Raw genomic sequence first — 72,089 nt, 5'->3', positions numbered from 1 at the left:
GATCTCCAGGCTGGTGGTAGAGGGACTAAATGGTGTGTTTTGATGGATCAGTGGAGAAATTGCTGGGCTCTAAAAGACTAGATTAGCTATACCTGTGACAGACAACACAGCAGAGACATTATTAACCGCACTGCAAGTCAGTCACTAAAATGTTTGCTCTCATGTATGTGGCGGTCTTAAGAGTGGGGTATCCAGGTCCAATAAGAATGGTGGAACTATAGTATAGAGGTTGCTAGTAATTATTCCTGTATGATGTATAACCTCTGTATACATTACAAAAAGCAAGCCATTATCATCAAGACAACCCCTGTCCATATGCATATGGATGTCATAGTAGGATGTCCTACTCAAGATCCAAGCTTACATCTGGGTGGTCCCATGTTTTACATGGTTGACCATTCATTTGAATGGTGGCATGCATTATTACATTTCTCCTGTAGTGGCAACTGTAGTAAAATTGGATGGCTAGCTGGAGCACACTTTAGACATAACAGGAGGATGCTGTTTTAGAGAAGAGGTGTGTTACTGTACGTCGGCAGCTCATGCCCACCACTGTCATGCTATTTCGGACTGGCAAAAGCTCCCCTCCACTCACCCTGTGTCTCTTCTTTGAACCTCACCTCCTTCTGTAGTACTGCAAGGGTTAATACCCTCCTCTGCACTTTGTTCTGCTGCTAGGCTATTTCCAATTTGCAATTAGCTTTTGCTATATATGCTGTGTGTTTCTCATACTCCTTGCCTAAACAATTAGGTTCCTAGCTTGCTAGTTTGCTAATGTGTGTGTTCTCTGTTGTCTGCCCAAGTACCGACCTCTACCTGCTTTCTGCATTCTGAACCTCCACTGCCTGACCCAACCTGTGCTTGCTTACTATTTGGTTCTGCTCCTGCCAGCCCTCACCTTGGACCTGATCCAGGTATTTGCATGAACTCTGCATGCCCTGACCTCAGCCTGTTACTGACTATGATCCTTTAGTGCTTGGCATTGGTGTCCGTGATCCCCATGGGTCAGCTGTTAACAACACCAAGGCTCCTTCAAGAGGTAGCCGCCTGGTGTCTCCCCTACAGCAAAGCCCAGATCCTTGTACAGGGGTTAAAGGGCAAATACCAAGGGACTGCCAGGATAATGCTCTTAAGTTTAGCTCAAATTCAAAGCAGTTGGTTGACACAGTGGTTTAACAACCACAACTGTAGCAAAGTAGTCTTCATCTTTAAAGGGAACCCGTCAACGGGATTTTGTGTATAGAGCTGAGGACATGGGTTGCTAGATGGCTGCTAGCACATCCAAAATATCCAGTCCCCATAGCTCTGTGTGCTTTTATTGTGTAAAAAAAACGATTTGATACATATGCAAATTAACCTGAGATAAGTCTGTACTTGAGATGAGTCAGGGACAGGACTCATCTCAAGTTAATTTGCATATGTATCAAATCGTTTTTTTTACACAATAAAAGCACACAGAGCTATGGGGACTGGGTATTGTGGATGTGCTAGCGGCCATCTAGCAACCCATGTCCTCAGCTCTATGCACAACATTTATAGTGCTCCAATTTAGTAAAATTCATTGCTTTAAAACAATTTCCCTCAATTAGTGGCTCAGAAGCCATACCTGAATCTCTTCTTCTAGCTTGGTGGCTCACAATTTGATCCCTTCAACAGTGTCAATATGGATGGTATTATTCCACCAGTGATCAAGTTTCAAACTAGAATATCTGCAAATGTTTGCAATTTCATGATTCCTTATTTTTCTATGTTTGAAGGCATATTCCAGGTTTTACTTATTGATGACTTATCCTTATGATAGTTCATCAATATCAGATCGGTGGAGGACTGACTTTAGTGACTTCTTCACTTGAATAGGAGCAGTGTCACAACCGCTATCCAAGCAGCAGTCGTGTCGTACCAGACGGAGGGGAAGGGGGACCCTTATCTACGGATGGGAAATAGAATGGTCACCCCTGACTAACCCTAAGCTGGCACCTGTCTGCCCTGATACCCTAGACGGGGTGTGAACCCGTGCGGCAAGCAGGATGCCTAAACCCTCAGTCGCCCTAACAAGACTGGACTGGGGAAAGGCCGATGGGAGCGCTAGTCACCATCACTCACGTCTAGGAAAACAACAGGGGAAGACAGCAAAAAACAAACAACAGCAGAGATAGACTTATACAGTCACGAGCAGAGATCCCAAACACGACAGTCCACGCCGGACAAGAGCTCCACAGCAACACCATCAAACGATCTCCTTCCAAGGTCAGAGTAGCACTGGAAGTAAGGACTATATCTGGCAATGACTGCAAGTGAAAGTGAAACTAATATAGTAGCTGGGAGTGGCAGACAGGACTCACCTGAGAAGGATGCCTACAAACTCCCAGTCAGGACAAAAAGGTTCACAAGGCAAAACCCAGATGACATACCCTGAACCACGGAGCAAACTCACAAGCTATCGCGAGTAGCAAGTCGCTGCGACCTTCTCCTCCCAGACCTGTCTGGATCAGTCACAGTCGTGACAAGCAGATCTGCGGTGATCAGCTCCAGGTATTACACAGTGCTTCTGCACACAGCTAATTAGTGGGGATTCTGGGATAGGTCTATAGATAAGTCATCAACAATAAGTAAAACTCAGACAACCCTTTTAAAGTGTATCTTTTTTTAAATGGGGTATTCCCATCTCAAACTTTGATGGCATATTGCAGTAAGTGCAGGACCCACCTCTGGGTCCAGTTCCTATCTCCAGAATGGGCCCCCTGAAGTGAAGTAGAGTGCACAGGGCAAGTGGTGCCACCCTCTATTCACCGCTATGGGCATTCTGAAAATAGAGGAGTATGGCTATTTTCAGCAGTCCCATAGCGTTGAATGCAGAGACGGCCGTACATGTGCAATGCTCTCTCCATCCACCATCATAGGACTTGCGAAAACAGCCAAAAGCGTGCGCTTTTGGCTGTTTTCTATCTCTCATAGCAGTGAATGGGGAGCATGGAGATACATATCTGCATTCAGTTTACTTTCAATACCATATCAGACAATCATGATGAGGCCCACTTATCCTCTATATGTTCCTATTCCAGGATGAGTACTGGCCAACTTCAGGGGCTAGTCAAGGGCAACATTCAGTTAAAGGGTTTTGCCATCTCAGACATTGATGACATATTGCTAGAACATTGCAAGAAAATATAGACTAAAACCTTCAGGATCACAGGTGCATATCCATGAAGCAAACATAATTACAAAAAACAAAATGGCTGCACACGATTATATATACAAACAATAGAGCTAAGAAATGGGGGTCATTCTAGATAAAAGTGGTACAATACCAACTATAAATGAGTATACATGAATAATGGAAGCTCTTAGCGCACATACGTGTCGGGCCCATCTACCAGGCGTCAAGGTGGCTTCCGCATATGGGTCCCTATCACTAAATATACTGCCTCACTTTGGACTTACTTAAGCCTACAATATTCAGGGCAGTGTAGGAACCAGCTACAAGCGTACTCTGCTCAGAAGTCCAAGGTAGATGGGCGTGTCCAGTCTAAAAGGGGGTGCCACCCCCAATATATTGCAAGAAAATTTAGACTAGAACCTTCAGAATCACAGGTACATATCCATAAAGAAAACATAATTACAAAAAACAAAATGGCTGCACACCGTTATATATACAAACAATAGAGCTTAGAAATGGGTGTCATTCTAGATAAAAGTGGTACAATACCGACTATAAATGAGTAATAGAAGCTCTTAGCGCACATACGTGTCGGGCCCATCTACCAGGCGTCAAGGTGGCTTCCGCAGATGGGTCCCTATCACTAAATATACTGCCTCACTTTGGACTTACTTAAGCCTACAATATTCAGGGCAGTGTAGGAACCAGCTACAAGCGTACTCTGCTCAGAAGTCCAAGGTAGATGGGCGTGTCCAGTCTAAAAGGGGGTGCCACCCCCAATATATTGCAAGAAAATTTAGACTAGAACCTTCAGAATCACAGATACATATCCATAAAGAAAACATAATTACAAAAAACAAAATGGCTGCACACCGTTATATATACAAACAATAGAGCTAAGAAATGGGTGTCATTCTAGATAAAAGTGGTACAATACCGACTATAAATGAGTAATGGAAGCTCTTAGCGCACATACGTGTCGGGCCCATCTACCAGGCGTCAAGGTGGCTTCCGCAGATGGGTCCCTATCACTAAATATACTGCCTCACTTTGGACTTACTTAAGCCTACAATATTCAGGGCAGTGTAGGAACCAGCTACAAGCGTACTCTGCTCAGAAGTCCCAGGTAGATGGGCGTGTTCAGTATAAAAGAGGTGCTACCCTCAATATATTGCAAGAAAATTTAGACTAAAACCTTCAGGATCACAGGTGCATATCCATGAAGCAAACATAATTACAAAAAACATATATACAAATAATAGACGCGTATGTGCGCAAAGAGCTTCCATTATTCATGTATACTCATTTATAGTCGGTATTGTACCACTTTTATCTAGAATGAACCCCATTTCTTAGCTCTATTATTTGTATATATAATGGTGTGCAGCCATTTTGTTTTTTGTAATTATATTGCTACAACATGCCATGATGTCAAATACTGTAGGTGCAAGACCTGCTCCTATCTCCAGAATGGGGCCCCCGAAGTGAAGGAAAGCACATTGGTCAGTGCATGTGTGGCGTGTCTCCATTCACTGCCATGGAAGTTTAAAAAAATAGCTGAGTAAGCACACTCAGCTATTTTCGGAAGTCCTATGATGACGAATGGAGAGTGCATCGGCATGTACAGTTGCCTTTCCATTTACCGCTATGGGACTGCTATAAATAACCAAGCTCGGCTATTTTCAGAACGCCCATAGAGGTGAATAGAGGGTTGCTGTGCTTTCCCTTCACTGTAGGGGCCCCGTTCTGGAGATAGGAGCAGGTGCCAAAGGTGAGACTTCCACCAATATGACATTGATGGCATACTCTAGGAATATATCATAAATGTCTGAGATGGCAAACCCCTTTAATTGAACGTTGCTCTCAACTAGCTCTTGAAGTTGAATGTGGATCCATAGATTGGCCATTACTCATCCCTGAATAGGAGCATATAGTGGATGAATGGGCCTCATCATGGTATTGTCTGGTTTGGGTATTGGAAGCAAACTTAATACCGATATATACCTCCATCAAGAACTCAATTTACTCCATTACTTTAGGTAGAAGCAGTGATTATTTCTTAGTGCAGCCAGGCAAAAAACAAATTGGATTAAAGTGAATAAAGAAATGTTAGACCATTTCACCTCTTCGCGATGCTAATTTATCTGAACTATATTTTCAATATGGTGCTTTAAATGTCATGTAATGTATACAGTTACTAACAAATTTAATTATTTCTTGGTTGCATTAATCTTCTAAAGGAGGCCATACAGCTACATTCACACATTGGAGGCACTTGAAATATCATTGAATATACTGGAAAACAGACAGATGTTCTTCATGTATTTCTCACATTTTGGATTATTCTCATAATTATGTTTTTTTAATTAAAGTCTATACATGAGAAAAACTGTAAATGTGAACATATGTAAATTATGTGTAAGTGTGCATGTGGGAATTGTGGCGTTTCGCTCTGGTAGACAGGATTAGCGGATGCAGTATAGAGGCAGCAACAAGTTCTTTGGATCAAACAGTTCAGTGTTTTATTGACACTTTAGGCAAGTGACAAAACAAGCCGTCATATTCAACCACAAAGTCACCTTGCGGTGTTGGTGGTAATTCACACCATGCAGCAATTCTGCCTCAAAGGCCCATACTCTCTGCCCGGGTTCTTTTTATGCAAGTGCTGCAGGTGCAGCTAATTAGACAGCAGGCTAGATCCCTTACCAGAAGTGGACTGCAGATTGGGGAACCCACCCATCTCTTCCCCAATCCAAACTCCAGGCCCTATACTGGCTTTTCTACAAAGCCACCTCAGCAAAGCTTGGGCTTTTCACTACATACCGGGCATTCCCTGGAGCTTAAGCTGCATATTACAGGATTCTGGGGGAAAAATACCTGCCATCAATCACTCTGCCTGTCACTGTCTCACATAGCCTCCCCCTCTGTTCGAACCTGTGGGGTCGGACACTTTTAGATATCAGATAATGTGTCCTAGACAGAGAATCTGCATTTCCTTGTAACTTCCCTGCTCTGTGCTCAACGGAAAAATTTAAATTTTGTAAAGTGAGAAACCACCTTGTCACTCGTGCATTTTTCTCTTTTTTCTGGCACATCCACGTAAGTGGAGAGTGGTCAGTGACCAAAATAAAGTGGCACCCCAACAGGTAGTACTTCCAAGGCCCACCTGATTGCTCAGCACTCCCGTTCGACAATGCTGTAATTTTTCTCAGCGGGAGTAAGCTTCCTGTTCAGATATGTCACAGGATGTTCCTCACGTCAATCTCCTGTGATAATACTGCACATAGCCCTACATCAGACGCATCAGTCTGAGCAACAAACTGCTTTCTAAAGTCTGGTGTGACTAGGATCGGCTGTTTACATAGAGCCACTTTTAATTCTTGGAACGCCATTTCAGCCTTAGCGCTCTATTTGACCATGACTGTCACGGATGTAATAGGGGAGAACACAGAAAGACAACAAGAAGGAAGGGTAAAGACTCTAGGCCTCACCGCTAGGGAAGGAAAAGGGTCACCACCTATAAAACCCTGCTCCTGGCCCTAACTCCTATCCGTATGGGCACCTCTTGATGGTAGAGATGCCCATACACAGGAACCTAGAAAACCCTGGTGACCCTCGGATGCCCTAAAGGAAATGACAGGGCAGATACAGCCCGTTCCTTCCCTGGTGAAGGAACAAGCGTCTCGCTGAGGCCTAGTAAACAACCAGGGGGGGGGAAACTAAACACAACAAGTAGGACACAACTTCTGAACCAAATGAAGCTATCCCAAGAAAGGAGTGATGGGTAAAGTCAGACTAAATAGGGAGAGGTAAAGGTCACATGATCCACATCTGAACAGGAGGTGTGGACATACCAGCAACACACAGACAAAGTGAAACTAAAAGAGGTTGTCAGATCACTAATGTGTAGATAATCTTTCAGACCTTCTGAGACCTGTCACAGATGTGACAGTACCCCCCCTTCTATGGGTGAGCTCCGGGCACCCAGGACTGACCTTATCAGGATGAGCTCTGTTGAATGCTCTCACCAGACGACTAGCATTAACATTGGTCGCTGGAACCCACATCCTCTCCTCTGGTCCGTACCCTCTCCAATGAACGAGATACTGGAGGGATCTCCGGAGAACTCTGGAGTCCACAATCCTGCTGATCTGAAATTCTAAATTGCTATCCACCATGACAGGAGCGGGAGGTAAGAAGAACGGCTCAACAGGTTCGACACATTTCTTTAGCAATGATTTATGAAATACTTTATGGATTTTCAATGCCTGAGGAAGTTCAAGACGGAAGGCTACAGGGTTAACAATGGCAGTGATCTTATATGGACCAATATATCTTGGGCCCAACTTCCAAGAAGGTACCTTAAGTTTAATGTTTCTTGTAGACAACCACACAGAATCACCCACTCTCAGGACCACTAATACGTCTCCTGTCAGCCGCACGCTTATACCTGTTGCCCATCTTTTTCAGGTTATTTTGGATTTTTCGCCAAATGGAAGACAAAGAAGAGGAAAATCGTTCCTCCTCAGGAATGCCGGAATTTTGAGAACCAGAAAAAGTACCAAACTGTGGATGGAACCCATATGCCCCAAAAAACGACGACTTATCAGTGGATTCCTGTCTACGGTTATTTATAGCAAACTCAGCTAACGACAAAAATGAAGACCACTCTTCCTGATTCTCTGAAACAAAACATCTCAAATAAGTCTCCAGATTCTGATTAGTGCGCTCCATCTGTCCGTTCAACTGAGGATGAAAAGCCGAAGAGAAGGACAATTGTACACCCAGACGAGTACAGAATGCTTTCCAGAATCTGGAAACAAACTGAGTCCCTCTATCGGACACCACATCAGAGGGAATGCCATGTAGTTTCACGATGTTGTCGACAAACACCTGTGCAAGAGTTTTAGCATTGGGTAGACTAGGTAATGCAATAAAGTGTGCCATTTTACTAAAACAGTCTACAACCACCAGAATCAAGTTTTTTCTCCCGAAGAGTTCGGTAAATCCGTGATAAAATGCATGGACAAATGGGTCCAAGGTCTGGACGGGATGGGCAATGGAGGCAGAGATCCGGAAGGCCGAGTATGTGTCACCTTAGCACGTGCACAGGTACCACAGACTGACACATAGTCCTCAACACACTTACGCAACCCCGGCCACCAAAATCTGCAAGAGATGAGATCGACAGTCGATCTGCTCCCAGGGTGCCCAGCAAGCACCGTACAGTGATGTTCCTCAAACACCTTGTGACGTAATTCGGAGGGAACAAACAATTTCACCGGAGGACAAGAGTCCGGAGCATCCTCCTGTGCCTCCAACACCCTGGCCTCGAGATCAGGATAAAGAGCAGATATGACTATTCCTTCAGATAAAATGGGACTAGGGTCATTAGACTCACGTGACAAAGCGTCCGCCTTGACGTTCTTAACCCCAGGGCGGCAAGTGACGATGAAGTTAAATCTGGTGAAAAACAATGACCATCTGGCCTGCCTTGGGTTCAGTCGCTTAGCCGACTCCAGGTAGGCCAGATTCTTGTGATCCGTAATTACCGTAATAGGGCTCCTTCCAACCAATGCCGCCATTCCTCGAACGCCAACTTAATGGCCAGCAATTCCCTATTCCCCACATCATAATTCCTTTCAGCAGTAGAGAGTTTTTTAGAGAAAAATGCACATGGGCGCCACCCCTACCTCGGACACGTCAACCTCAACAATAAATGGCTGAGTCACGTCCGTTGCACCAAAATAGGGGCCAAAGCAAAACATTCTTTCACAGCAGAAAAGGCCTGTAATTCCGCATCAGACCAGACAGAAATATCCGCATCCTTCCTACTCATGTCTGTTAAAGGTTTAACCACAAATGAATAGTTCAAGATAAATTGACAGTAGTAGTTGGTAAACCCCAAAAACCGCATAAGCGCTTTCAGATTTTCGGGTCGATCCCAGTCCAACACGGCACGGACCTTCTCGGGATCCATACGAAAACCTGAGGATGAGAGCAGATAACCCAGAAATTACACTTCCTGTACAGCAAATACATACTTTTCCCTCTTAGCATACAACTTATTCTCTCTTAGGATCTGTAACACCTGTCTCACATGATCATGATGAGTCTCCATATTAGGCGAATAAATTAGTATGTCATCAAGGTATACATCGACAAACCTCCCCACCAGATGATGAAAGATGTCATTGACAAAGTATTGAAAAACCGCAGGAGCATTGGTTAACCCAAAGGGCATGACCAGGTTTTCAAAATGACCCTCAGGGGTAATAAATGCGGTCTTCCACTCATCCCCCTCCTTGATCCTTACCAGATTATATGCCCCCCTCAGATCAAATTTAGAGAACACCTTGGCACCGACAATCTGACTAAACAAATCCGGAATCAAAGAAAGGGGGTAAGGATCACGGACGGTAATATGATTGAGCTCACGGAAGTCCAGACATGGTCTCAGGGTACCATCTTTTTTCTTTACAAAGAAAAATCCAGCAGCCACTGGGGACTTGGATGGTCTAATATGTCCCTTTGCCAAACTCTCGGTAATATACTCTCGCATGGCCTTTCTTTCGGGTTCCGAAAGATTATACAACCGAGATTTGGGTAATTTAGCTCCGGGAATAAGATTGACGGGACAATCATACTCCCGATGCGGAGGCAACTCCTGATTACCACTCTCAGAGAAAACATCAGAAAATCCTGAAATTAACGAGGGTACAGTTTTAGTAGTAACCATAGAGAACGATGCATTAAGACAGTTGTCCATGCAAAAATCTCTCCAATCGAGAATCTGCCTCACTTGCCAGTCGATGTTAGGGTTATGTTTGCTTAACCATGGTAAACCCAACACCAACGGAGCAGACAGACCCTCAAATACATAACAGATCTAAGCTTGATGGCCATACTATTATTACTACTATTATTATTACTATTATCCCTTTTTATATAATTTGTATGTACATGTTTTTTAGACTTGAAAAAGGGGTCCACAGTACCCCGAAACGCGTTGTCATGATAACAAAAACAATTTAAAAAAACCTATTGGTTTGAAACAAACTCTGGTTGTGTTTTGCGCCTATGGTCCACCCTCCACTCGACCCCAGAGTCCAGTGGATACATACTTCATACACTGACCCGGACGGCGGCTTGGCCCCCGCCAAAGGTGAACACGGACGTAACCGGCAGCACCAACCAGCAACACCTAAACCACTCCTACTCGCCTCCAGTATAGTTGCACCAAACATTAGGTGCAACAATAACAGGTGAGCAGTACCACTCTTCCTGTATTTGGAAGCTTGTTCTGAACCTACTCACCCTATGAGCGCCTTTTTCCTCCTTTGGCCACTTCTTACCCAATACAGAACAGGAGATAGATTCCTGATGCAAATCACCCACTCTTAAATGAATGTCATTCACTACCTGCGACAGGCATTTTTGGGTGAGAGGTGCTGAGTCAATTGCAAAGACAGAAATGAATGCGTACAAACTGTCCATTAATCAAGTTAACTTCTGCCCCACTGTCGATAAATGCTTTGATTTTCACAGTTTTGGACTCTAGCGCCACCTCGGCAGACAGGAGAAAACGGGTACTACCAGAAAAAGACAAAAGTAGGTTTTATTGCTCCCCATCCACACCACCAATAGTAATTTGAGGATTAAATGTTTTTTCCATTTTGTTTACACCTTGATGCTGCAAGTACGGACAAATATTCACAAAATGTCCCTTCTTGCCACAATAAAAGCAGACTCCTTTCACATGACCCAATCTTTTGCCAGTAGTACCAGGAGTAGCTCCTACTAACTGCATAGGCTCCTCGCAAGGCGCAACCACCAGTGTCTCTCCACCCTAAGTGTCAAAGGAAGCAGTACCCTTGTTCGACAGTACGTCCTGAAGGTGAGGACCCCAAGATCTCTCCCTCAGGCGTCTATCTAGACGTACAGCAAGGGACATAGCTGCTTCCAATGACACAGGATTTTCATGAAAAGCCAACGTGTCCTGCAGTCTCTCAGAGAGACCCTGACAGAATTGGCTACGGAGAGCAGGATCGTTCCACTCAGTATCGGTAGCCCATCTCCTAAATTCAGAGCAATAGGCCTATGCGGAACGTTCTCCCTGGCACAAACACCGTAACTTGGTCTCGGCCTGAGAAATCCGATCCAAGTCATCGTAGATGAGACCCAAGGCTCAAAAGAATTCATCTACCGACCGAAGGGACGGTGATCCGGTCGGCAGAGAAAAAGCCCAAGATTGGGCGTCCTCTTTAAAGAATGAAATAATCATACCCACACGTTGACACTCATCCCCAGAAGAGTATGGATGCAGCTTAAAGTATAATTTACATGACTTCCTGAACTGGATGAAATTTTCACTACCCCCGGAAAACCTGTCTGGGAGAGCGACTTTCGGTTCAGGACAGGCCTGGGACCCACCACTGGAACCAGCAGCCTGTGGACTCTGAATCTGCAAGACAGTTGCGCGGAGGTCTGCTACCTCCAAAGTCAGATTCTGCAAATGTTCGACCAGTGCAGACATAGTATCCATAGCTGCACAGATCAGAACAAAAATGGCGGTATTGGCTTGGGATAATGTCACGGATGTAATAGGGGAGAACACCAAAAGACAACAAGAAGGAACGGTAAAGACACTAGGCCTCACCGCTAGGGAAGGAAAAGGGTCACCACTTATAAAACCCTGCTCCTGGCCCTAACTCCTATCCGTATGGGCACCTCTTGATGGTAGAGATGCCCATACACAGGAACCTAGAAAACTCTGGTGACCCTCGGATGCCCTAAAGGTAATGACAGGGCAGATACAGCCCGTTCCTTCCATGGTGAAGGAACAAGCGTCTCGCTGAGGCCTAGTAAACAACCGGGGGGGGGGGGATAAAAAACACAACAAGCGGGACACTTAACTTCTGAGGATGGTGGATGAACAGGACTTCAACACAAACCACACTCCAGCTCTTCCAAATTAAGCTATCCAAAGCAAGGAGTGATGGGTAATGTCAGACTAAATAGGGAGAGGTAAAGGTCACATGATCCACACCTGAACAGGGGGTGTGGACATACCAGCAACACACAGACAAAGTGAAACCAAAAGAGGCTGTCAGATGACTAATGTGTAGATAATCTTTCAGACCTTCTGAGACCTGTCACAGATGTGACAATGACAGATTTACTTTCCTTAGTAAGGTCTGTTAACGGGGCTGCTGTACTGGCAAAGTGGGGAATAAACCTGCGGTAGTATCCTACAATTCCTAAAAAAGCCTTCACCTGCTTCTTGGTTACAGGACGCGGTCACGGTTGGATAGCCTCAATTTTTTTTTAGCTGAGGCTTTACCACTCCTCTACCACTCTATCTGAGGCTTTACCACTCCTCTGCCAATTGTCTGAGGCCTTACCACTCCTTTGCCAATTATGTACCCCAGGTACCTCTCCTACCGCTTATACTTTTCGTAAGTGGCTCTCCCAATCGTCACTAAAAATAATGATGTCCTCCAAATAAGCTGAAGCATACCGACTATGGGGTTTGAGGACAATGTCCATTAATCTTTGAAAAGTTGCTGGAGCCTCATGTAACCCAAAGGGTAAGCAGACATATTGGAAGAGCCCAACTGGCTTAACAAACGCAGTTTTTTATTTTGCGCTGTCAGTAAGAGGAACTTGCCAATAGCCTTTGGTCAGGTCAAGGGTGGAGAAGTACCTAGCATGACCAAACCTCTCAATGAGCTCATCAACTCGTTGCATAGGATATGCGTCAAACTTGGATACTTCGTTCAACTTACGGAAGTCATTATAAAAGCGTAACATGCCATCGGGTTTAGGAATCAACACTATAGGACTAGATCACTCACTTTTTGATTCCTCAATCACCCCAAAGGCTAACATTTTCTTAATTTCTTCAGATATGGCCTGTCGGCGGGCTTCAGGGACCCTGTAAGGTTTTAAATGGACCCGTACATGTGGATCGGTGACAATGTCATGCTTAATGACATTTGTCTGCCCTGGAAACTCTGAAAACAGTGTTCCTCTGCATGAACTCCTTGGCCTCCTGTCTATGTGACTTTGACAGTGATCAGACACACTCACTTCAGGAGTTCCACTGCAGGGAACATTCAGAGCTGATAGTCTCTCTGTCTTTCCAGGGCTTAATGAGGTTCACATGGTACAACTGTTCTGGCTTCCTTTTACCAGGCTGGTACACCCTATAGTTTACCTCACCCACTCGGTCAATTTTCTCATATGGCCCCTGCCATCTAGCGAGAAATTTACTGTCTACCGTGGGCACTAAAACCAACACTCGGTCCCCTGGGTTAAAGGTTCTTATTCTAGCGGACCGGTTATATACACCGCTTTGGGCTTCTTGAGCCTGTTCTAAATGCTCTTTCACAATTGGCATGACAACGGCAATTCGGTCTTGCATCAGGGAGATACAATCAGGTCCATAAATATTGGGACATTGACACAATTCTAAAAATTTTGGCTCTATACACCACCACAATGGATTTGAAATTAAATGAACAAGATGTGCTTTAACTGCAGACTGTCAGCTTTAATTTGAGGGTATTTACATCCAAATCAGGTGAACGGTGTAGGAATTACAACAGTTTGCATATGTGCCTCCCACTTGTTAGGGGACCAAAAGTAATGGGACAATTGGCTTCTCAGCTGTTCCATGGCCAGGTGTGTGTTATTCCCCCATTATCCCAATTACAATAAGCAGATAAAAGGTCCAGAGTTCATTTCAAGTGTGCTATTTGCATTTGGAATCTGTTGCTGTCAACTCTCAAGATGAGATCCAAAGAGCTGTCACTAACAGTGAAGCAAGCCATCATTAGGCTGAAAACAAAACAAAACAAACCCATGAGAGAGATAGCAAAAACATTAGGCGTGGCCAAAACAACTGTTTGGTTTCTAAAAAACGGAAGGAACGCACCGGTGAGCTTAGCAACACCAAAAGACCCTGAAGACCATGGAAGACAACTGTGGTGGATGACCGAACAATTCTTTCCCTGGTGAAGAAAACACCCTTCACAACAGTTAGCCAGATCAAGAACACTCTCCAGGAGGTAGGTATATGTGTGTCAAAGTCAACAATCAAGAGAAAACTTCACCAGAGTGAATACAGAGGGTTCACCACAAGATGTAAACCATTGGTGAGCCCAAAAACAGGAAGGTCAGATTAGGGTTTGTCAAACGACATCTAAAAAAGCCTTCACAGTTCTGGAACAACATCCTATGGACAGATGAGACCACGATCAACTTGTACCAGAGTGATGGGAAGAGAAGAGTATGGAGAAGGAAAGGAACTGCTCATGATCCTAAGCATACCACCTCATCAGTGAAGCATGGTGGTGGTAGTATCATGGCGTGGGCATGTATGGCTGCCAATGGAACTGGTTCTCTTGTATTTATTGATGATGTGAGTGCTGACAAAAGCAGCAGGATGAATTCTGAAGTGTTTCGGGCAATATTATCTGCTCATATTCAGCCAAATGTTCAGAACTCATTGGACGGCGCTTCACAGTGCAGATGGACAATGACCCAAAGCATACTGCAAAAGCAACCAAATAGTTTTTTAAGGGAAAGAAGTGGAATGTTATGCAATGGCCAAGTCAATCACCTGACCTGAATCCGATTGAGCATGCATTTCACTTGCTGAAGACAAAACTGAAGGGAAAATGCCCCAAGAACAAGCAGGAACTGAAGACAGTTGCAGTAGAGGCATGGTAGAGCATCACCAGGGATGAAACCCAGCGTCTGGTGATGTCTATGCATTACCTGATAGACTGTAATTGACTGAAAAGGATTTCCAACCAAGTATTAAAAAGTGAAAGTTTGATTTATGATTATTATTCTGTCCCATTACTTTTGGTCCCCTAACAAGTGGGAGGCCCATATGCAAACTGTTGTAATTCCTAGACCGTTCACCTGATTTGGATGTAAATAGATTTGGATGTAAATACCCTCAAATTAAAGCTGACAGTCTGCAGTTAAAGCACATCTTGTTCATTTAATTTCAAATCCATTGTGGTGGTGTATAGAGCCAAAAATGTTAGAATTGTGTTGATGTCCCAATATTTATGGACCTGACTGTATGAGCGTATAAAAAACTGCTACTGTAGCAAAATGTAGTGTAGTGTCTCAAAGCATTTGCCAAACCTAGATCCATGCACATTAGGGGTTGTCCATAAGTTTAATACTGATGACCTATTTTCAGACTAGGTCATAGGGATCTCTGATAGACCAATATTATGGCCTTCTGAAAAAAGTCTTAGGCCTATGTACAGCTATTAGACCATAGAAATTAATTTCATCAAAGGGACACTTCCATCAGAAAATAATATTTTTAACTCAACATTCATAGAAAAACTTTTTTCTTTAGAAATGTTTTTTGTTTCTTTTCTGTTTGGACAGCACGATGCCATTGGAGATTAGATAGGAAACATTGCCCTTCTGTACCAGTTATCTCAGAGAAATAAAATTTCTATATAAATGGTGAACCTATAGTCAGTTTACTGCTGCTGTGAGGGGAATATGTTATCTGAAAGCTTACCCTCATGATGATAGTATGTGTAGGATTAGAATACCAATAGGACAGCTGTAGTGTTCTATTGATTGGCCTAGATAAAGATGCCACAGGAAAACATTGCTTGGATTAGTATACTGTACGATGCTTTAATTAAGCTATTATAGTGGGCTCTCTCTGGCTATAGTAAGTGAGGCTGTTAGACGTACTAAACGTCCACACTAAGAGGAAGTGAAAGAGCCAGGACTGAAAGTAGAATATATGGCGAGATTTAAAAAAAATTATATCCAGGAAACCATCCACCCATTTTTTGTGGGGAAAAAAAAGACATAAAATAGTAACATATACTTAGGCTGTTCATATGTGATAAAAAAAATATATATATTTTAATAGAAGTGTCTCTTTAAACTTTAAACATAGCCACAACTGTCCAGGGCTGTTACTGGTATTGCAGTTCAGCTCCATTCACTTGCATAAGAACAAGCTGCAATACCAAACAGAGCCCACGGATAGGGTGGCATTGTTTCTAGAGAACCAAAAAACATTTTCTTTATATTCTTGAACAGACCTCAACCTCTCCATGTACAGTTCTTGTGCTGAGGCAATTTGGAACTGATTCAACAAAATCACAGTTCAACGCTTTGTGAGTAGACGTGGTGCATCACTTTGTGGATAAACTGTTACTTCCACTTCACAATATTAGCAACCGAAGTTGACCATTTAAAATCTAGCATATTAGAAATTTCATAAAATGGCTTGTGACCAGGGTGGAATCCAGTGCCACATTTCAGTGTGTATAGGTATGAATGATTTTGTGCCTGTACAATGATCCAACGTTTTAGATCTGTGTCATAAAACATGATGTGACTCATTTTTGTCTTACTCTGGATCAACACTAAGAAGAAAATAGTTTATAGTAAAAACTTGGAAGTCAGGAATGCTTTTTCTTCATGAAGCCATGAAAAGGGGTCTCAAAACAGAGATACAAGACAATGTCCACGTTTACTTTCAGACAGGTATTTGTATTGTATGCTTCTACAGTCTCTCAGAATGGCCAGAAGCAGGTTACATTTTTGAAAAGAAAAGCCTGCAATAGCAGATTGCGCCTTAAAGAGTAAATGTGTGGAAAGGATAAAAGAAAATAATAAAAGTGATACATTTGTCAGAAGTTGGGCAGTGTTTTCAAGGCCACAAAAAAAGAAAGTTTAAAATGTGCAGCTCACAATTCACAGGCAAATTCGGTATTATTAAATATGCCGTAAATGAAGTGCCCATTGCGCTCAGGGTTGCCAACCAGAATTTTTCTTTTTCCTGGACAGCTTATCCCAAAATCACAGACAGCCCAAAAAAATTTACGGACAAATTGGAAAACCATAAAGAATGATAAAGATTATAGGTAATACATGTCTATAGCTCAGTATACAGTACTTATAATAACTCATTACCAGTATTTACTGTGAGCTGTAAAATTATGATAATTACCACCAAAATAGGTACCACCAGTCTCAAAAAGATCAAGGACGCATTTTTTTTTTTACAGACAAAGGAAAAAAGTCAGCTATTTTTACAGACTGTCCAGAAATTTCTGGACGGTTGGCCAACCTGATTACGCTCCGTTGACCAATGGCTTCTTTCCATTTATTTTGATGAAAGAAGGCTTATAATCCGATTCCAGCAGAACAATGATGGGAAGCAGTTATAGATGGTGCAAAGAGAACACTGGCACCCGGGCTCTTTTTCTGCATCCAGGCTTTGCCACATATGAAAACACCAGTATTATAAATGGTAGGTGGGAGTTGTGTGCCAATGTTTGTATTGCAGCCCAGGAACTTGTAGGTAGAACATGATCAAACAAAACCATCTTATCCATGGTTGTGACTGTTTCAAGCACCAGTGTAGGCAATTAGTGTGTAGCAAGATCAGGTGTCTTTCTAGTCACGGAGAACCCTTTTTTCTTCGTGGATGGCATCAGGCCTGAGGACCTTCAAACTAGAGTATTTCGTTTCTGAAAGGTTGCAACAATACCAGATGTTCACATGACCATAGAATTGAACTTCACCAATAGCAATCAACCTTTGCTAAGTGTCTCTTTAAACACAGTCTCAGGACTTACAGCAGGACAGTGAGCCGAAGGAAACAAGAACAGTGAGCCCTAAGGCAAGAATCCAGCTAGCTTTCCCTAACTACTTGCAGTACAAGCCCTAGATAGCTAGACCGCAACTGGTCAATGGTCTGTATGCTATTTAAGTGCAAAGATGGACAACCAAGACAGACAAAAACAATACCAGAGTCATACGTAAATGGATCAGAACCAGACAGGCTATATAGTAACAAACGAGAGACAGAGAATGGTCAGTAGACAAGCCAAGGTTTAGAAGCACAAGCAATCCAATAAAGCACAGAAACAAGAACCAGGAACACAGCTAGTAAGTCCAAAGACTATCACTGGCAATGGTGTATGGCCAGGAAGGGATTTAAACAGAGCATCAAGTCCCTGGATCAGAACCTGATAGGTCCATGACTCAGAGACACTAGTACACAGTAATAGAGCAACTGAGCAATCAGCCCACTCCTAATCTCCTCCAGCGCACGCCCGCTTCAGGGAAAAACAGAGCATTGCATCCTGTTATTAAGAATGCATTCACATCACCAGGGGGCGTGGCTGAGCCGCGCGTCTCTACCGAATTGTCGCCGCGCTGAAGCTGAGGATTGCGCCAGTGGAGCCCGGCAGGTAAGTTTATTACAGAAGGACAGAACTGAATAACAATTGGATGGCTACAGGAAACATATATAAAGATTATCATCAACACTGGCAGATGGCAATGTGCTGAAATAGACTCACCAGTAGAAGACAGGAACTGTATGACGAAGAAAAGGGAATTCCAGTGATGGAGTAGATGGAAGATGGTAATGGCATACAGGTGGAGAGCGGATGACAGTGAACAGAAATAAAGTTAAACTGAACTGACCCTGCTCTGGATACAACCAGCAAGATAGGTATGACAAATAAAAAAGCAACTCAGCAAACAGACAAACTTCAGTGCTTATGGCAAAGAATAGACTGGTGGACCACAGGTCTAAGCAGATGTGCAATTAGTAGCTCCAGGGCCCCAATGCAAAACCATTAATAACACCCTCACCTATGATGCTTAGTTTATGGTACTAATTTCTTTATTTAGGGAAGAGATACTTTATGAGCCCTCTCAGGCTTCTGGGTGCAACACACTCCCTACACTCCGTATAGTTACACCCCTGGTCCCAGAATATGCTGAAACAAGGCAGTATGCAAGAGCAAGGTATTGAATCTAGAAACAAATGCACAGAGCATACTCTATACTCACAACCAGAGAAACAAAAGGCCTGGATCTATAATGGCAACATTATCCAGGCCAAGCTAGGCCACATCCTAACCCAGATGCAACACTATTGTATAGCAACCGCCCCAACAATGCTAGGCAAGTATGATAAACGTTAGCATGCACAGGTTAACATACACAAGAAAAAGCCACATAAATGTTGGGCAAAATTGTCTGACCCTAACGAAGCCAGCTCAGCATCATGAAGTAATCCTAAAAAAGCAAACTGAGACCAAACAGGCTAAAATAATCAGTAATTTTATTAAATACATAAATATGACAAAAGACACAAAAGCACATCAAAAGATGTGGTACGAATCAGCCCCGGAAGAAGGCAGACACTGAAACGTGCGTTGGGGTGTACGGCTCTCCTGAGGAATCATCTCCACCTAACTTTATGGGTAGGTTTATGGGATTCCATTGTCAGTAATATGAGGGCATTGTGTTTGCTTTTGCACATTGCACTTTATCTCTGTTAGGAGGTTTGGGAAGCATACATTGATAGTGATTCACTGTGACTGCCAGTTTATTGTTTGTCGTTTTTTTACATTTATATACAATTTAGGTAGTTGCATATTGTTTTTGGTATTGCTACCTTGCGATTTAACACCAACAAAACAACTTCTGTTTTTTTTTTTTTTTTATGGCAGCCCCACCTGATCACTTATCTTCCCTTCCACCTCCAGGGACATTTTAGCATTATATTACAAGCCTCCATTTATATACATCTGTGTTATACTATTCCTCAGGAGTGATTCGTACCAAATCTTTTGTGTCTTTTGTCATATTTATGTATTTAATAAAATTACTGATTATTTTAGCCTGGTTAGTCTCAGTTTGCTTTTTTAGGATTATTGCAAGTATGATAAAGCAGAGAAATTCTCTGTTGCTCATGGCAGAGGTATTGAGTAGTGTTGATCAAGCACCATAGTGCTCGGGGGCTCGGGCCGAACACATCGGGATGCTCGGGTGCTCTACCGAGCACCTGACCATAATGGAAGTCAATGGGAGAACCCAAACATTAAACCAGGCACCCCCTGCTCTAAAGAGGGGAGGGTGCCTGGTTCATAGGAAAAGGTCAGAAATTGATGGAAACACCACTGAAATGGTTCGGGAACAGCATGGGGAGGATGTCTGGATGCATCTTGGACTCCTAGGTCGCTGCTGGGAATGATGTTGTCCGAGTAGTATGCCACTTTTACAGACTGAAAATAATATGCACAAAACCGAAGATAAAATCGATTTTAGAAGAAAAATAGTTAGGAAACACTCTTTCCTGTATATTTACTTGTATATAAAGTGCAAGTGCTGCCAAAAATCACAAGGAAGAGGCACTCCGATACAACCTGTATATCACATAAAGGAGGGCCTCATTCACATTGTGGTACAATTGTTCAGGTAGTGGGGCTCCTACACTCATAACGCCTATCCACTAAGTGAAAGGGCTGCCAAAAATCACAAGGAACCGGCAATACAATACACCCTTTGTTACACATAAAGGAGGGTATCATACACAGCATTGAAAAATTATGATTGATGGCCTGCTGGTGACCCTCAAAAACATTTGGAACAAGGGCCTGCTGATTTGACCATCTAAAACATTATGGGTAAGGCCTGCTGCCTCTTTAGTAACTCTAGATAACCTGGGCCCGATCGCACGTCCCCGCCACGGCGACGATCCATTCAGATGTCTGCCCTATCAACTTTTTAGGTGCAGGCCTGCAGGTGAACCTACCCTATAAAAGATTTTAGGTGCGGGCATGCTGGTGAGCTGAACTTGTAAAACATTTTAGGTGCGGGTCTGCTGGTGAGCTGACCCTCTAAAAAATTATATGCGAGGGCCTGCTGGTGAGCTGACCCTCTAAAAAATTATATGCGAGGGCCTGCGCCTGAGCTGACTCTGTAAAACATTGTAGGCGAGGGTCTGCTGCTGAGCTGACCCTCTAAAAAATTATATGCGAAGGGCATACAGTACAGACCAAAAGTTTGGACACACCTTCTCATTCAAAGAGTTTTCTTTATTTTCATGACTATGAAGGCATCAAAGCTATGAATTAACACATGTGGAATTATATACATAACAAACAAGTGTGAAACAACTGAAAATATGTCATATTTTAGGTTCTTCAAAGTAGCCACCTTTTGCTTTGATTACTGCTTTGCAGACTCTTGGCATTCTCTTGATGAGCTTCAAGAGGTAGTCACCTGAAATGGTCTTCCAACAGTCTTGAAGGAGTTCCCAGAGATGCTTAGCACTTGTTGGCCCTTTTGCCTTCACTCTGTGGTCCAGCTCACCCCAAACCATCTCGATTGGGTTCAGGTCCGGTGACTGTGGAGGCCAGGTCATCTGGCGCAGCACCCCATCACTCTCCTTCATGGTCAAATAGCCCTTACTTTCAAAGTTTTCCCAATTTTTCGGCTGACTGACTGACCTTCATTTCTTAAAGTAATGATGGTCACTCGTTTTTCTTTACTTAGCTGCTTTTTTCTTGCCATAATACAAATTCTAACAGTCTATTCAGTAGGACTATCAGCTGTGTATCCACCTGACTTCTCCTCAATGCAACTGATGGTCACAACCCCATTTTTAAGGCAAGAAATGCCACTTATTAAACCTGACAGGGCACACCTGTGAAGTGAAAACCATTTCAGGGGACTACCTTTTGAAGCTCATCAAGAGAATGCCAAGAGTGTGCAAAGCAGTAATCAAAGCAAAATGTGGCTACTTTGAAGAACCTAGAATATGACATATTTTCAGTTGTTTCAGACTTGTTTGTTATGTATATAATTCCACATGTGTTAATTCATAGTTTTGATGCCTTCAGTGTGAATCTACAATTTTCATAGTCATGAAAATAAAGAAAACTCTTTGAATCATAAGGTGTGTCTAAACTTTTGGTCTGTACTGTATATGAGAGGGCAATATATGCGACGAATTGGCATGTTGAAATGATGGAAGAGGAGGAGGAGGATGTGAAAACGAAGATTCAACCATATATCCTTGTTTGTGGTGGAAGGGGTGCATGGGAATACAGTGTATTCAACACACCATAAAAGCCCCATTTAAAGTGCCTTTATGTTCAGCCGCTTTCCTCTGGTGGAGTAGAGAAGTCATGGTCAATCCAGGCCTTGTTTATTTTTATAAGAGTCAAACTGTCAGCATTTTTAGTTGACGGGCGGATACACTTATCTGTTATAATGCCACCAGCAGCACTAAATACCCGCTCAGACAAAACGCTGGCGGCAGGGCAGGCCAGCACTTCCAAGGCATAGAGCGCCAGTTCGTGCCACGTGTCCAGCTTGGACATCCAGTAGTTGTAAGGCACTGAGGGATCATTGAGAACACTGACATGGTCTGCTATGTACTCCGTCACCATCTTCATTAATGTTTCCCTCCTTGTGACACTAGGCCGCGCATCAGGGTGAGGGTGCTGGCGGGATGTCATGAAACTGTCCCAGGCATTTGAGAGTGTTGCCCTGCCTCTGTTGGAACTGCTGTCTGCTCCCTTTGTCTCCCCTCCTCGGTTGGCCAAGGAACTACGTACTCTGCCACCAGCGTTGTCAGATGAAAATTTTTTGAGCAATTTTTCAACAAGGATCTTCTGGTATTGCACCGTTTTTCTCGTCCTCTCCACCAGAGGAATGGGAGATGAGACGTTTTCTTTGAAGCGGGGGACAAGAAGGGTAAGCAACCAGTAATCCGTGTTGTCTAAAATGTGTATAATGTGTGGGTCGCAGGAAAGGCAGCCTAACATGAAGTTAGCCATATGTGCCAGAGTACCAACAGGCAAGACTTCACTGTCGTCATCAGGAGGATCACTCTTAATCTCCTCATCCTCTTCCTCCTCTTTTGCCCACCCACGCTCAACAGATGGAATTAAACTTCCATGGGTACTACCCTCTGTAGCAGAGGCAGACGTCTCCTGATCCTCCTCTGTAGCTGAGAAGACGAACTGAGGGTGGTCTGGCTATCACCCTGTGTAATGTCTTCCCTTATTTCCACCTCTTCCACATGCAAAGCGTCGTCCTTAGTTGTGAGCAGCGAGCGTTTGAGTAGACACAGGAGTGGGATGGTTTACGCTGATAATATCGCCGCTCACCAACTGTGTTGATTCCTCAAAGTTTCTTAAAACCTCACATAGGTTAGACATCCATGCCTACACCTCGCTTGTAAATAGCGGAAGCTGACTGGAAAGGCGACGACCATGTTGTAGCTGGTATTCCACTACTGCCCTCTGCTGCTCACAAAGCCTGGCCAACATGTGGAACGTCGAGTTCTAGCGCGTGCTTACATTGCACAACGTTGAGAGACTGGCTGAAGCTGTCGATGACTTGCGGAAATGTGCACACACGCGGCGCACCTTCACCAGTAGCTCAGGCAAATTGGGGTAGGTTTTTAGAAACCGCTGAACCACTAAGTGTCACGGTAGGTAGGATAAGGGAAGGAAACAGAACACGATCAGGCAAAAAAAACAACTGACTAGGCCCCAAATGCTAGGGAACAAAGGGGTCACCACCTAGCAATCCCTAAAACACTTTCCATAAGCTGCTATGCCCATGTGCATATCTCAAAGGTAGATATGCACATGCCCATGTAACTAAGACTATAACACACTGAACCAAACCCTCAGCTGTAGGGAAGAGGGAAAGAGACACCCAGCTCCTTCAACAACCGAAGCTAGCATCACCCTAGAGGCCTAGTAAAAGCAGACACAGAAGGAAAAAGGGAAAAGGACTTATCTAGAGATGTGTTGGAGCAGACAATCCACCAAACTTCCAGAGCTCACACAAGGCAGAACTATAACCCGCAAAGGCTATAGGGAGAGGGAGGAATGAATAGCCTTACCAATTACCTAAAGAACAACACCTGGGAGGAGGTGTGATTCAGTTCAAACCCCCAAACAACAAAAAAACTGTCAGATCGAGTCACGTGCAGCAACTCTGACAGATCTCCTCAGAACACACACAGGGCAGGGTGTGACACTAAGTTTAAGATGTGGGCTAGGCATGTGTCTGAGCTTGCCAAGCTCCAAAGCCGCCACCAAGTTACAGTCATTGTCAGACACAACCATACCTGGTTGTAGGTTGAGTGTCGAGAGCCACAGCTCAGTCTGGTCTCTCATCCCCTGCCACAGCTCTGTGGCGGTGTGCTGTTTGTCCTTTAAGCATATCAGCTTCAGCACGGCCTGTTGCTGCTTCCCCACTGCAGTGCTATATTGCTTCCAGCTACCGACTGATGACTGACTGGTGCTGCACGCGGATAATTCGGAGGTGGAAGTGGAGGCGGAGGAGGACAAGTGGGGGCTGGAGCCACTAATGTAAGTGTTGGCAGAAACCCTGATCAATGTAGGGCTCACAATCCTTGGCTTCGGTAGCACCTGTGCCATCCCAGAGTACGACTCGCTTCCAGCCTCCACAACATTCACCCAGTGTGCCGTCAGGGAAATGTAGCATCCCTGGCCGAATGCACTTGTCCATGGGTCCGTGGTTAAGTGGACCTTCCCAGTAACTGCGTTGGTCAGGGCACGTGTGATTTTACGGGGACACATGTTGGTGTAAGGTGGGCATGACACACTTGAAAAATAGTGGCGGCTGGGGACTGTGTAACGCGGGACGGCTGCCGACATCAGGCTGCGGAAGGCCTCAGTGTCCACAAGCCTAAATGGCAAAATTTCCAGGGCCAGTAATTTGGAAAGCTGCGCATTTAGTGCTATGGCCTGTGGGTGGATGGCTGGGTATTTTCGCCTGCGTTCAAAGGCCTGACATTAGGACATTTGGACACTGCGCTGGGACACGGAAGTGGATGTGGTCGCTGATGGTGCTTGTGAAGGTCCAGGTGCAGGGCGGGAGGCATCTAGGTCTGCATCTTGGAAAGGGGATTGGCCAGCACGTGACACCGGGGAAGAGGAGGCAGTGGTGTGACCCGCAGACCCCAGGAGTTCGTTTTAACTATTACGGTGCTTTGATGCCAGGTGGCGGATCAAGCTGCTGGTGGTGAGGTTGCTAGAGTTCACGCCCCTGCTCATTTTTGTATGGCACAGGTTGCAAATTACAATTCTTTTGTCGCTAGACTGCGGAACACCTACCCCTTGGCAAGGGCGATTTCCACAAGGGGGTGCTCCGTGGAACAGTTGCGGGCCTGTTTGGTGTGCCCTGCCTTCTCCCTTTTGCCACCCCATTGCCTTTCCCAGCCTGTTGCGGTTCTGCAGATGCCTCCCCCTCTGTACTGCTGTTTTACACCTTCCCAGGTAGGGTCAGTGACTTCATCATCTACCACCTCCTCTTCCACTTCCTAACTCTGCTCATCCTCCTAACTTGTTGACCTAACCACAACCTCAGTGATTGACAACTGTGTCTCATCCTCTTTCTCAACCTCGAGACAGTAATTGCTGTTGAGTTATTGGCAACTTTGTCTCATCTTCATCCACCTCATTAAACAGTAGTTTCCATTCCCCACCGTCATCTTCTTGTGACTGTGGATGCTCAAGATGTTGGGAATCAAGGCACAAGATCTCATGTCCCTCTTCAAGCGTGCCATTCCAAATCAAGGAATGGCGAAGAAAAGAGGTTCTCGGAATATCCGAGTGTGGGATCACTTGTTTCGCCAGACTCTCTATGGTGGGAGGAAGGAGTATCAAGACTGGACTTGGTGGAAGACTGACTGAAAGCATTATCTGCTGCAATCCAACCGACCACCTGGTCGCACTGGTCTGACTTCAAGAGTGGTGTCCTGCGCTGCCCTGCAAACTGGGACATGAAGCTAGGTATCATGGATTACTTTTTTCTTGTGCTCTGGCAGCAGGCACAGTTTCAACGCGCCCAGGTTCACGGCCTCTGCGTGCACCATCAGCATCACGGCCACTTCCCCGTCCCTTACTGCTCGCCTTCTTCATTTTAAATGTGATATAACCTTGAAAGTATGGCACACGTACAGTAGCGTAGGATTTGGAAGTGTATGCGCAAAAAAATGTGAAAAGGTATTTGGGATGTGGCAACATCACACAGGAGATATCCCGCAGATAATGTCAATGCTGTCACCAGCAGCTAATAAAAAATTACAGGGAATGTCACAGGTATTTGGGAAAAGGAAGCGTTATACTGGAGAGGTACCACCGGTAATGTCACTGTCAAAAGCGTCTACGTAAAAAGTTCACTGTACGTCACAGATAAAAAAATTTAGGCGCACACATTACACTGGAGATCTGGCGCAGATGATTTCACTGTCCGTAGCGAACACCGTCTACGGAAAAAGTACACTGGATGTCACTGATATTTTAGGGATGCGCACACTTTACACAGGAGATGTGGTGCGGATAATTTAACTGTACGCAGCGGACACCGTCTACGGAAAAAGTACACTGGATGCCCCTAATATTTTAGGGATGCACACACTTTACACTGGAGATGTGGCACTGGTAATGTCACTGTCCACAGCAGACACAATCTATTGAAAAAGTACTCTGCATGTCAGATATTTTTTGGATGCGCACACTTTACACTGGAGATATGGCGCAGCTAATGTCACTGTCCGTAGCGAACACCGTCTACGGAAAAAGTACACTGGATGTCACTGATATTTTAGGGATGCGCACACTTTACACAGGAGATGTGGTGCGGATAATTTAACTGTACGCAGCGGACACCGTCTACGGAAAAAGTACACTGGATGCCACTAATATTTTAGGGATGCACACACTTTACACTGGAGATGTGGCACTGGTAATGTCACTGTAGTGTACGGGAACTGTAATACCCGTCACTACCAAAGTGTCACTTGGTGTGCTGTCGTCCCTCCTTAATTATGGGGAAGTTGGTATATGTTATCTTTATAAACTGTCATGTAATGTAATGCATGTATTTCCCTGTTACTATGAAACTTGCAAGTACAGGCCGGCTAGGGGTGTCATTCCAGCTCTTAGGCATTAGAGGGAGCTAGAGAGCCCTAGTTTATATAAGGCCAGTCAGGGAAGTGCAAGGCAGTGTAACCTGATCTAGTGTGGAGTGCAGAAGTCAGTCTAGACCAGAGCTCAGAAGTTTCTAGAGCCTGAGGAAGCTGGGAGAGACTGAGGCAAAGATCAGAGAAGCCAGAGGTACTGAGAGAAACAGAGGAGGTACTTATTTAAGCCATAATCAAGGATATAAAGCCAGACTTAGGTTAATGGGCCTTGGTGAAGAATTGCTACATTCCAGGATCAGACAGAGTTAGAGTGCAATCTCCTTTGCTGCAAATCCTGTGTTCAACACTCTGTAATTACCCTGCTGTACTGAATTGCCTGCATCGACCGAATTGCAAAATCGACTGTATGCTGAAGAACTGCATTTCCTTTATTGTCTCTGCCTGCAAACTACTAAAGTTGAAGTTTTGTTTTAACACCACGTTTCCTCAAATTATTCCTGCATCCGCAAACGGCGTGCCACCGTTTACTTGGCACTGGCGTCACGAACTATTCCTACCTATACCTGCCCTTGCAGAGAGTCAGCTGTACCAGGTTAGTGTATATTGCACTACTACACCCAGAAACACCTACTACGCACAACTTGAGTACACTGCACTTCTCTTTTGGCGTCACGAACACGGATACGCACGCTTTATAGTGCAAGAAGCGTGAACTTTGTGCCTTATACAGTTGCCCTGTGACCAAAGTGACAATTTGCCTGTTTATTTCAAGTGGACTTTGTGGACTGAAAATTATACCCAAAGTATACCAAAAACTTCTAAAAAGCGCTGTGCAGTATTGCGCTATACAGAGGAAGAAAATCGCCGCATTGGAGTGTGGATTTATAGACTTTTTACAATCCTGCTTGCTGTCAGTGAATGGACAGCGTTTTGCTAAAGATGGCCACCGGCTGCCTGGAGTAAAGTTTCCCGCGCCGCTGAGGACATTCGTGGGCGGATCCCTGCAAAGACACAGAGAGTCCCGCCCCTCTTGATCATCGCACCGCCGCGGCCCTGCTTCTCCTGCGTCATCGGGTGCTCAGGACGTCCGGAACCTCGCGAGACTTGGCCTGCGCAGGCCCGACGATACCGGTAAGCACCTGTAACCGGAGGGAAGGGGAGTGTTCCGGCCCCTTTAGTCGCCAGCGGCCACCTCTAAATAGACTACCATGTCAGAGCCAGGAGTGCCTGAGCAGCCGGCCCCGGGAGAGGTTGCGGCTCCTAATCATCCTACAGCCCCCAGCATGATGCCCTTTACCATGCCTTACTACTTCGGGGCCCCATGGTTCCCCCGCTACAGGGGGGAGACCCATACCCTAAGGGACTTTGAAGAAAAGTTGCTGGCACTATTCCGATTGTACCCTATAAATGCCGACCAGCAAATGGAAATCCTGCTGGCGCAGCTGGAGGGAGCTGCCCGCAGGGAAGTGTTATCCTGGCCTGCTACTGAGCGGAGTACTCTAGAACAGATATTCACCCGCCTCAGAGCCACTTTTGAAACTAGGACTGCCTCAGAGGTAAAGATGCACTTCTTTGGCAAGAGACAGAAACCCGGTGAGTCCCTCCGTGACTATGCCCTATCACTTCAGGAGGCTTTAGGGGCTGTAATTCAGATAGATCCCAAAGAGGCTGATAACCGGGACCAGACCCTGAGGGAACAATTTATAACCGGGGTGTCTAGTGAGCAAACAAGGACCCAGTTAAAGATGCTGTCCGCCCAGCACCCTAACAGTGCCTTTCTGGACTTTAAAGAACTGGCTATAAAAATTCTGGGGTCCGCAGTACCTCCTGAGTTGAGCACCCCGCCTGAGTCCCCAGCCTGCAGGCCGAAACCGCTTGTCACTAACCGAGCTGAGGCCGGCCAAGCTGTTCAAGTGTCAGCTACCGATACTATTGCCATGCTGACAGAGCAAGTAAATCACCTCACTAAAAGTCTAGAGAAGGTGTGCAGAAAATTAGAGGAATGGGAAAAACCCATAATGCTAGAAGAAGAATTCCTGTCACCTCCTAGGCCGTTCCCACCTCCTTACCAAGAGACTCACGCCAGGGATCCTGGGGGACGCAATAAAAACCGTAAGCGGCCCGTATGTACATATTGCAAAAAGCAGGGACACACAGAATCCACGTGCTGGCAGTTAAACAGGGCAACCCCTGAGGCTGAGGACCACCCCTCGGGAGGTAGAACACTAGGTCCAGAAGATCCAAATTGGATGCCACGGTATGTAGGATCCCATCCTAAAATCAATATAGAGATCAACGGGGTCCCCTTCGAAGCCTTATTAGATACTGGGTCTCAGGTCACTACTATTCAGCTGCCCGCCTTTGAAAGGTTCTGGGACACTAACCAATTGACCCAGCCGCCTGAATCCTGGGTGGAGATTATCGCCAGCAATGGCAAACCAGTAAAGGTTCATGGATACTGGGAACCCACCCTGCAGGTGGGAGAAGTAACCCTGCCTCAACAGGGAGTGATCGTAGTACAGGCCGGTGACAGAGGAGGACATCCTGTCATTCTAGGCACCAATGTCTTCAAAAACTGTTATTCAGAAATACTTGCTGTATTACATCAGACTTTGCCCACTGCTTCCTCTGCATCCAGGAGGGTGATTCAAAAGACTATTACTGTGTTAAGTGCCCAGCAGAGGTTTGCTAATGAGAAAGGAGAAATTTGTACTGCCAGGATCCGTGATATTAAGCCTGTGACTTTGCCTCCTAATTCTCAAACTCTTTTGTGGTGTCGTGCTGTCCTGGGAGTCGAAGGCCGAGATTATCCAGCCCTGGTGGAACCAATCCAGATGGAGGATTACCCTTATGTGAGAGCTGCCAAGTGCCTGGTGAACGTCTCCCAAGGTAAAGTACCTGTCCGTCTGATTAATCTGAGTAATCATCCTGTTGCGCTTACTAAGCATTGCCCTGTTGCCCAGCTTTCTCAGGTGTCCTTCCAAGACATCATTCGTCTTCCAGTGACAGAAAAGCCGTCAGCTGCAGGCCGCGGATGTTCGCCGGTGACCCAGCCACAAGTGCCCTGGTGGGAAGAGCTCCATGTCGGGGACGAGAATACCCCCCAACGGCAACAAGAAGGGATTATACAGCTTGTCAAAGAGCACCACCAGGCCTTTAGTAAGCATGCCACTGATTATGGAGAGGTGAGTGCCATACAACACACTATACCTACTGGCTCTCATCCTCCTATCAAGGAGAGATACAGACCTTTACCGCCTACTTCATATCAGACTGTAAAGGAAATGATACAGGAGATGAAAGACTCTAATGTAATCCGGGACAGCCGTAGCCCGTGGGCGGCACCCCTAGTCCTTGTAAAGAAGAAGGACGGCGGTATCCGTTTCTGTGTGGATTATAGGAAAATCAATCAAATAACCCACAAAGATGCATACCCATTGCCCCGCATTGAGGAGTCACTAACTGCTCTGGGCTCCTCTGCCTATTTCTCCACGTTGGACTTGACCAGTGGCTACTGGCAGGTACCCATGGCCCCTGCAGATAGGGAAAAGACTGCTTTCACTACTCCCATGGGCCTGTTTGAGTTCAATTGTATGCCGTTCGGGCTATGTAATGCCCCAGGGACTTTCCAGAGACTAATGGAGCGGTGTTTGGGTCACAAAAACTTCGAAACAGTGCTGCTATATCTAGATGACGTCATTGTGTACTCAAAAACATATGAGGACCATCTGAAACATTTGGCAGAAGTATTTGAAATCCTTATCAAATATGGCTTGAAGGTAAAGCCATCCAAGTGCCACCTGCTCAAACCTGCAGTAAGATACCTGGGGCATATAGTAAGCGGAGAGGGAGTGCAACCTGACCCTGATAAATTGGCAGCTGTCCGTAATTGGCCGGTTCCTACTACTGTCAAAGAGGTGAGGAGTTTCCTGGGTTTTGCCGGCTACTATAGACGTTTTATCCCCCATTTTGCTCAAATAGCTGATCCTATCCAGGAGCTCTTGAGGGGGCAACCCAAAAAGAGTCCTAGAACTCCTGTGCCCATTGAGTGGAATGAGGAAAGAGAGATAGCGTTCCAATTGCTAAAAAAGAAACTGACCGAGCCTCCAGTGTTAGGTTATCCAGATTATAGCAAGCCCTTCCATCTCTATACTGACGCTAGCAAGCAAGGCCTGGGAGCTGTGTTAGCCCAAATCCAAGAGGGAAAAGAGAGAGTGATAGCATATGCAAGCCGCTCCCTGAAAGGAGCTGAGAAAAATGACCAGAATTATAGTTCCTTTAAACTAGAGTTCCTGGCATTAGTGTGGGCGGTGACAGAAAAATTCAAGGATTATCTAGCCGCCACCCCGTTCATTGCATTCACTGACAATAACCCTCTGGCACATCTAAATACAGCTAGATTGGGGGCCTTGGAGCAGAGATGGGCCTCTCGCCTTGCCAACTATAATTTCTCTGTAAAGTATCGTGCTGGACGTACTAATGATAACGCTGATGCTTTATCCAGGCTTCCCACAGAGACAGCTCCTGATGATGTGCGAGATGCTTGGGAAGATGTAGAGATGCCGGCTTTCTATAACAAATTTGCTCAACAGGATCAGGCTCGAGCTACCAATAACAGAGCTGCAGTTCCTTCATCCTCCAATAGGCCTGAACCTAAAGAAGAAAGGTGGGTGAGACTGCAGTCTGAAAGTAGAGTGCTGGGTGAGCTGTTGGACTTCATTACCAGTGGCAGAGCCCCTGAGAGGATTCGGCGTAAGAGTGCAGATCCTGAGCTCATCAAACTATGGAGACAGCGCCACCAACTCTTCATACAAAAGGGCCTGTTGCTACGGAGGAGCCTAGACCCAGTGTCCAACGAAAGAGTACACCAGATTCTCATACCCCGACGAGATGCAGGTATGGTGTTGGAGATGTACCACAATCAATCCGGCCACTTTGGGGTCCAAAAGACTGAGGCTACTATCCGCCAGCGGTTTTACTGGGTGGGCATGAGAGAAGACATGGAGAAGTGGTGTCGAGAGTGTGTAGCCTGTGCCTTGAAACGAAGTGAGCACCATGATCAGAGGGCACCACTAAGACCCATTGTAAGTACCCGTCCTCTCGAACTTGTCGCCATCGACCATGTAAAACTGGAGCCTAGTCGCTCAGGGTATGCTTATGCCATGACTATTATTGACCATTTCACTAAGTTTGTTGTAGCAGTGCCTGTGAGAGACCAGACAGCCAAGACTACAGCCGAAATGTTCTGGAAGCACTTCCTCCTGCCCTATGGATGTCCAGAAAAGATCCTCACCGACCAAGGACCTGCTTTTGAGTCTCATCTGTTCCATGAACTGTGCCGCTTACACAACTGTAAGAAGATCTGGACAACGGCCTACCATCCTCAAGGTAACGGATTATGTGAAAAAATGAATCAGACCTTGATAGAGATGCTGAGGGCCGTGCCTCCTGAAAACAGAGGAGATTGGCCCAGTCTGTTGCCACAGCTCATGTTCACATACAATCATACCATACATTGTTCCACCGGGTATACCCCTTTTTACCTGATGTTTGGGCGCCAAGGGACATTGCCTGCTGATCATTCATTGGATGTACATGTGCCTGACTGCATTAACCCATTACCTAACACCGACTGGGTTGCTGAACATCAAAGGCGATTGGATGCAGCCAAGGCCATTGTTCAGGAACGTATGGACTTTGCTAGAGACCGGCAGCAGAAAGACTATGATCAGGCAGCCCAGGCAGAACCCTTGACCATAGGGGCCGTGGTATGGTTAAAGAATAACCGTCGTACCAGTAAATTGGACAGTAAGTGGGAGCGAAGTCCTTATGTTGTCACTGCAATCCCAAATGTTGGAACTCACACTTATGAAATCACCCGGGAAGACAAGGGATCCCAAATTGTACACCGAAACCGGTTGAAGCTCTGCCTGACACCAGAACCTAGTGCCGAGAGTTCTGGATCAGAATATCCTGTGTCAGAGTCAGCCATACAGCCCGAGGATCCTATGCAGGCTGTTAGTAATCTGAGGTATGACGCTGATCCCATGCATTGGCTTCTGACACCTTGGTTGAACTTGCTGGTGCCTGCTCCGGCACCTACTGTAGCTTCACCTCCAGCAGAGCCGGTTCAAGATGCCCCGGATCCAGTTTCCCCTCTTGTGGATATTGTTGTTCCAGTTGTTCCTGACCAGGGTCTCGCTGATGGAGACCCTCCTGTTGCTCCTGTCCCTTCTACTTCGTTGCTAAGGGAAGAGGAGACCCCTGTACTGAGAAGGTCTACCCGGATGACCAGGGGACGCCCGCCAGTCCGTTTAGGAGACTTTGACTATTCTGGTGGCGTCTCCTCCCAAACCGTAGTTACTGGGAATACCTTGTTGGACATTTGTGCGCAAGAATGGACTCCCCCACGTGAGCCCTTGCCTGTGCTACACCCACAGGAAACCCCTGGGTAGTTCCGTTGTTATTCTGTCATTTTATTGTGCAACTTCATACAAAAGTATTGTGCCCAGAGATGGACTCCACCGCATGAGAGCCTCTGTGATTTAATATGGAAATAACCTGGGTACGGACTCATGTTTGTTATTTGAGCCTCCAAGAACTTTTATACCGTTTTATCCATTTTGCTGTTTTATCATTGGACTTATTCATTATTATGGACTATCCTGGTTATATTGTTACGCTGTGCCAGGTCAGCGCCCCCGTTCCATTCACTATCCTGAGAGAAGAGAACGACGCCCCTTGTCACTACCCTGCACCTTTGCCAATTGGACCTGATGTAAATGCAGTTGAATTGCATATCTGTATGCCTGCATGTCTCTTTTTCTATTTCAGGTAGAGATTCCAGTTGGGCGACCCATGATGGAGTACGAGGTCGTACTCAGCTTAAAGCAGTGGGGTATGTAGTGTACGGGAACTGTAATACCCGTCACTACCAAAGTGTCACTTGGTGTGCTGTCGTCCCTCCTTAATTATGGGGAAGTTGGTATATGTTATCTTTATAAACTGTCATGTAATGTAATGCATGTATTTCCCTGTTACTATGAAACTTGCAAGTACAGGCCGGCTAGGGGTGTCATTCCAGCTCTTAGGCATTAGAGGGAGCTAGAGAGCCCTAGTTTATATAAGGCCAGTCAGGGAAGTGCAAGGCAGTGTAACCTGATCTAGTGTGGAGTGCAGAAGTCAGTCTAGACCAGAGCTCAGAAGTTTCTAGAGCCTGAGGAAGCTGGGAGAGACTGAGGCAAAGATCAGAGAAGCCAGAGGTACTGAGAGAAACAGAGGAGGTACTTATTTAAGCCATAATCAAGGATATAAAGCCAGACTTAGGTTAATGGGCCTTGGTGAAGAATTGCTACATTCCAGGATCAGACAGAGTTAGAGTGCAATCTCCTTTGCTGCAAATCCTGTGTTCAACACTCTGTAATTACCCTGCTGTACTGAATTGCCTGCATCGACCGAATTGCAAAATCGACTGTATGCTGAAGAACTGCATTTCCTTTATTGTCTCTGCCTGCAAACTACTAAAGTTGAAGTTTTGTTTTAACACCACGTTTCCTCAAATTATTCCTGCATCCGCAAACGGCGTGCCACCGTTTACTTGGCACTGGCGTCACGAACTATTCCTACCTATACCTGCCCTTGCAGAGAGTCAGCTGTACCAGGTTAGTGTATATTGCACTACTACACCCAGAAACACCTACTACGCACAACTTGAGTACACTGCACCTCTGTCCACAGCAGACACCATCTATTGAAAAAGTACTCTGCATGTCAGATATTTTTTGGATGCGCACACTTTACACTGGAGATGTGGCGCAGCTAATGTCACTGTCCGCAGCAGACAACATCTATTGAAAAAGTACACTGGATGTCACAGATATTTTTGGGATGCGCACACTTTACACAGGAGATGTGGCACGGATAATTTAACTGTCCGCAGCGGACACCGTCTACGGAAAAAGTACAGTGGATGTCACTGATATTTTAGGGATCGCAAACTTTACACAGAAGATGTGGCGGGGATAATTTAACAGTCCGCAGTGGACACGGTCTACGGAAAAAGTACACTGGATGTCACTGATATTTTAGGGATGCGCACAATTTACACTGGAGATATGGCGCAGCTAATGTCACTGTCCGTAGCGAACACCATCTACGGAAAAAGTACACTGGATGTCACTGATATTTTAGGGATGCGCACACTTTACACAGGAGATGTGGTGCGGATAATTTAACTGTATGCAGCGGACACCGTCTACGGAAAAAGTACACTGGATGCCACTAATATTTTAGGGATGCACACACTTTACACTGGAGATGTGGCACTGGTAATGTCACTGTCCACAGCAGACACCATCTATTGAAAAAGTACTCTGCATGTCAGATATTTTTTGGATGCGCACACTTTACACTGGAGATGTGGCGCAGCTAATGTCACTGTCCGCAGCAGACAACATCTATTGAAAAAGTACACTGGATGTCACAGATATTTTTGGGATGCGCACACTTTACACAGGAGATGTGGCACGGATAATTTAACTGTCCACAGCGGACACCGTCTACGGAAAAAGTACAGTGGATGTCACTGATATTTTAGGGATCGCAAACTTTACACAGAAGATGTGGCGGGGATAATTTAACAGTCCGCAGTGGACACGGTCTACGGAAAAAGTACACTGGATGTCACTGATATTTTAGGGATGCGCACACTTTACTCAGGAGATGTGGCATTAATAATTTAACTGTCCACAGCGGTCTATTAGACGCTATTTAGCGCAGGATGCGCTAAAAATATATATTTGCTGCTGTCACACACAATAGTCCTTAAAAGGACTTTTGGGTCTCTGAAAAGTTTTTCTAATAAAAATCTTCCAATAACACTCCCTACACTCTGTCCCTTCCTATGCACAGCCTTCCCTAAGGCCTCATGCACAGTCCGCAAACCGCGGATCAAAAAAAAACGGAAGGCGCCCATGTGCTTTCCACAATTCGCGGAACAGAACGGGCGGCCCATTGTAGAAAGGCCTATTCTTGTCCGCAAAACGGACAAGAATAGGACATGCAATTTTTTTTTTGCGGGTCACACGGAACGGAGCAACGGATGCGGACAGCACACGGAGTGCTGTCCGCATCTTTTGCGGCCCCATTGAAGTGAATGGGACCGCACCCGAGCCGCTAAAAATGCGGCTTGGATACGGACCACAACAACGGTTGCGTGCATGAGGCCAAAGCCTGAGCAATTAACTGCAGGTTGCGCTACAAACATATATTGCTTCTATCACACACAATTGTTCTTAAAAGGACTTTTGGGTCTCTGAAAAGTTTTTGTAATAAAAATCTTCCAATAACACTCCCTACACTGTCTTTCCCTTCCTATGCTCAGCTCTCCCTAAGTAAGACTGAGCCGAACACATGTCATCGGGTGCTTTATAGTGTTCCGGCCAACCAATCACTATAATGCCAGTAGCCAACATGGCTACGGCATTACAGTGCGTGCCAATACCTCCCTACACGTTTATTGGCTGCGTAGCAGCCAAGAAACTTACGGGGAGGAGACTTGAGCATTGCGCTTAAGCACATGCGGTATTCGGCTGAGTACCGCAATGTGCCGAGCATCGAGATGCTCGAGCCGAACAGGTGTTCGGTTGAGCATGCTCGACCATCACTAGCATTGAGTCTTCTTGCAGAAAGTTAACAAAAGGTCTAGGGAGAAACCTTAATGGAAATGGTAATTGGAAAAATCATTTTGAAGGATGTTGTCTTGAAATTATTAAGTAGGCCAGTAAGTCTCAACCAGAGTTCCTTATAAACTTGTCATGCATTCCTGGGAGGCAATAACAGTAAAAACTTTTATAAATGCTTGGCATCGGTGTAGGCAAAACATAACATTTTGGAATGCTTAACCCTCCACTAAACCTACTGTCATTTCAAAAAAGAGCATAGGGGTTCCCCAGGAGTAAAAAGTTAATTTGGGGTGACCTGAAGGTAAGATATAAGGATTTTTACACCATTAGAGTATTGCTTTGAATTGATTGATGAACAATTTAATATGTTTTTCAATGCAACTTGCACCACAAAACTGTTTCTGAGAATTTTATGACATCGCTAATAGCTGTGCAAGAGATGTACATTTTATCTGTGCTGACACGAGAGTCATCGGTATCAAATTGGTTGTAGTATTGACTGCTAGTTTAGCAGATTATACGTGTAGATCTTGACGCAAACTATTTTTGAACCGTTTTACACACACATAAGACAAGACATTAAGTTGAAGTGTTTTTCCTAGTGTTTCATGGTACGTGTGGCGAGAGAGAGAGAGGCGCTCATAGGAAATTTAGAGATTAAGAGGGTAATTTAAAACAAAAGGATGGCAGGTTGTCAGTTTTTTGTGCTCACCTTTTGATGTGTGGCATCAAAGGGCACAATATTCGTGCTGGCAGTAGGTCGGTGCTGCCGGTACCTTTTTATCCTCGTAAGTGGAGTGGCCGGTTCTCCAGAGGAGTGATGTGATATTCAGTGGGGGGATATGTACTCGATAAGTACAGATGCGGTACCTTTTCAGCGCAAAACACGACTTCACTGGATTTAGGTATTACTAATATTTTATTTGATGATAAGCGACAACGCGTTTCGTTCTCCTCGTGCTGCTGAGGCACCAGCCGCGCCGCCCGCATCGCTGACATCAGGTGTTTTAACGATCACAAAAACCTACGGTTTACTAATGATCACAAAACCTCTGACTTGACAAAGGGGTCAGAAGTAACCCGAAACGTGTTGTCGCTCATCATCAAATAAAATATTAGTAATACCTACATCCAGTGAAGTCATGTTTTGCACCGAAAGGGTACCGCATCTGTACTTATCGAGTACATATCCCCACTAGTGTTTCATGGTGGAATGTTTGTAACACATATTAAATTCAAGAACCACCAAGACTTTTTGAAAACATTGTGCAAATCTAGTTTTATTCTGTCTAAACTGTCCTTTTTCGGTCAAGAAACCTCATAAACTTCAGTCAACCTATGATAGTTTAGTAGCTGCTCTGTATCCCTTAAATGGGTTGGCCCATGTCATACATTGAGGACATATCTCTAGGTTATGCCCCCAATGTCCGATAGGTGTGGGTCCCACTTCTGGAAAGAGAAGGAGAGTGGACCACACATGCAGCAGCCCTCCATTCACTTCTATGGGAATACCAAAAATAGCCAAGCGGTGTGCATGTGTTTTCATTGGGAATATGGCATCCTCCATCTGTTCTAATGTAGCCGTTTCATAGATGTCATCGCAAATCCTTTCTTTCTACAAGGTTTTCTTCTAAAATATGGACAATAACTCAAAGGATCTTGCAAGCCTGGGAAAGTGAAATGGGGAAAGGCTATTATTACTATTTGGCCCTGCTGTCCCTATATTGGCCTACAGTTTTGTATTTCTTGATCACTCACGTAGCATTCACCCTTCTCTTATGGTAACATCCCATGCTGTCCACTACTACATCTTCTAATGGCATTCTCTTTCAAACGCCACACAAAGACAAGAAATATCAACAATCTCAACAGCCACCACTTTTATTAATTAAATGATTGATGGATATATTTTAGCAGCAAATTAGTCATCCACTTTGTGCAGTAAATCAAAGCAGCTTGTTTTACCCTTCTCTGGCATAGTAAAGTCAATGTTTCTTCACAGGAGAGAATACAATTCGTATTCCCATTCATCATTTGTATGGCATTAACGTGTTTCTGAACACTGTGCAATCAGTGGTATAGATACATGTATCCTGAAGCCTATAATGGAGCAGGAATCGATCAGTAGGAAGACCTGACATAGTGAAACATGACATATTACTCGTCCTGCCTGGATTTTTTAGACCGTAAAGTCCAAGATAGTTGGGGGAACCATATATTTACCCAGCTTGTAAGACACTGGCCATATAGATTTGATGAATTTCAGGATTTCGTGTGCACTGATCCCCTCCAATGTCAGATGTCGGGAAATAAAGAAAAAGTAACTTCTCATGTTTCAATGGCATCAAATACAAATTCTCCAGGGGGCACACTCCAATGTAACCATCATTCAATTGTTAAGGTTTGCACTGTTTTCCCTTAAACGTCACTGCCTGTTAACCACATTAGCTGTAAGAGCTGTTCAGGGAAGACAAATGCAAATATGTGCAATAGCATCTCAGATTTCTTTTGGCGCTATTAAGGTGTCTTTACTTGTACCCACAATTCTCACAAACACATATGGATTTCACAGAACATTAACAATAAAAAAAAATCCACACTCGCCCAACTCGAGTTTCACCTCATATTTGGCTTCTTCCAGGGCATGGACTCACAGTACCCAGATCACTTTAAAAATATACATTTCCAACATTTTCCTGAATCAATAAAATCATACAAAATATCATTGTACTGTTGAAAACAATTTTAATGACAGGGTTTTTATTGTTTATACACTGTCAAATTTATATGTGTTTGTGTATAATTAAAGGTACCTTAAAGGGTTTATCCTATGAAAAAAATTATAGTAAGTAATGAACATAATTATTTTAAGCATATCAATTCAAACAAACACTGCTCTTCAGTAAAATGTTCAGCTTTTTTATATTGTCTTTTAACTCTCAGTACCTGGAAAACTTCACTCTTCCCTTTCTGTGGGTGGGCAGCAGCAAATCAAGCACCTGCAACTCCAGGAGCGCATTGTGATCAGCTTTTCTTAAACCCTACTTTCTTGCATAGAAATTTGTCTCTTATACACCACACCAGAGATTTCCTTCTCCACTGTCCAGAGAGAGATATAGCTATAGAGCTATTTACTGTATATCTATGAATTAAGAAGTACGTAGGGAAAAATGAATGAAAGATGGCTGGGCCAGTTCACTGTGACATTTATACAACTGCACTGAGAGAAGGAGGAGCGAAGGAAAATAACTGAGCATGTGGGTCCAACACAAAATGCAGGACATGGTGGGCCACGATTTTGGCCAAATAAGACACAGCATCAGGCACTACCAGAGTGGCAAATGTACATTAAAAAAATGAGCAATATTTTTGTAGCATGTATTTGGCAATAAAACTTCTTTTGAAATGCCCTTTTCATTGCATAAAAATAATTTACATAGCATAACCCCTTTAAAATGGTTGTCAGAATTCAATAAAAACTTGGGTAGCCCTTGTAAATGTGCTAAAATAATAATAGAAGATGTACTTACCTTCTTTTTCCCGTGCTTCTTCCAGCATTGTGCTCCAGTCTTCTCTGCCACTAACGTCATCTTCCTTCCACTGCTCTGAGGTCAGTGATTGGCTGCATGGTGACCTGTGTACACAGAACTCACCGCTGCAGCCAAGAAGATGACTTCAGCAGCAGGGAGTACCAGTGTAAAGCACTGTAAAAAGCAGGGGAGAAGGAGGGGGCCTGTCCTAGTTTTCCTTGAACTTGAACAACCCATTTCAATAGCACAAAAAGGAATCAAGCGCTTTGTTATGCTACCGTATGTTTGCCATTCTCTTTCTTGAGCAGCTGTGACAGTTTTAACATTTGGCGGTAACATTTGAGGGAAAGTAATGCGTGTCCCTTTAGAGACCTTAACAGCTGACTGATCCTAGACAAACTTATATTTTATGCCATTCGAGCTCGACAAGTAACTTTTCTTGTTTTGAATTGGAGGAGTTTGGACACTATCCTATTGTCTGCTATACCTGGAACTCACTTAAGCTGCCTTTCTACTTGTCGGGGGATAAAAGACTTGAATGTTAGATTTAAACATGTCTGATCCTTTTGTTCTTAATGTAGGTAAAGGCCTGACAATCTGGGTAATTATAAAAAATGCTTATTCCCAATAATTGCCCATGAAAAGGTGGCGACAATTGCCAAAATAAGGAGCAGCACTTGTTCATTGGGGGAAAGCATTGCTGATGTTGACACCAAATTCATCATTTCTGGGCAGCAGAACGTCCAGAGCAAACAGTGACCCAACAAGCAACCAACATGCAAATGCCCTCCTCATAATGCTCTTTTTTTTGTTGATGCCAGACACAGTACACTTATCAAAGATCCTAGGATCCATATGTCAGGAGCGTGTAGCGCCCACTAGTTTAATCCTGCATGTGCAATATGTACAGTAGATGAAAGTGCATCTGTCACATGGATCACTTTAAAGCATTTATCAGGAGCTCAAAAATTCTATCTAAACAGGTTATCCCGTGATTAATGTAAACAATTAAACTAAGCCATCATATAGTACATGACAATCTCTTTCTAACAAAGTGAGATTACACATTAAACTGATAAGTGCAATGCTCTTATGTGGGCATCTTTATACATCTTTCAAGAAAACAATAGAGCTATTATCATGTTATCCTAATTCTACTAATCTACTATTTGACTAACAGAGAACACTTTTCCTTTACAGAAACAGTAAACTAACAATGAGTTCCCTCTCCATATTGGAGTTTATTCTCTCTGTACTGACTGCTGCAGAAAGACAATAATTTGCACTTAATTTTCAATGGTACAGTACTGCTGAATAGTGATGAGCGGCAGGGGTCATATTCGAATTAGCGATATTTTGTTAATATTTAGTAGAATATTTGCGAATTTGAATATTCGTTATATTCTACGATTTTTTTTTACTCGAAAAATCAACAAGGTAACAATCGCGTAATATGCAAATTTTCGTAATGCGAATTTTTATTGCAAATTTTTCAATTCATCATTTATCCCATTTAAAGTCATGATTCCTCCCTGCTTCTTGCTTGTGGGCCAATGAGTCATTGGCCCACATGCAAGAAGCAGGGAGGAATCATGTTTTTACTCGGCAATTGAAAAATTGCATTACGAAAATTCGTATCCCGAAAATTTGCATTACGAAAATTTGCAATAAAAAAAATCTCAAATATTCAAAATTACGAATATATATCTCTATATTCTAAATATTCGCGAATTTTCGAAGTACCTATATTCACGATAAAAATTCGCAATTCGAATATTCGTGATCAACACTACTGCTGAAATGAAAAAGAAAAATAGTCACAAATTTGAAAAGAAAAATGTTTTCTATGAATATCGAGTTTGATTTTTAATTAAACATTTAATACGGGGGAATACTGATGCTCACTTCAAGAATCTGTGTGCTTGTGTGTGTGTGTGTGTGTGTGTATATGAGTGTGTGTAGCGCCCAGTTAGGCTACATTCACATGATAGTATTTTTTTATCCACATCCGATCCGCTTTTTTTGCAGACCATTTATTTCTATGGGGCTGCAAAAAATGGGGAGATCACCAAGATGATATACATATGCTGTCTGCATCTGATTGGCTGTGCGGCAAACTATAGAACATAGAGCAAAATGGACAAGAATAGGCATTTTTTTACGAAGGGACCGTATTTTCCGGATCCGCAATTTGCAGATCGTAAAATGGATATGATCGTGTGAATGTAGTCTTACTAGAAGATAACTACTATTCAGATGGGAAATGATTAATGCAAGTCGAACGATAAATAATTAGAATTTTTTTGGTAATATGTGCCTTCACTTGTATGCGATTGATTTTTTATTTTATTTTTATAGATAAAAACAAACATTTTCCTTGATGGCTTATTTCTCTTTATACTTTAGCGGTCCGCCTCTGTATCTGCCTCTATGAATAGTAAAATGTGATTTCTTATCATTTGTCTCCCATGCGTCTACTAATAAAGAGCCAGAGTGAATTTTCTTTATGAATAAAGAAATCTTCAACATTACTCATTTTTATCCATTTAATGTATTATGAGGTATGGTAGTGACATATATTACCCTGTGCCGCGTTCTGTGGGGTGCTGTTTGTAAATCCGTCATCGCCTCTATCTAATTAAACACAAACCTGCAAGTAATTGGAAGTTGTGCCATAAAATAAACATCCTGGAGTTAGAAAATCATTTCCTGAATAAAACATACTCAAGATGCAAGTCAAGATTTTTCATCGCAGAACAGATTTTTATGTTGTTGTAGGTGTACCTAGAAAAAGGCAGTACATTGGATACAACTCATTATTATAGTTCTCCGACAGCTGAGGCTTGAGACGACACAATCAACTGAAATATGTAATCAATTGTATTCAATCCATGCATTTCAATCCCATCTAGGAGCAGGCTTCCCTCATGAATTTAACCCTGATATTTGCATTCGATTCATGTAAGTCAACCTGTTCCACAATCCTACACGTGCCCTCCCAAAACTCCTCTTGTACTGTGGCTAGAAGACTATACATTAGAGTTTTTCAACCTGTTACACTATGACAAGTGGTGTTAAAGGGGTTTTCCTCAGGATAGGTCATCAATATCAGATAGGTGAGAGTCTGACACCCCCCACCCCCACTGATCAGCTGTTTGCTGCAGCCTCTGGTGCTAGAACTAGCCAGAAGCATAGCTCCATTCCAAGTGTAGTGGCCGTGTTGGGTGACCATAGGTCATCTCCAATTCACTTGAATACTGCAGAACCCTGGCATGGCCACTACATTTTGAATGGTGTGGTTCTTCTTTCTTTCTTTCTTTCTTTCTTTCTTTCTTTCTTTCTTTCTTTCTTTCATCTCCTTTCAAAGTGCTACTGTAGTTTTGGTGACAGAAACTGCAGGAAACAGATTGTGGAGGTCCTGGATGTGAGGTCTCCCCTGATTTGATATTGATGACTCATCCTGAGGATCATATGATCCCATCTCAGCAGGCTTGCCCATAATGACTTGCAGTCAGCCTCAGTAAATCATGGAGGACTATAGCTGTCATGTCAGTGGACGTTGGAGGGATAGCACATCTATTTGAAAGAGGAAAAAGAATACAGATGTTTTAGAAATAGGTTCTTTCACAGTGAAGAGTAGACAATAGCTAGTCAGATTTTATAGTTAGCTGACAAGGATCGGTTTTAGAGACAGGATCGAAGTCAAGCTGAGGCATGCCCGCATCCATTTTATTGATTGTTGCAACATTTAAAAATAAAGTACAATATATATTATTAATGTGAATCACCCCAAAATACATCACATAATTCACATTCACAGACAATCAAGCAGCCTTGGGGACAAAACTAGTGTTGATCGAGCACCAAAGTGCATGGGTGCTCGGGTGCCATGGCCGAACACATCGGGATGCTCGGAAGAGGGGGGGTGATGGGTTCATAGGAAAAGGTCAGAAATTGATGGAAACAGCACCGAAATGGTTCTCGAACAGCATGGGGAGGGTGTCTGGATGCATCTTGGACTCCCAGGTCGCTGCTGGGAACGATGTTGTCCGAGTAGTACGCCACTTTTACAAACTGAAAATAATATGCACAAAACCAAAGATAAAATCGATTGTAGAGGAAAAATTGTTAGGAAACATTCTTTCCTATATATTTACTTGTATATAAAGTGCAAGTTCTGCCAAAAATTAAAAGCAAGAGGCACTCCGATACAACCTGTATATCATATAAAGAAGGGCATCATTCACATTGTGGTACAATTGTTCATGTAGTGGGTCTCCTACACTTATAAAGCCTATGCACTAAGTGAAATAGCTGCCAAAAATTACAAGGAACCGGCACTCCAATACACCCTTTGTTACACATAAAGGAGGGCATCATACACACTCTTGAAAAATTATGATTGAGGGCCTGCTGGTGACACTCTTAAACATTTGGAGCAAGGGCCTGCTGATCTGACCATCTAAAACATTAGGGGCGAGGGCATGCTGCTGAGCTGACCATCAAAAAATTATGGTTGAGGGCCTGCTGCTAAGCTGACCCTCTAAAAAATTATATGCCAGGGCCTGCAGATAAGCTAACCCTGTAAAACATTATATGCGTGGGCCTGCAGGTGAGCTGACCCTGTAAAAGATTGTAGATGAGGGTCTACTGGTGAGCTAAACCTCAAAAAAATTATATGCAAGGGCCTGCAGCTGAGCTGACCCTGTAAAAAATGATATACGAAGGCCATATATGCGAGGGCATTATATGCGACGAATACGCATGTTGATATGATGGAAGAGGAGAAGAAGGATGAGAAAAGGAAGATTCAACCATATACCCTCCTTTGTGGTGGAAGGGGTGCATGGGAATACAGTGTATTCAGTACATTATAAACAACACATTTAAAGTGCCTTTATCAGCTTTCCTCTGGTGGAGTCGAGAACTCATGGTCAATCCAGACCTTGTTTATTTTTATCAACCTGTCAGCATTTTCAGTTGACAAGGGGATACACTTATCTGTTATAATGCCACCAGCAGTACTACCCGCTCAGACAAAACTCTAGCGGCAGGGCAGGCCAGCACCTCCAAGGCATAGAGTGCCAGTTCGTGTCACGTGTCCAGCTTGGACACCCAGTAGTTGCAAGGCACTGAGGGATCATTGAGGAAGCTGACACGGTGTGCCATGTACTCCTTCACCCTCTTCTAAAATTTTCCCTCCTTGTGACACTAGGTCGCACATCAGGGTGAGGGTGTTGGTGGGGTGTCCTGAAACTATCCCAGGCTTTGGAGAGTGTTGCCCTGCCTTTGTTGGAACTGCTGTGTGTTCCCCTTGTCTCCCCTCCTTAGTTGGCCAAGGAACTATGGACTCTGCCGCCAGCGATGTCAGATGGAAATTTTTGGAGCAATTTTTCAACAAGGATCTTCTGGTATTGCACCGTTTTGCTCGTCCTCTCCACCAGATTAATGAGAGATGAGAAGTTCTCTTTGTAGCGGAGGTCGAGAAGGGTGAACAACCAGTAATCCGTGCTGTCTAAAATGCGTATAACCTGTGGGTCGCAGGAAAGGCAGTCTAACATGAAGTCAGCCATGTGTGCCAGTGTACCAACAGGCAAGACTTCGCTGTCGTCATCAGGATAATAACTCTCAATCTCCTATCCTCTTCCTCCTCTTCTGTCCACCCACGCTGAACAGATGGAATTAAACTTTCATGGGTACTACCCTCTGTAGCGGAGGCAACCATCTCCTGCTCCTCCTCCTCCTCTTTATCATCCATTGTGAGCTGATAAGACGAACTGAGGGTGGTCTGGCTATTACTCTGTGAAATGCCTTCCACCATTTCCATCTCTTCCACATGCAAAGCGTCATCCTTAATTGTAAGCAGCGAGCTTTTGAGTAGACACAGAAGTGGGATGGTTGTACTGATAATAGCGTTATCGCTGCTCACCATAAGTGTTGATTCCTTAAAGTTTCTTAAAACCTCACAGAGGTCAGACATCCATGCACACTCCTCTCTTGTGAATAGCGGAAACTGACTGGAAAGGCGACGACTATGTTGCAGCTGGTATTCCACTACTGCCCTCTGCTGCTCACAAAGCCTGGCCAACATGTGGAACGTAAAGTTCCAGCGCGTGTTCACTTCGCACAAGCTGTTGATGACTTGCAGAAATGTGCACACACGCGGCGCGTGTTTTTTTGGATGCGCACACTTTACACTGGAGATGTGGCACAGCAAATGTCACTGTCCGCAGCGGACACCGTCTACAGAAAAAGTACACTAGATGTCACAGTTTTTTTGGGGATGTGCACACTTTACCCTGGAGATGTGGCGCAATTAATGTTGCTGTCTGCAACGGCCTAACTATTGTACGCTATTTAGCGCAGGATGCGCTAAAAATAGATATTGCTGCCACGCACAATAGTCCTTAGAAGGATTTTTGGGTCTGTAAAGTTTTAGCAATTTACCACAGGTTGCGCAAAAAATATATATTGCTGCTGTCACACAACAATTGTGCTTAAATGGACTTTTGGGTCTCTGAAAAGTTTTTCTAATAAAATTATTTCTATTTCACTCCCTACACAGTCTGTTCCTTCCTCAGCACAGCTCTCCCTGACTAAGAATGAGCCGAACACGCATCATCGGGTACTATATATAGTACCCGATGACGCGTTCCGGCCAGCCAATCACTGTAATGCCAGCAGCCAACATGGTTACGGCATTACAGTGAGGACAGCACTTACCCACGCGTTTCTTGGCTGCGTAGCAGCCAAGAAACGTGCGAGGCAGAGACTCGAGCATTGTGCTCGAGCACATGCGGTATTCAGCCGAATACCGCCATGTGCCACGCATCGAGATGCGAGCATGCTCGATCATCACTAGACAAAACATAATTGAACAGGACGGAGTGCTCCAAAATGCATTCCATTCTGTTTGGTTGCATTCCCATACCAGAGAGCAAACCGCAGCAAGCTGCGGTTTTCTTTCTGTCATGAAATGTGGAGCAAGACGAATCCATCATGACCCACAATACAAGTCAATAGGGACTGATGACTGATCCATTCATAACGGATTCAGATGGTTGTATTATCAGTAACGGAAGCGTTTTTGCTGGATCTGTCAGGGCTCAGCAAAAAACACTTCCGTTACTGATAATACAACCATCTGCATCCATTATGAACAGATCTGGTTGTATTATCTTTAACATAGGCGGATAAGACGGATCTGTCATGAACTCAATTTAAAGTCAATAGGGAACGGATCAGTTTTCTATTGTGTCAGATTTAAACTGATCCGTCCCCATTGACTTTCATTGTGGGCCATGACAGATCCGTCTTGCTCCGCATCCCATGATAGAAAGAAAACCGAAGCATGCTACGGTTTGCTTTCCAGTATGAGAACGCAACCAAATGGAATGAAATACATTTTGGAGCATTTCGTTCTTTTCAGTTACGTTTTGTCCCCATTGACAATGAATGGGGACAAAACGGAATTGTTTTTTTCCGGTATTGAGACCCCACGATGGATCTTAATACTGTAAAATATAACCGCTAGTGTGAAAGTAGCCTAAGATGGTGTTGTTTTTTTTATCTCTCTTTGTATTACCATGGGCGTCAGCCATGTACCATATTGGTATCGTGGCAATGGGAGCTCTCGCCATTGTTGTTGCAGGCCAGGTTGTTTTTATTAACTCTGTATGTGATTTATTTGTATTAATTTTTCAAATGTTTTATCACATTTGAAAAATATTTTTATTCACTTATCCTGCACAAGCCTATTTTATTCCCAAAACTTTGAACATAATCCTACACAGCTGCACATCTCCTGCCTTGTTCATTATGTTTCACTGCTGCTGCTGGAAACAGTAAACTGCGGAATATAGCAGACTAGTTCCAAAAAAGGGATAATTATTTTGCTTCATTATTTTCCAGGAAAATATATATTTTCATTAATATAACAGCAAACCTGTTACTTCTACCAAAAGGATAATTCATGGACCACTTGCTAAAAAGAATCCATTGCATCTTCTGATACCACTATGGGTGTATACAAACTGGCAGGAATCTCCCCCCCCCCCCCCTCCCAAAAGAGATACCGTTCAAACTTTTTTTTATAAAAAAAAAAAACATGAAAAAGGAACAGTGCAGTGTGCTTTTAATCAATACCTGTCTGTCTTGGCTTTAAAGAGCTTCAAATGATTTTGATACAATTCTAAGAGAAAACTATTTCTCAGGGCAAATGGGGCATTTTTGATTTGGATTGAAAGTATTTGGACAAAGTCAAATCAAATGGGCTAAATAATAGAATCTGAGTCAAAAGAAATTTTAAGGAATTCACTCAACTATATATAATTGACATGATGTAGTAGTGTAAAAAAGCTGAAATTGACTTGTAGTGAGGATTTTAAATCAACAACATATCAATTTATGCTGCAGATTTCCACCATGGATGTTACCCGTTGCAATACAAAGCAAAATCTGTAACAAATCCATTAAAATCATGCAGACTCTACCACAATTTTGTTGTAGATTTTTCTGCCACAAACTATGTCTCATGTGGACATGCACTTAGAGGTTCCCAATTGCCAAAAAAAAGTGTGCCGTAGACAACAACAAATTGAATGATACATTCTAGATCTTAAAAAATGCACCTTAGCCAAGATTAATGCAAAAACTTGGGTATTTGGTGTACGTCTATAGGGACAGAAGGTATCCACATTTGCCAAAAATAGGTTATTTAATAAAAAAGCTGTGCTTGCAAAATGAAGTATGCAGTGAAAGTACAATGGAGTTCCTGATGCACTAAATAACAGCACAAGAAGTAGAAGATTCATGCAATGTTTATCACATAAGTGTTGCCCACAGGCAAGTGGAATCATGTAGAGCACCGTGAACAACAGTAAGCTAGTGGTGCATGGGAATATTCAGCAAAAAAGGGTTTCTTGGGAACACTTAAACAGTTATCTGACGAAGACTGGAGAAAAGTACATAAATCAGTTCATAGTACAGTTTAGATTCACATAGATGTACATGTTGGTAAGGTGTCAGTGAATTTGCACTAACATGAGTGCATGTTTCAGCCCCCCAGCTTTTGCTGCCAGCAGTGAATTGTGAGGGATGAACAAGGGCTTTATAGAAAGTAAGCCTCACAGAGGTTACCGTAATAAGAGAGTCTAGCTGGATGATGGAGGATTAACAGATTAATGTACAGCAGTCTAACAGAGTTGCAGTTTATTCCTTACACTCACTCTCACTAATTGTGTCAATTCATACTAATAAAAACCTAGAGTTTTGCAGAGATATTAGACTTTTGCCATCTAATCCAAAAATTACTGTCAATCTGTATTTTGATATTCAAACAACTTCTCAGTTATAATGTTTTATTTTTATTTTTTTAATGGATACATTGTAGAAGATGAGCAGTAATGGTACCCGTTATTGTGGCCATACGGGGTTCTTGACCAGATATCCATAGACCAGGGGTGTGCAATAAAGAGAGAGTGTCCCATACAAAAGATAAAAAAAAAGGTCTACCTTTATGGTGATGGGGACAAGTGGTTCATCTATATTATTTGCATGACCCGCTGCGCCAGTCCTCCCCACCTCCGTTTTGCTACAAATGTAGTTCTTATGGACAGGTGAGTCCTTCACATGTTTGTGCCACCTAGTAGCAAGAAGATGAGACCAACAAGTACTGGGGATCTTCTCTCCAAGATACAGCAGCAGCATGGCCTGCTTCTGTCAAAGCACATCCTCACCGGTGTCACTGGGGCTAAACGGAGACATTTGGGCACGCAACATTAAGATTCAAATAGTCACCTAACTTGTGAAAGTGAAAGTGGTCATAAGGAAATCCAGCAGGGTTGAATTTCCGCCAACATGCACCTTTCAGGTCATGACTTAACCGCATTCACTATCATTAGTTGTGGCGTAGTAGCGTAATATTACATCCCTGTATCTACATGACTACACTTTACTGTGTAACCCGAGCCAAAAATATGTTTGTGCAAGCGTTAGTATTGATAGCTGCTGTTCCAAAATCTATTTATGAAGTAGGAATATCCAGATAATGTGGATAATGCGCAATATTGTATTGCAGCGAACACAATTTTGTAATGACAGAATAAAAAGTTAAAAATTAATATTGTTGTAACTAAACAGGATTATAATTTATAACTCACGCTGTATCTGACTTTAATCTATGGGGGCTTCCTTGACATTAGATTTGAATCACATTTATTAAAATGTCTCATGCTTCTTCGAGAATGTTACAAATCCAATTTAAGTAGCTAAGTACTTTGAGGCATCTACAAATACAAGCTCCCTATGACAGCTCATGAGTCACTGAGCAATGATAGTTTAAAGAGGTTATCCGGTTTTCTAAAGGAAATATAAAAGAGCCACAAATGCTATAAAAAAAAATTTACTTTTAAAGGGGTTTTCTAGGCTCCTGATTAGAGATGAGGGAAGTTTTGTATAATTAGATTCGGCTGCTTTGCCGAATTTTAGAAAAAAATCCGCTTTGTGAAGAATTACTTTGTCACCAAGCGCATTTTAGTGGGTGCAATGATAGGGAGCTGTAATGGACAGAGTTGGTAATAGCAGCACAGCAAATAGAGTTAGGGATTTGGTCAGGATTAATAGTGTTATAAATGCTGAGAAATACAGGCAGATATTTTCCTATTGTTCAAGAACATCAGGGAGGCGTCTGATTGGCTCCAAATTTATTCTGCTGCAGGACAACAACCGCAAACATACAACCAATATCATTAAGAACTATCTTTATTGTAAAGAATAACAAGGAGTCCTGGAAGCGATGATATCGCCAAAACAGAGCCCTGATCTCAACATCATTGAGTCTGTCAGGGATTACATGACGAGACAGAAGGATTTGAGCAAGCCTACATCCACAGAAGATTTCTGGTAAGTTCATTCAAGATGAAAAAATTCCCTACTGAGTCCCTGTGTACAAGTGCACCTAGAAGAACTGATGCTGTTTTTTAGGCAAAGGTTGGTCAGACCAAATATTGATTTGACTTACTTTTCTCTTGTGGTCATTCACTTTGCAATTGACTTTGATACAAATTTCAAGAAAGATTTGATTTGATGTGAAGCCGAATTTCCACGCACTTCATGGTAAGGAATCTACTTTTCCTGAAATGGTGGTGAAAATTAAAAAATACATATTCACCTCATTCATAAGCGCATGAAGAGGCCTTTTGCAGCCATCTTGATTGTAGAAACAGTGCAAAATCTTGCGCGGCATCTTGAATCAAAGTGGCCGCAATGGCCTCTATGGCATCTGAGGGGTTCAATGAAAGGGGGAAATCGCCGTTCCCCGTCATTGTTCCAACTACATACAAAGGAATGCATTTTGTGATAAAGTAATTCTGCTTGGGACCTGAAAGTGCTGCCATGTTGAAGGAGCTGCCTTTATACAGTTGGGGACTTTATACTGTTGCCGGGAATATTGATTCCTGGCTGCCTGTCCTGATTAGGACCCCCAGACATGTCTGCTTTGGGCCCTAGAAATGGCAGGTTTACCTCTAATTGCATCTGTAATAGGCTGGGCAGCTTTGTGTTCATCACATGATTAGAACAGAATTCTATCTGCTGGAGGTAAAGAATAAAGGATCATATTGAATGGCAGCAATCAAAGATCTAAAAAAACATCAGAAACTATAGCAAAAATATAACATGAAAATGAAGTGGCCCTGAGAAAAAGTAGAAAATCCTGGGAAGGGAAGGAATTTACCCTATTCCGAAAATAATACTTGGTCTCAACAGTTCAAAACAACTCCATCGACATTACACTACATTCAGGATCTAAGCATCGGTTTTCGGGTGCAGGTATATGTTCCCAACACAGGCCATGACAACTGCTGCTTGGGACCTGAAAGTGCAGCCATGTTGAAGAAGCCACCTTTATACAAACCCCCATGGATCTCTAGATTGGTAGTTTCACAACAGCAGAAGAGAAGGAATTTGCTGACCCCTGACATAGGGAAGAGCTGGAAACCCTTATCTCCGGGCAATAACAGAACTTTCAGGAACACCTAACCTAAATGTGAATTAAGCAATCACATTTACATACTGTATATTTTTGCATCAATTTTCATGGTTTTATTTTTTCGTAGGCATCAGAGTAGACTCCTTCTTGACATATTTTCTTTATCGCAGTAAAATGTAAAAACGTACATAAATGTTTGCAGATGCTGAAAAATAAATCAATCCAATAGTGGCCACAGCACTCGTCTTTATGGCTTCTGTTGGGTGCACGTCAATGGTTCACCCTTCTCCACCCAAGGATCCCTTTTCAATATATCACAATTTCAGACAGCACACCAACGTGATTTTTGAATAAGCTTGTTTATTCATTCATTTCATTCAGCCATAGGAATCAGAGTAGCAACGTTTCGGGCCCTTTTAGTGAGGAACCCTTTCTCAAGCTAGTAGACATCAACACAATATACCATAGATAAGTCATATATCTACAGATACATGATTATTAGAAATACGCAATTCACAAGGTTGCTGTATATGCATTATATTTATAGGTACATGATTCATATGATAGCTATAGTTAAACATAATCATCTTAATAGTCATGATAGGGTAGAGCATTACATTTCATGAAAATGATTAGGTAGTATTCTATTATTCATTCATTCAGTATCGATTCGGTAGTATTTTCACATGATAGCACTGATATCTGAAACACACCCATTAAACATGATTGTGAGTGGTGTTTCCACACATGTATCAACATGGTCAATACACATCCATTTAACATGATTATGAGGTTGCAGTTCAATACATTTGTAGACATAGTCATGATTGTATATATACAGTAATTGTAGGCAAGGAAGACTGGAGAAATCTGAAAGCAAGATCAAGTACAATGGACAGCGCGCCTTGAACGGACAGACGGTATTAAGATGCTGTGCTTAAATATAGCTATTATATGAACCGTGTCCCTTTAAATATGATATATATACAGTAACCTTGTGAATCATATATTTGTAATAATCATGTTTCTGTAGATCTATGACTTATCTATGGTATATTGTGTTTATATCTATTAGCTTGAGAAAGGGTTCTCCACTAAAAGGGCCCGAAACGTTGCTACTCTGATGCCTAAGACTGAATGAAATAAATGAATAAACAAGCATATTCAAAAATCACGTTCGTGTTCTGTCAGAAATTGTGCTAGATTGAAAATGGACCCTTGGGTGGAGAAGGGTCAATGTTGACGTGCTGTGGCCACTATTGGATTGATTTATTTTTCAGCATCTACAAACATTCATGTCAATTTTAATATTTTACTGCAATTAAGAAAATATGTCAAGGAGTCAGAGAATTTCCTACTTCCATATGTAGTATGTATAAATCAGATAATCCTTTTGTCATTTCTTGGCCATAGCTTGCTAAGCAAGCAATAAACCAGAGTAAAATCACAGACGACAGAGCACGAAAAGACTCGGATCACAATGTCCAGTCAATGAAAGTTGTATAACACATAGATTTTAATTAACACATCAATACATCAAACAAGAAGAGATGTGAAACATAGGCTGGAAAAGGCATCAGGAGATAGATGACTGATTGTGAAGGGGTACTTGAGATCCTGCAAATGCTAGCAGCAAATAAAGTGTTGTGCTGTACTATATGAGCGCGCATAAGCAGAGCTCATAAGACCTCTTACAGGGTTGATACATGACAGACATATGCTACTGTATATAATGTATATCACAGACATGCAAGATACATTTGCATAGGGGAGATAAAGAGCTATCACTGAACAAAAAACCCCTAAAATTAAGCTTTTATTAATATGCAGATAAAATAATAACAAACCCCAAGTTTATATCTATTATAGGTAGGTATGATGACCTATATCTGATGCCTGCACTGAAGATACAAAATCAGCACAGAAAAATATTTCAATAACAGCAAGGAACAGTAACCAGCCTATCATCTGTATATATGATAGATCCTAGCGGGATGCACAGAATAACCAGCAGTTGTTCGGTAAAAACTCACGATTGCTTGCATACAGATGGTCTCAGGATGTTAAGAGACTCACGGTTACACATCACCAGGTAGTCCGTGGGCCAGCAGCCGAGGAGATGAGGTGGGGAAGCTGTTCTTACTCTTGGTTATCCCTGCCTAAAAGCAGAGCACCCGCCCCGAAAGGGGCGACCCCACTTCTCGATGGCTAAACACTCAAATTCCCTGGATGTCCTTGCTGGATAAACAATCTTCCCTCCCCGACGCGTTTCCCCAAAAGGAGATATCCAAATGGTTCATCAGGGGACAGCGTTTTGTTGATGCATAAACACTGCAACTAAAGTATAAAGCACATATGATAACGGCACCAAGATAGAAATGACCGCACCAGTGATAGTCCTATTACTTCCTTTTATAGGTTATGTTGATAACCGCGCGTCTGACGTCGCTTCCGGTCATGTGGTCAGGCGAACATCACATTGATTTATAATATCTTTTTGATTCTCGATTCAAAATCATATATACCCAGATGAATGAAGATAATAGCGATACTAATTATATTAATTGCAGGCGCTATATAATACTTAGTAGTTCGGGCGGAAAGGACGTCATCCAGGTGCTATGGAACGCATCTGAAGAGCACCGACAGACGGTGGAACGCATAATGCGTTTCAAATACCGGAAGTGAGGTAATAAGACTGGATATGCCTCATTTAAGACGGCGCAGATGCAGCAAAGCGCTGTCATGGTTACATGATGCTACCCTCATGCTCCGATAGTTCCTTCTACTATACAGCGCCTTACGTAAATCACTAAGTGGCTAGCTCTAGTGCCCCAATGGGGAATGAAAACAGGGACCAACTCTATTTACAGAGTCCCTGGTTTAATCACGCCATGATAAGGTGATCCAGGGTGTCCCTATACGATTTGTGTACATTTCGTTTGCCATATTTTTGGCTATAACATATAGGCAGGATTGTAGTCTGTACACTGACTAGGTACCCAGATACTTTTTTATATATGATCAAAACACTGTTATTGGACAACCTAAGCTACAGAAAGCAAGAGTAGGAGATCTGTTCATTGAGACCCATTGGATTCACAGTTTTTAGCTGATGAATCCACTAGGCCTCTTTACGAAGAATCATTTAACTGTATATAATGCCCCTGTATAGAGATGTGCACAGACCCAGTGTTTCGGTTTTTATCTTGTCTTTGTGCTTTGGCATTATTAGGTTCTCATTTTTCGCTATATATGCATTCAATAGAAATTATTCAGGCACTTAAGGTCTTTGATGCTAGTTCTGAGAACAAAAACCTCACTTGACTAATGATGGATGAAGTAAAGTTTTTCACACAACTACATTGATAACATAAGTTATCGTGACCACACAAGTCATACCAGATTCGCACTTCAATGGCTCGGCTCATTCACTATATACAGTATGTAAGCAAAGACCCCGTTGATGAATACAAGGTTTATTCACTCCTGATCAGAGCTGAACATGAGTGAATAAAGCTCGTGTTCATTATAAACTGCTCCAGGTTCTTTGTTCCTTTGTTGAAAAGGACCTAAGGTCAAGTTCACCTGAATTAAAATATCTCACAGTACTGCTTTTATGTGCATATATAAAATAATGTTTTGCTAATGGTTTTGTCTAGAGTGGTTGGTGAAGTTCATTGCCAGTTATTTATATAGGCATAGGTAGGGCAAGCTCTCCAAGGGCTCTCAAAACATTTTTGATAAGACCACCCCTTTGAGAAGTCCTCTTAGTTTAGACCAGATTTTCAGTTAGAAATTTTCGATTCCATCATATACTATGCATACTGGTCATCTTCTCAGAGTGCCACCCCTGTAGAATTTTGGGAAGATGTATCACAAAAGGTTTACATATAGCCTGGCTAACTGGTATAGATTGAGTTGACCCTATGCCAGTTATTGCACTGATAGCATATACAGTATAGAATACAAGGTAAACCTGCCACTTACCCACAAAGCTACCTAAAGCGCTGCACCCACCTAATCTCCTCCCTAATCTCTATCTACCCTCTACCCATGCTGTTCATTCTGCCATTCTCCATCATCAGAACCTCTCACTAATATCTTCAAGACTCCTCTTGAGCTGCATCAGTTTTCTGGAATGTGCTAACCCAGATAATCAGAGTAATTCCTAAAATCCACAACTTTAAGTATGCCCTAAAAACACATATTTTTTGGGGTGTACTATCACATTCCCTAATCTAACTCTATTCTATTCACCCTCTATTAAATAATCAGGACTTGATCCCTTCATCCAACAGTATGTCCCATAGCATATGTAGTGTATCCAGAGCAGAGGAACTTTAAAGTTTGGACATTTGTGAATATTTGCCCCTGTTTCCCCTATGCAAAGTCATCAATTTCTTACTTTATTTTACTTTAAAATGTTAACTTGTACTTACTTATACTGCTTAATACTGTGTAATTGCATTTTATATATACAGGTATGTTGTCAAATATATCCTGCTCATTTGTATTTGCACAGCACTGTGGAAATGGTTAATCAATACTGAGAGACTTTTGGGACATTCTAGCTAATAATGAGAAGCTAGTAATTTTCGACAGTTACTGTAAAGTTTAAAGAAGAGTATGTTTTGGAGGGGAAAACGCCAGAATTGTATATCACTAAAACCAGACAGCTTGACCTTTTGAATGTCTGGTTTAACTATATTATTATGTCTGAAGACTTGTTTTTGTCTGGAAAACTGCTGTATCATTGCCATTGCATATTATTGAAGGTCTAATTCAAGTTTATTAGAGATGAGAAGTTGAAATATTGTATTTATTTGGGCTGGATTTCTCCACTCCACCTCTCCTACTAGAAGGTTCTAGTTCAGTTAGAGACTGTATATAAGGAGAACAGTCAGAGCCCCTGAAGTTAGGGAACAGTGATTAGAAGAGGAGACTCTGCCAGACTACTTGAGTGACCAGAAAAAGACGCTGAGACGGGGATACTCTGCCATAGACCCTGGGCCACCAGCCTTTGGCCAGGATACCGGCCTTTTGAGAGAGAGAGGGACAGCTAGCTCAGGCCTTTACTGAATTCCTCCAGAAAAGAAGCACCCCGGTTTTCTGCAGACCCTGATTCTCTGGGGTGCACCACGTCTTACCATCCCTTCCAAAGAGCAGCAACACATAGTGATACCCCAACAGTGTCCGGAGGACCCAGCGTAGGATTAGGGCCACCCCAAACCTGGCCACTGCATATACACAGGTACTAGCTGGAAACTGACTTATGCAGCTTTACATATACACCCCTATTTCATTTAAAGTTGTCTGGACCATTGTACAAAACAAGCCTTTTTTACCATTTGTGCTCGGATCGGCTCATGCTGAGAGGGTACCCTACCTAAGCCTATACTCCACCCCCCCCCAACCTAGAAGCAGCAGAGTTATGCCGGAACTGCTTATCGAAGGGTAGCCTAAAGGGGGCTACCCCAATGATGAGACCTGAAAGAAGGGAGGGCTCCTGGGTGGGTTGAAATCGTTCGAACCGACAAGTGGGGGGAGGAGGGCCAGGTTTAAATAGTGAACGCCCCGCCTCCCCTCACACAAATGCGGCACTCTTAATTGCCTACCACTTGTGCTCGGATCGGCTCATGCTGAGAGGGTACCCTACCTAAGCCTATACTCCACCCCCCCCAACCTAGAAGCAGCAGAGTCATGCCGGAACTGCTTATCGAAGGGTAGCCTAAAGGGGCCAAAAGAACTTGATAACAGAAACTACAGACCAAAACTCGAAAGCCAATGATATTTCGTATAAGGATCCGGGATATTACGCATGGAACACGCGGAACTGCGACGACCCAACCGTTTGATGACATGTACTGGCACCTAATGCATGGACGCCGTTGCTGCCGCGCCCATGCGGAAGGAATGTCCTGTGATCCAGCGAGGACCGACCCCTGAACCTGTCAACTAACCTGAATGTACGTAAGAAAGGCCGCAGTGGTTAGCCGGGCATTGCCTAGTTTGAGTACGGGAGAACATGCCGCTTGGACTAAATACTACGCAGCCAAGCCTCCAAGGCCTGCACCGGACACCATCTGCTGTCCGTGGGAAAGTATCTGACCGCCACTGGTTGCCCCGGCCGTGACGTCTTGGACGAGGCCAAGGTGAGGACATAGATGGACCCGCGCCGGATGAGCTGACCTTTCCGCAGGCACCCAGCCAGCGTATTGGTGCCCATGAGCTCGCCTGACCTGAGGAATCCATGGAAGGCCAGGTACAAGGCTGTTTCTACCAGAGCGCTAACCTGTGGCCCGAACGGTTTGCCCCTGCAGTTTGCCTGTCACGGCCTGAACAAGCTACCGGTAAATGGCTGACGCCCATGTCGTTTCACAACAGACATCTTGCGCAAACCCTTTAACGCCGCTTTGATCGGGTGGGCGGAGAAGAGTGACGGTAGGTCCGGATGTAGCCTGTACCAATGGTGCTGAATACCTGCCATGTATAGTTAACAATGCTATAGGACAAGTTTAATTGAGAGTGGCAAAAACCCTGACAAAGCCCAATAGGTGAATGATAGGCCCCCTTTTTTTTTTTTTTTTTTTTTTTTAATCTCCATGCGTGAGAGACTCTAATGGCGGAGTCCTGTGTGTAAACCTAAAGCGGAGAAGCCATGCGTGAGAGACTAATGGCGGAGCCATGCGTGAGAGACTAATGGCGGAGTCATATGTGTAAAACTAAAACGGAGAAGCTCTGCGTGAGGGACTCTAATGGCGGAGTCATATGTGTAAAACTAAAACGGAGAAGCTCTGCGTGAGGGACTCTAATGGCGGAGTCATATGTGTAAAACTAAAACGGAGAAGCCATGCGTGAGAGACTCAGATGGCGGAGTCATTTGTGTAACCTAAAACGGAGAAGCCATGCATGAGAGACTCTAATGGCGGAGTCATATGTGTAAACCTAAAACGGAGCAGCCATGCGTGAGAGATTCTAATGACGGAGTCACATGTGCCAACCTAAAACGGAGAAGCCAGGCGTGAGAGACTCTAATGGCGGAGTCATATGTGTAACCTAAAACGGGGAAGCCATGCGTGAGACTCTAATGGCGGAGACATATGTGTGAACCTAAACGGAGAAGCCATGCGTGAGAGACTCTAATGGCGGAGTCATATGTGTAAACCTAAAACGGAGCAGCCATGCGTGAGAGATTCTAATGGCGGAGTCATATGTGCCAACCTAAAACGGAGAAGCCAGGCGTGAGAGACTAATGGCGGAGTCGTATGTGTAAAACTCACATGGAGAAGCCATGCGTGAGAGACTCTAATGGCGGAGTCATATGTGTAACCTAAAACGGGGAAGCCATGCGTGAGAGACTCAAATGGCGGAGTCATATGTGTAACCTAAAACGGAGAAGCCATGCGTGAGAGACTCTAATGGCGGAGTCATAAGTGTAAACCTAAAACGGAGAAGCCATGCGTGAGAGACTCTAATGGCAGATCCGTATGTGTAAAACTAACACGGAGAAGCCATGCGTGAGAGACTCAGATGGCGGAGTCATATGTGTAAACCTAAAACGGAGAAGCCATGCATGAGAGACTCAAAAATGTATTTTTTTTTTTTTTTTTCACTATCAACCACTTAAGCAGCTCTCGTATGGGCACAGCTCTGAGTACGAGCATGAAGAGCATGGTATAACGCAGATCACCTGCACGGACTAACTAACATCCTGTGCCTAAATAACCCCCTTGGAACCTAATGTACGGCCGGCAGCAGGAAGCCAGCCACCGCCTATGATCTGCTCCCCCTGACCGAGCCTAGTACTCCTTCCCCTGATCCCTGCCTACCTAACGGCACGGCGGCCCGTGCCAGACTTTATTGAAGATGAGGAGCCTTACCCCCCAGCCGCGTGGGGAGCTCACGCTGCTCCCTGGCAGAATGCACCAGTGCGGGGGAGCCCCCCTCCTCAGCTAGGGCCGACCCACCGCCGGCTGGACACTCGTACCGCGTGGGGAGCAGCGCCACTCCCTGGCAATGTGCACCGGATCAGAGGGAGCCCTTCCTTTACCGTGGGCCCCGGCCCCCGCTGGTTTGAACCGTGTGCCGCGTGAGGAGCCGCACAGCTCCCTGGCATTGTGCGCCGGTGCGGGAGTGCCCCCCCTCACCTAGGGGCTGGTTATTGTGACTGGAACCCGCTGGGAGACTGAAGCCTAACTGGACCTACCTGTGACCGTGAAGGCTGACCTCCCAGGCCGTGGCTGACCCACGTGCGTAGTCGTGACGCAACTACCCGTAGATGCCCACCCAGTGCCTGTAGTTAACGGGAGTGCGACCGAGTCTGTGGATGTGACCGACTAGCCCATGTAGTCGTGAGGGGACCCTACATCGAGAGTAGCGGTAACGGACCATCGCCTGTAGACGTGGTAGTATTACCTCATGAGTCTGTTGACATGAGACTAATGCCTGCAGTCGTGGCCGGTCTTAATAATGAGTCTGTAGTCGTAACGCATTTGTGCCTGCAGTCGTGGCAGGGCTTTAGAGCGGGTCTGTAGTCGTGACAGACTGATGCCTGCAGTCGTGGCAGGACTTTATAACGAGTCTGTAGTCGTGACAGACTGATGCCTGCAGTCGTGGCAGGGCTTTATAACGGGTCTGTAGTCGTGACAGACTGATGCCTGCAGTCGTGGCAGGACTTTATAACGAGTCTGTAGTCGTGACAGACTGATGCCTGCAGTCGTGGCAGGGCTTTATAACGGGTCTGTAGTCGTGACAGACTGTTGCCTGCAGTCGTGGCAGGGCTTTAGAGCGGGTCTGTAGTCGTGACAGACTGATGCCTGCAGTCGTGGCAGGGCTTTATAAGGAGTCTGTAGTCGTGACAGACCTGGCAAAGCAACATTCCTATCTATACCATTATTATTATTTATTTATTTATTTTTTTTCCCCACCAAAGGCCACGACTGTAGGCGCCACCCTGTAAGAGATGCACCAGAGGCCTGGACATAATAGTCCACCATCCCCCGTCCCCCAAGCCTATGCAGGAGAAAAGAGGGGGTTGGCCCCCGCATGCACCACCCCTGACTCACCTGGCGGCCATGACAGCCACGAACCCCACAGTATCGTAAGTTAGCCCACCACCTGTGGACCTGAACAACCAAGAACAGACGTGTGAGTGAGCGCACGCCAGCTGGGCGACACTTCACTCATGCCACCGCTCCCTAGCTAACCACCGGATTATTGTGACTGCGCCCGAACCAACCTCCTGACTGACCGTATGGGCTTACGGGCGGCCCGGCTGCATGCGCAAAGTGACGTGGCCAGCCCCCCTCCTTGAAGCCCTCTTTATATTTGATCCTTGAACATATTCCAAATTTTATTTAAATATTTTTTTTTTTTTTTTTTTATACTCCTGCCTTAGTACCTAGCCACTGTGCCTAAGCAGAGGAGCCCTGCACCTGGACTGCAGTACCAGTATGGGCCTGTAGGTGTCGACCATCCCCTGCCCTCTCTCAAGCCAGGACCTGCTGGAGCGCAGCAAGCCAGTGATTCCCTTCTAGGTTAGAATTAACCATTGAAATCATAACTTGTTATACAGTGCACATGTCTGAGTATCTGCTTATCTTGTCTTGCCTGAGTTTGCGCAGTAAAGAAGACGAGTTTATTCTGCAGCGGATTCCTAGACATGACTGAAAGTCACATAAGCATGTCCACCTTCACTGCCTCGCTAATTGTAATTACCAGGAGAACGTGCATCAGCATCGGCTGTGAGGGATTTGCGCTCCGCCATGTGGAACATTGCATCCCGTGCCCACCGCTATCGACTATTTGTACAGGGAAAGCCGCGGCGTATTAATCGCCTATAGGTTTCGGCTTCCGTCCCCTGATCCTGCAGCTGGACCTCCGCTTACTGATTGCAGCTAATGAATAGATCCCTGTGTGAGCGGACGGCGTTTTCCTCTACGGCGGAACGTTCTGATACGGGAGTGAGTGATATATAACGCTGCGTCATGGAGCCGACGGCCGGCGTGACCGATGCTCAGGGTATGCGAGCGGACGTCGTGACCCGTCGCTGCTGAGCCACAGGTGAGGGGTGCCTGCCTGGGGGACGCTGCATGTGGGAGCGGGGGTGCTTAGCGCAGGGCCTGGAGCGGATCGGGGTGCCTGTCTCGGGGTGCCGGAAGCGATCGGGAGTGCGTGCAGTCTCCAGCGCAGCTGGGGACCGGCGGCACGCTCGGCAGCCCCACATGTTATACATAGCGAGACGGGTGTGCAAGCCACCCTGCCTACCTAATCACCGTAGCGACGAGCTCGACGCAGCCGATCCCCCGATCCTCCAGTGACGCATGCCCTTCTCTGGCACCAACCCACAAGCCGATTCGAAATCGTTCGAACCGACAAGTGGGGGGAGGAGGGCCAGGTTTAAATAGTGAACGCCCCGCCTCCCCTCACACAAATGCGGCACTCTTAATTGCCTACCACTTGTGTCCCCCGTTTCCTCATAGATTTCAAGATCTTGAGAGCAGAACTCACATTATAATTATCTTAACTGTTGATTTGCTTTTCTACTTTCTAATGCCTGATTTAGACATGTATCCTGCAGAATATGTTGGTGCTGTATGGGAGAGAGAAGTGAAAAATTATTTTCAAAAAATGAGAAACAAGGATGGAAAATTTTGAGACCTGGGATACATCAGAATATCACCCACAAATTTTCAGACCAGTTAAAGTGTCTTCGATTTGGGTAAAATCAAACCTGAATCGGTTGACTAATTCATCTGAATTGAGCCTGAATCGAATTTTGTCAGACTCTCGCTAATCTGATATTGATGGCCTATCCTGTGAATTGTCTATAAATATTAAAATCCTAGAAAACACGTTTAAGATAGACATTGGTGGTAGCTACTAGTGTTGGGCGCGAATATTCGAATAGCGAATATTAATCGCAAATATCGGCACTTCGAGAAGTCACAAATATTTAGAATATAATGATATATATTTGTAATTTTGAATATTCTAGATTTTTTTTTAATTATCAGTAACCTCCCTTCTTGCTTGTGGGCCAATGAGAAGGCTGCAATGTCTTTGTCTGAGCTTAGCAACATCACTAGCAACCAATAGGAAAGTTGCCAACCCCTTATTATATAAGAACCTCCCCAGCAGCCCTTGTATGCAGTATTTTGCAGATCTGAGAGAGACAGCAGTGTTATTGCTGTGCTCTCTGCTTTCCTGTGTAATTTCATTAGATAGTTAGTTAGTTAGTTAGTTAGTTAGTTAGGCTTATATATATAATACAGATAGTTAGTGGGAGATAGTCAGTGTAGGTTAGATAGTGATATAGTGTAGCTTCTGCTATCCATACATACATGCTACATGCATAGTGCTGTATGTATGTATGCTACATACATACATACATACTGTGGGGATTTGCACTGGTAGACAGGTTAGCGGACACAGTATTGAGGCAAGGAACCAGGTTGTAAATAAAACTTCAGTGTTTTATTTACACTCAGCAAAATAAAACAGTCTTGGTGCTTGTTCACACACAGCAAAAACAAAACAATGTTCACCTAGAATCCTAGGTGTTTGTTCACACCTGGCTGAGCATGCTCAGCCACAGAATAGTCAACTGGCAGGCTACCAGGTGGCCTGAACGCCTGTTTGCAGTCTTCAACCTAGAGGACTCCACAGCTTCACTGTCATATGGAGGAAAATCCACAACATCTGCTGACTGCTTTTATAAGCCTGCCAAGACCTGGCCTGGAACGTGGGGAGGAGCCACCCACCCAGCACTTTGGCTACTCCCAGTAAGAGCCATCCCGGATCAGCTTTATAGCCATACTAAACAGCTGAAGTGTCAGACTGCAATCTGCAATAATGACACTTCAGGAAAAAAACAGCTCCTACCTCACCGAGGCCAGGAACCTCGTTGACACGTACCGACCATCAATGATGGCCCCTTGTTCCTTACTACAATACATAGTGCTGTGATGTCACAAGTTCACAACAATACTTAGTGCACCAATCACCAATAAGTAGTCAGACCTGTTAAAATCTGAAGTTGCACGTATTGCATCAAAATATTTGCATCATTAGTGCCGATTTCGCAATTGCGAATATATTGGAGCAGCCAATTTCTCCAGTCTCAGGAAACTTCTAGCAGCTTGAAAAATGCAGCTAAAGTGACCCATGCCTGTATTTCGCACGCATTACGTGAATGTTACATTGCCTATTTTTCGCGATCAAGAAAATAATCTCGAATTCGCGAATATATGACGAATATTCTACCAAATATTTGCAAAATATTGCGAATTCAAATATTGCCCCTCCGGCTCATCACTAGTAGCTACGCTAGGAAAGTTATGTACTAATTATCTTCCTTTCAGCTCTGTCAGGCTTTCTTCGAAGGGCATATATTCATCCCATTACAGCCTTGAAATATACTAGTAAATGATAACAAAAGAAATGCTTGACATTGGACATACAATAACTAAAATACTGTAACATTTGAGGTTGGTCTCAGGTAGAGATCATCGAATTTTTAAAAAATTCGATACGCCGGTGCGACAAATTTTTGGGGAAACAATTGGTTCGATTTGAATATATTCGGGGTGAATTCCGTTAAAAAACTTCTATTTCCTGGCTGCTAAGAGCCTTTATAGTGGTGCAGAACACTGTGCCTTGCAGTAACACGCATAGGGAGTCTGCTTTGGTAGTGAAATAATACTGTGAGTCCGTATGACATGCAGATGACAGGAATTGCTCTTAGAATCGCTGCACACATCACTTATTAGGGCAGTCATTGGGCCAAAACTGACCAAATAACTCAAGTATTAATTCAACCTTACAGGTCGATGTTAGTGCAAAGAAGAAGCACACTCGTTTTACACCGTCGTCAGCTGTTTCCACATAGATGTCTACAGAACCTGTTCTATTACACACTTATACAAGTGGAGCCCCCGCGACAGAGTGGAGAGGGTGTCAGCAGTAAGTTTGCGTTGACGTCACTGATTAATTTGCCCTTCCTCTGATCAGTCAGAACAATAACCCACAAACAATGGATCCTGTCTGTGGAGCATACTCCTTTACTCGTTTAGCATTTGTTCAATAATCCATCAGTACTGCTAATGCCCAAAAAAACAGGAGTGGATGTAAAACAGAGATGACATGTGAATGGAATATTTGCATGTCTTCTGTGTTTTGTACCCACTCCTGCTTTTGGCTACCAAATCATAAGCCAATTCTGAGGTGATCATACAGGCTTTACAGCTGCTACACAGACATAATCAGTTGTGCGTCTCATTTTTCCTTCCTTCTGACAGATCAGAAGTACGGTCAAACAAATGATGATGTCAGCCAGGCCAAAAGGCAAAATAGTGGCCCAGTCATGAAGGGTGGAGGGTGGGAACAGCATGAGGAGACCACACAGTGAACCAATGACTGGCTGCTGATTGGCTGCATGCATGGCATTATGGGTGATCCCGCCTTCCCAGAGTTCCTTCGTCAGCTTCAATTCTCTCATCTCTAGTCAATATATATGTATGTGAGTATGTTTCTGTTAGAAACTGGAATGCATTCACTTATTGCCTGAGACTAAAGATGAGCGAATCGAATCAGACAATGAATGTGAATTTCCTTGTGCTAACGAATCACAATTTTTCCTAAAATGGTGGCTACAATAGCAGCTACATGTGTGAGGACATAGGGCAAGGAACTCTTGGAAGGGGGGGCTGACCCATAATGCCATTCATGCAGCCATTCAGCAGTCAGCTAGCCCTGTGATTCACAGCCCTATAAATACGGCGGCCATCTTAGAGTCAGACATTTTCCAGCATTCTGAGTACAGGGACAAACATGAGAAGGCACTAGGGACAGCAATTGGAAAAACCTCATTGTAAAATAAAAAAAAAAAATGATTTATAAGTGCAGGGAAGGCGCTAGTGACAGTGCCAGAAAAGCGATTTACAAGTGCAGGGAAAGGATAGGGAGGAATCATTTCACAGCATCTTAGTGCAGGAAGAGACGTCAGAACTAGTTAGGGACAGTGCTAGAAATGTGATTTCAGGGAAAGATTATTTGGGGATCCAAATAGCCATTATACAGCTCTGTCATTCCAGCAATTTGTTCTTGGGGTGCAAGTGCTATGTTGAAAAGCCTTTAGTGGCTTTTATCTTTTCAAACAAGAAAAATATATACTCAGTTCACTTCTGCATTTACATGTGTTGAAAGAGTACAGAAAGAAAAAAAATATACGCACTTCACTGGTGCACTTATTTGTGGCAAAAGCGTTTAGTGGCCTATTTCATTATAGAAATAAAAAAATATACGCACTTCACTGGTGCACTTATTTGTGGCAAAAGGGTTTAGTGACCTATTTCAGTACAGAAATAAAAAAATATACGCACTTCACTGTTGCACTTATTTGTCGCAAAAGCGTTTAGAGGCCCATTTCTGTACAGAAAGAAAAAAGCCTTTTGTGGTGTGTATTAGTGGAAAAAGAAAAAAATATATTTGCCGCTTAGCAGTGCAGTTATCTGTTGTAAAGCCTTTTGTGGCGTGTGTTGCCGGAAAAATAAAAAATATATTTGCCTCTTAGCCATGCAGTCAACTGCTGTTAAGCCTTTTGTGGCGTGTAGTAGTGGAAAAAGAAAAAATATATTTGCCGCTCAGCGGTGCAGTCATCTGTTCTAAAGCCTTTTGTGGCATGTATTATTAGAAAAAGAAAAGAAAAATTTGCCGCTCAGCGGTGCAGTCATCTGTTCTAAAGCCTTTTGTGGCATGTATTATTGGAAAAAGAAAAAAAATATTTGCCACTCAGCGGTGCAGCTATCTATTGTAAAGCATTTTGTGGCGTGTATGAACAGAAAAAGAAAAAATATATTTGCCGAACAGCGGTGCAGTTATCTGTTGTAAAGCCTTTTGTAGCGCGTATTAGTAGAAAAAGAAAAAATATATTTGCCGAACAGCGGTGCAGTTATCTGTTGTAAAGCCTTTTGTAGCGCGTATTAGTAGAAAAAGAAAATATATATTTGCCGCTCAGCAGTGCAGTTATCTGTTGTAAAGCCTATTGTGGTGTGTATTAGTGGGAAAGTGAAAGTGGTGAAGTGAGAAAATTACAGGATTTTTTGGGGGTGTTTTAATTTCTTTTTTAATTTCTTTTTCATTTGATTTAACAGTATGCCCGACAGAGAAGTGCTAGGCCCTACACAGGGGAGTGGCAGAGGCGTAAATGTTTTTGGCGCAGGCAGAGGTCACAGCAGAGTAAGAGGCCGTGGCAGCAGGGTTCACTTCGAGAGGCCTGAGCTCCCAGTGTCAGCTAGCAGTCGTGACCAGCAACCCAGCGGTTCTTGAGTGGTTGACTCAAATCTTCGACTTTGTCGCAAGTGACATCAGACACCCCAAGCCAAGAGTCAGTGAGTTCGTCAGACACATCCCTTAGTTGGCATGGCCCGGAAGCAGGCCCTGTGCTATCACCTATCCTCAACCTGCTTCTGTCCTTTTCTATTCCCAGAGCCAGAAAAGTATTGTATGCTGTGGGCTCCACTATACTGTGTACTGTGAGGACGAGCTACTAGAAGACAGTCAGCAGCTACTGGCCAGCCACGATGTGGAGGAGACATCCGCCGCTTCCTCCACTAGGTGGGCAAGTAGTGATGAAGAGAGTGGTATGGCAGCTGGTGTTGCGAGCCGTCAGGCTCCTGATCCAGAGACTGTTAAGGAGGACATCAGTGATGATGATGATGTAGCTGTTCACACATGGGAGCCGGGTGACGAAGGGGCTTTATTTATTTTTCTTTATATAATAATGTAATATTATAAAATCTGGTGTCTCCATGATAAATCTGCAGCATAGGGGCCTGTGTGGCTTCTACACACTTTCAAAATAATCCTTCAGTGGGGCGAATAGATGCTGGATGATCAGGACGCTCCATGACCTTCCCGGGAGCTTCTGTCAGGAGGAGAGGTTCATTTCTGAGACATCCATATAGTGCGGGGGGAATCCGAAGATCTTCTCCATCTCCGTGCACTACAAGATGTCCTCCTTCCCATCCATGATGACTGGGAACTTGTGATTTTTTTTCCCTGACAAAGAGATCAGGGGCTGGTAGTTATGGTTAGAATCTTGATGAACTTTGCGACTCTTCCGGGCTCCAAGCAATCTTGAAGCTTTGTCCTCTCATTGTCTGTAGCTACTAGAGGCCTGTTCATGCCAGGCAGTTTCCCCCAGAAGTATCTGGCTCGATGAGCTGCAGATACCACACTTGCATCAATCTTGACAGGATTTGTCTCCAGGTGGAGAGAAATTGGTTTTGGAATGCTTTCTCCATCGTAACCACGTTCTCGAATAACCAGAAGACTGGCCGATTCTCTCCTGCCTTAGGCAACACTTTATTGAGTAATTGTGGAAAGTCAAAAAACAGTTGTCCACTGACCCCAAAAAGGCCTTTCGGGTGCAGGTTAACCCCAGATAAGCCATTACAAGGACTGCCGCCAATTATCAGATTGAATTGTCCCCATTTTTCAATCTGTTAAATTAAATTTAAAATATTAAACTGAACCAAAACTTGATTCAAATAATAATAAACTAAACTTAAATTCACTAATATATTATCCCAATCTTCGAGGGAAATTCCAAAGCCTTTTGTCCCGGAGTACGTGAATTATTAAAATGTGTTTTAAGCAACACTTTATAAAGTTGAGACATTTTAACCTTCTGTCCTATATTCCCTATAAATAAATAGACGAAGCGGGGAGATCGAGAAAAGGAGGAGGAAACAAAGCAACATATATTCAATACTTCAAACCGTTAACCAGGTCCCAGTCGACACCAAAGATCCAAGGAGGTAGGCGGCAGGAAGCAGCGGAGACCAAAACATCCGAAGGAGGGCGACCACCCCATCTGTGAGCAAGGCAGCAAGCTGACACCGACAGAAAAGGAGGACAAACGCAGGAGATCCGCCGAGAGTCCAGTCCAGCAGAACGCAAAGGGCCCAGAGGTGGGGGCGTCCCGTGGTTCATATAGAGAGGCTCGTGTCTTGCATAGTGCTGCGGGATAGAACAGTCGGAGGGAGGATCGACGTAGCAAACCTACATCATCACTAGAGATGAGCGAATTTTTTAAAAATTTGATTTGGCCGGTTTGCCGAATTTTTAGGAAACATTTGTTTCGATACGAATTTATTCCCGGCGAATCACGTTAAAAATGGCTATTTACTGGCTGCAGAGAGCCTTTATAGGGGTGTAGAACACTGTGCCTTGCAGTAACACGCATAGGGAGTCTGCTGTGGTAGTGAAACAATACTGTGAGTCAATATGACAAGCACATGACAGGTGTCGCTCTTAGAATCACTGCACACTTCACTTATTTGGGCAGTCACGGGGCCAAAACTGACCAAATAACTCAAGTATCAACTCAGCCTGACAGGTAGATGTTAGCGTCAATAAGAAGCGCACACCTTTTACACCTTCGTCAGCTGATTCCACATAGATGTCTAGATCAGGTTCTATTAAACACTTATAAAAGTAGAGCCCCCCCGACAGAGTGGAGAGGGTGTCAGCAGTAAGTTTGTGTTGACGTCACTGATTATTTTGCCCTTCCTCTGATCCATCAGAACAATAACCCCTCAAAAAACGTATCCTGTCTGTTGAGCATTTGCCTTCACTCGGTCAGCATTTGGTCAGTAATCCATCAGTATTGCTAATGCCAAAAAAAACTGGAGTGGATCTAAAACAGAGATAACACGTGAACTGAATATTTGCATGTCTTCTGTGTATTTTACCCACTCCTACTTTTGGCTACCAAATCATAAGCCAATTCTGATGGGCCCATACAGGCCTTAACCTCTTAAGGACATAGGGCGTACAGGTACGCCCTTGTGCCCTGGTACTTAAGGACACAGGGCGTACCTGTACGCCCTGTGTATTTTCGATCACCGCCGCGCGGCGGGCGGTGATCGGAACCCCGTGCCTGCTCAAATCATTGAGCAGGCACTTGGGGCAAATGCGCCGGGGGGTCCGGTGACCCCCCCATGTATGCGATCGCAGAAAACCGCAGGTCAATTCAGACCTGCGGTTTTCTGCGTTTCCGGGTTGTTCGGGTCTCTGAAGACCCGATAACCCGGAACAGGATGGTGATGGTGGTGTGATTTCACCCCACCAATCACCATCCAGCGATCCTGAGTGGTGATGGTGACATCACCACTCAGGATCGCTTTCTGATTGGTCTGTAGGCGGTCCGGCGGCAGATTCAAAAGAGGCAGGCGCTCCTCTCCTCCTCCTTTTGTGTTCCGGAGCCGGAGGAGAGAGGAGCTGCCTGCACGTGTGTCTGCCATCGCTGCCAGCACCCCACAGGACCTGATCTCTGCCCCCAGGACCCGATCTGTGCCCCAGCACCCCCCATCAGGTACATAGGGACAGCACAGGGAAAGTTTGGTTTAGGCAGGGAAAAAAAAGGGAAAGTTAGTTTCTGAACTTTTCTAAACTTTGATTGCATCACCCTAAGTTAGGGTGTCTGGGGTCCACAGCACAGCTGTGTGACCCTAGACCCCCCAGGGGTGCTGCCACTTGCCCCCCCCACCCCCTGCCCCCCCCCCACCACCTTTTTTGGGGTGCATTTTTTATTTTTTTTTGTGTACGCTGACTGTGGCCGGCACTTAGTGTCCGGCCACTGTTAGCGCATCGCACACCCCACCGCTGATCAACTTCGGACGGTTGATCAGCGGTTTTGAATTTTTTTCCCCACATTTTTTGCCCTTTTTTTAGTTAGTTTATTTTATTTTTTTCTGTTAGTTTTAGGGTGAGTTCGTGAACACCCGAGCCCCCACACACACGCACACAAAATAAAGAGTTACACACACGCACATATACACGCAGACACACACTCCGCTATGGCCCGCCGGACGTTCTCGGCCGAGGAGGCATACGCCCAGCTTGCCTCCGACTCAGAGAGTCCCAGTGAGGATGAGGATGACCCCACATTCCTGTTGTCATCCGCATCCTCCTCATCATCTAGCGATGATGATGAGCCCACAAGGCGGCGGAGACGCCGCCAGGCGGAGCAAGGGGACCGCCATGTTAGGGACCCTGTGGCCCACACTAGTACGAGCAGCTCTGGGGCTCGTACTGGTTTCCCGGCCCACCAGTTAAATCCACCGGAGCCCCCTGCCGGTGAACTTGTCTGGTGTAGCCCAGAGCGATACGAGCCCGTGATTCCTGATTTTGTAGACCAATCAGGAATCCAGATTTCCACAGTGGGCTACACTGAATATGACTTTTTTTGTCATTTTTTCAGTGACCCACTGGTAAATCTGATGGTGGAGCAGACGAATCTGTACGCCCAACAGTTCGTCGCTCAACACCCGGGCACCTTTTTGGCCAGGCCCGGTGGCTGGACGCCGGTCAGTGCAGCCGAAATGAGGATATTTTGGGGCCTCGTGCTGCATATGGGCCTGGTCAAAAAACCCAGTGTCAGGCTGTACTGGAGTGGGGACGTCCTATACCAGGCCCCACTTTACAGTACAGCCATGACACGCTCCCGGTTTGAGGCCATCCGGAAATGTCTGCATTATTCTGATAATGCAGCATGTCCCCCCCGAGGTGATCCTGCCCATGACCGTCTGTATAAGATACGGCAGGTCATCGATCACTTTGGGGCCAAATTCATGGAGGCCTATGTACCTGGAAGGGAGGTCGCGGTTGATGAGTCTCTCATTGCGTTCAAGGGGAGACTCATTTTCCGCCAGTATGTGCCCTCCAAGCGGGCGAGGTATGGCGTGAAGCTATACAAAATTTGTGAGAGTACCTCAGGGTACACTTACAAATTTCGTGTGTACGAGGGGCGAGATTCCCGGATTCAACCCCCAGAATGTCCCCCCACTCTGGGTGTTACCGGGAAACTTGTGTGGGACCTTATGTACCCACTGCTGGATAAGGGTTACCACCTTTACGTGGATAACTTTTATACCAG

This window comes from Bufo bufo, chromosome 6, assembly GCF_905171765.1.
Source record: "Bufo bufo chromosome 6, aBufBuf1.1, whole genome shotgun sequence".
Taxonomy (NCBI): domain Eukaryota; kingdom Metazoa; phylum Chordata; class Amphibia; order Anura; family Bufonidae; genus Bufo; species Bufo bufo.
The sequence above is the reverse complement of the archived record's forward strand: the minus strand, read 5'-3'. Positions refer to the sequence as shown.